This window comes from Schistocerca gregaria, chromosome 7 (assembly GCF_023897955.1).
Source record: "Schistocerca gregaria isolate iqSchGreg1 chromosome 7, iqSchGreg1.2, whole genome shotgun sequence".
In the NCBI taxonomy this organism is placed as follows: Eukaryota; Metazoa; Arthropoda; class Insecta; order Orthoptera; family Acrididae; genus Schistocerca; species Schistocerca gregaria.
In genome coordinates, this window is record NC_064926.1 from 201592291 (window position 1) to 201664379 (window position 72089).

Genomic DNA, 72089 nt, shown 5'->3' on the forward strand with positions numbered 1-72089 from the left:
CACACACACCCATGCCCGAGGGAGGACTCGAACCTCCGACGGGGGGAGCCGCACGAACCTTAGCAAAACGCCCTAGACCACGGCCATTGGACTCACGTGGCGACCTCACATGCACCGACGCTCCGGGCGGACAAGTCATCTTGTGTCCAAGTGCGCGACCGACCAACCAATCGATCCAATCGCCAATGCCCATTGCCTGAGCAAACTCGAGCAGACTGGCGGCCTAACACATACTAGCACTCCGGACGACAGACAGACACTGACTGCCTCACACTGACCCGGCTGAACAACTGACCAGACTCGCTGAGACTTACAGACTGCCTCCTTGATTCCAATTGACTACTTGGCGAGCTTACAGCGGCCCTTAAATACACGTCAACAGGCAAGCTTTTCCACTTTTCCACCAGAGGGAGACACCAAAGCTGCGATAGCCAACAGGGTCGCCACCGCCAGAAACGGAGAGCCACTGCTTTACACAACGCGCTGCGGCGCGCTCTTCAAAACAGCAAATTCTACTACGGCTCAATTACTTTCAACCAAACGTTTATCCTGGATCTTGTCAACCCCACTTACAGGTTTCTAGCCGATCGTGCATTTGTTCATGGCAAAACCCAAAATCCAAACGTGTCTCTAAATTCACTCATATAGAAACCATGCCCTAAAAACACATTTGCATCGGCTACAGTTGTCAGAATTGCAACTTATGATGCAGTTATTGTATTTAATGATGGGAACGTCGGGAAGATGAAAGCATTAGAAAGAATGGGCTTCAAGATAGGAAATTTTACTCAAAACATCCTGAGAAAAATAGATTTACAGCGCGTCTCTGCAGCTGAAAAGTCAGTTGAAGACCTGGTAAGGGAAAGAAGACAGACAACAAAAAACCAGAAGAGAAGCCTTGAAGGGAAAAACGATCCAGAGTACAAATTTGGTGCCTTCTGAAGAAGTGACATAAGGAAAAAAGTTAGGTTGAACTTTAAACTGCGTTTCGTGAAAAATTTGTTTTTCCATAGATTCTATAGCATTATGAAATTTTGTGCACATATTTCTGTAAACATAATAAACGTTGTCTCAGGAGAAAATTTTGAAATTCTGATTGCAAGCTGAGATATGGAGCAAAGTGCTTGGAATTTTGCATTAATTTAAAATTGTACTTGTGGAATTATAATTAAGAAATTATGAAATATCTCCTATTTGACCTATTCCAAAAACCACTTGAGAGAAGAGAGATGAAAGAGGTGAAACAGAGAAATTTTTGTAGAAATCTCTTGAATAATTTCTGAGAAAAAGGAACATACATTATTTTTTGAAAATAAAACTTCAAATTTCATTCAAAAAAAGTTGAACATATATAATCAAAAGATTTTATATGTAAATTTATTACTTTCATGTAAAGCGTGGTATAAAATTTCATTGCCATATCTCCAAAACTGTGGATTTGGTGCATTTTTGAAATAGTGTGTTTTTCATCAACGTCCCTCCTTAATTCCTTCTTTTGACGCCTCTGTGATGGAGCTCAGATCCGCGACGCCCAGTCTCGAAATCACTCGTTTATTATGAGTGATAAAGGAAAATATTTCAGACACATCGTCGCCCAGTATCGAAATGAAAAGACTTTAGTGAGTGTAATGATTGGCCTCAATGAAACCGTCCCCTTCCTTGGACGTTGATACAAAAGCATTTCACAGTTGAAAATGACAGTTTGGAGTGCGACGAGCAACAGAAGGACGTTATTAACAATGTTTGTCACTGAAGACGGCGTCGCTTGTTTCAGTCTTTCTGTATGGACATAATGGGGCTCCTTTGAATGTGATCGCACCCTTTTGGTGAGCAGCACAACTACAATTTTTGATCTCTCGTACAAGGTGGAATCACTTGGGACTATACAACGAAATTTGAGAGTGATCCGAAGCAGTAAAGGTAGCAAAGGGTCCTTATACTGTTTCAGTGCTCCTGTTTCACACTCACCTATTGAGTAATCATGGAGGGGTGAGACATTCACACATGTGCAAATAATATGGCAAATGGTTCCTCTAAGACCTCCCAGTCGGCAAAACCCTAGGTGACAATTGACACCAGTTATTGGGAATTTTGAAAATATAGGCGGCCACTGGTGGCCGAGCGGTTGTAGGCATTTCAGTCTGGAACCGTGCAATCGCTACCGTCGCAGGTTCGAATCCTGCCTCGGGGATGGATGTGTGTGATGTCCTTAGGTTAGATAGGTTTAAGTAGTTCTACGTTCTAGGGGACTGATGACCTCAGATGTTAAGTCCCATAGTGGTCGGAGCCATTTGAACCATTTTTTTTTAATATACCTTCACATACAAAACTTGCAAGTAACCCAAGGCGCCAGCAGGTCGACAACCCCTTGCCAAACATCCGAGCCTAGTTGTCTGCCTAGAAGTGGTTATGAGTATTTCACAGGATTTCTCTGTAAAGCGACATTTCTAAAATAATAAATGTGGGCAGGTGCCCCCGAGGCTTTTGGTGAACTGGGAGGTCTTAGAGAGATCGTTCGCCATTTTATTCATGCATATATCAATGTCGGACCCATCTGTGACAACGCCACAGGAGGGCGTCAAATAAACACACTAAAAAGAGAAAGATTCATTTCTTGCACCCAGAACACCTTCAAATTTCTTCAAATGGTTTTGAACGGCCTCTAGCGGTTCCAAACTACACGAGCGCAAAATTTGCGGTCTTGCTGCAGTCCAAACAGGTGTGATCACGTGTGGATGGAGCCACACTATGTACATAGAGAAAAGTCGAAAAGTCCAAGGCTGTCAGCAGTGTCAAAGGTTGTTAAGAACGTCTTCCTGTTGCCCATCGCACTGGGAACTGTTGTTTTTGGGCGCTAAATGTGTGGGAAACAATGCCCCATGAAAGGAGTGGTTTCATTGACGTCCTTTAAGCCATTCCCTGAGGCCTTTTCTTTTCGATTCTGAGCGACGGTGTGTCTGAAATGTTTTCCTCGTTCAACCACAAGAAACCCGCGTGATTTCAAGGCTGGGCGTCGCGGTTTTGACCTCCATCGCAGAGGCGTCATAAGAAGGGGTAAAATGCCAGCCGCGCGGGATTAGCCGAGCGGTCTAGGCGCTGCAGTCATAGGCTGTGCGGCTGGTCCCGGCGGAGGTTCGATTCTTCTTCCCTCGGGCATGGATGTGCGTGTTTGTCCTTAGGATAATTTAGATTAAGTAGTGTGTAACGTTAGGGACTGACGACCTCAGCAGTTAACTCCCATAAGATTTCACACACATTTGAACATTTTTGAAAGACTTGCACCAGCCCACGGAAACACACGAATTTATTATATGTGATTACATGCTCGACCTATTGTAAGTTCAGTATTTCATTTCATTATCAATCGACAGTCAAGAAAAAGAAGGGAAGTAACAGAAGTACGATCAGAACTGATCATTTTAAGGTTTTATACACTGATCTTTTAATTCTGTTGAGCAATAAACTTGATATTGACGAGTGGCTGCTACGGAGGGCACGATCGTCGTCTACTTTGACCTGGTCATCGTAGGGTTGCGTCCAGGCCTCTGGTCACCACAATAAAACCCAGTGGTAATGATCTGTAACTGTACACATTGTAGTGGAACGCAAATAGAACCAGAATGCACTGCCGCGGCACTTGAAAAACCATCGAAGCTTGCTGTTGTTGTTGTTGTCTTCAGTCCTGAGACTGGTTTGATGCAGCTCTCCATGCTACCCTATCCTGTGCAAGCTTCTTCATCTCCCAGTACCTACTGCAACCTACATTCTTCTGAGTCTACTTGGTGTATTCATCTCTCGGTCTCCCTCTACTATTTTTACCCTCCACGCTGCCCTCCAATGCTAAGTTTGTGATCCCTTGATGCCTCAGAACATGTCATATTAACCGGTCCCTTCTTTTTGTCAGATTGTGCCACAAAGTTCTCTTCTCACCAATTCTATTCAATACTTCATCATTAGTTATGTGATCTACCCATCTAATCTTCAACATTCTTCTGTAGCACCACATTTCGAAAGCTTCTATTCTCTTCTTGTCCAAACTATTTATCGTTCACGTTTCACTTCCATACATGGCTACACTCCATACAAATACCTTCAGAAACGACTTCCTGACACCTGAATCTATACCCGATGTTTACAAATTTCTCTTCTTCTGAAACGCTTTGCTTGCCATTGCCAGTCTACATTTTATATCTCCTCTAGTTCGACCGTCATCAGTTATTTTGCTCCCCAGACAGCAAAACTCCTTTACTACTTTAAGTGTCTCATTTCCTAATCTAATACCCTCAGCATCTTCCGCCTTAATTTGACTACATTCCATTATCCTCGTTTTGCTTTTGTTGATGTTCATCTTATATCCTCCTTTCAAGACACTATCCATTCCGTTCAACTGCTCTTCCAAGTCCTTTGCTGTCTCTGATAGAATTACAATGTCATCGGCGAACCTCAAAGTTTTTATTTATTCTCCATGAATTTTAATACCTACTCCAAATTTTTCTTTTGTTTCCTTTACTGCTTACTCAATATACAGATTGAATAAAATCGGGGATAGGCTACAACCCTGTCTCACTCGCTTCCCAACCACTTCTTCCTTTTCATGGCCCTCGACTCTTATAACTGCCATCTGCTCTCTGTACAAATTGTAGATGGCCTTTCGCTCCCTGTGTTTCACCCCTGCCACCTTTAGAACAGAGTATTCCAGTCAACATTGTCAAAAGCTTTCTCTAAGTCTACAAATGCTAGAAACGTAGTTTTGCCTTATCTTAATCTTTCTTCTAAGATAAGTCCTAGAGTCACTATTGCCTCACGAGTTCCAGTATTTCTACGGAATCCAAACTGATCTTCTACACTTTTTCCATTCGTCTGTAAAGAATTCGCGTTAGTATTTTGGAGCTGTGACTTATTAAACTGATAGTTCGGTAATTTTCACATCTGTCAACATCTGCTTTCTTTGGGATTGAAATTATTATATTCTTCTTGAAGTCTGAGGGTATTTCGCCTGTCTCATACATCTTGCTCACCAGATGGTAGAGTTTTGCCAGGACTTGCTCTCCCAAGGCGGTCAGTAGTTCTAATGGAATGTTATCTACTCCCGGGGCATTGTTTCGACTCAGGTCTTTCAGTGCTCTGTCAGACTCTTCACGCGGTATCGCATCTCCCATTTCATCTTCATCTACATCCTCTTCCATTTCCATAATATTGTCCTCAAGTACATCGCCCTTTTATAGACCCTCTTTATACTCTTTCCACCTTTCTGCTTTCCCATCTTTGCTTAGAACTGGGTTTCCATCTGAGCTCTTGATATTCATACTAGTGGTTCTCTTTTCTCCAAAGGTCTCTTTAATTTTCCTGTAGGCAGTATCTGTCTTACCCCTAGTGAGATAAGCATCTACATCCTTACATTTGTCCTCTAGCCATCCCTGCTTAGCCATTTTGCACTTCCTGTCGATCTGATTTTTGAGAAGTATGCATTCCTTTTTGTCTGCTTCATTTACTGCATTTTTATATTCTCTCCTTTCATCAATTAAATTCAATATTTCTTCTGTTACTCAAGGATTTCTATTAGCCCTCGTCTTTTTACCTACTTGTCGAAGCTTAGCACTTTGAATAAATACTCCTAAGATTCCGCTTATGCAGCCACACAAGTCACTTTCTGTGCAATGCAGATCTGCTGAAAGCTTGTGTCTTAGGAGGTTTCTCACCAAACTGATAGGTTTCGGTACCCGCTGGTCGTTCTTTAGGCTCAGCTGGCCTCTGCCAGTAGCAAGTCTCCTCAAAATACAGTGTATCTAGTGCGTCTCCGCCAACGTGCTAGTGCGAACAGCTTGGCGCGCTGCAGCACTCGGCTTAAGGCCATATACTGTGGTCAGCCGCAGCACGCAGCCGCCAAAGCACTCAACGAGGAACTCACACTCAGGGCCAGACCGACGCACAGCACTCCTAAATCGGGCAGGCGGTGCCTGGCGAGCCAGATAGCACGACGCTATAATACTCGTTGCTAAGTAACAGCGTCAAAGGCATCACAGTGAAAAGACCTCTATCCATACGAGCCAATGCACGGCTCATATTGCTACACCTCTCGACGTAGGAAACGGAGTTTGCACTGAGGTGACAGTAGTTATGATATGGTTAAATGTAGATGATCGTAGGAAATGGAAAACTGTAAACACAAAAGAAGGGAAGCACAACTGCAGGAGGTTAAATAATGAATTAAGAAGGGAGACAGAAAAAGCAAAGGAGAAATGGCTGATAGAAAAGTATGACAAGATAGAGAAATCAGAGAAAGAAGGAAAATATTATTTCATTTACAAAGAAGCAATGGATTTGACATTCTGAGAAAAGAGAAAGAACAATGGACTAAAGGAAGTAGAGGCAGCTGACGGTACAGTGGTGAGTGAACACCAAGAAATAATGAGAAGATGGGAAGAATATGTAGAATGGCTATACGCTGCAGACAGCCGACCAAGTGAAGAAGACCTTAGGACAGAAGAAGAAGATAAAGTTGCTGATGATGACAAAGGAAATGCAATACTAAGTAGTGAGACTGAAGAATCTATGAAGGAGATGAAATAGGGAAAGACAATGGGAATTGATGATATTCCTGCAGATCTGTAAAGTCATTGGAGAGAGAAGGGAAAAGGGAGTTGACTGAATTGTGTAATCAAATATACATGACAGGAAAATGGCCAAAGTTCTTTACAGAAAGTATCTTAATACCTATAGAAAAGAAAAAGAACAGCAAAAAGTGTGAGAAACATAGAACAGTGAGCCTGATATCGCCTGCTGCCAAAGTCTTGCTGAGGACACTCAACAGAAGGCTATTTGGAAAGCTGAATTGCGTAATAGGAGATGAACAATTTGGTTTCAGGCGAGGAGTGGAAACTAGAGATGCCGTTGGGCTACTGAGAGTGGTAGGGGAGAGGTACATGGAGAAGAAAAGGAAGGTGTATGTTGTGTTCATTGATCTAGAAAAGGCTTCTGACTGTGTCAGATGCGACAAACTGATGGAGTTCACTGGAGCGACAGATGGCTAAGTAGAAATTTATATTTGAACCAGAGAACAAGAGTAAGTATAGGAGGTGTGATGAGTGAAGAAACAGAGCAGGGAAGAGGTGCAAGACAAGGTTGTTGTTTATCACCAACACTGTTCAATATATATCCGTGAGGAAATTATTAGTGAAAGTTTTGATGGAAATAGAGGAGTTTGTATAGGGGGTTGGAGAGTGGAGTGTATAAGATTTGCACACGACATGGTGCAGAGAGTGCAAGATAGATGGAACAGATGTTAGATGATTAAACACAAAATTAGAAGAATATGGAATGAAGATTAACAAGAGAAAACGAAAAGCATGGTAACTGGAGGAAAGGGGAGAAAATGTCGTATGAAAATAGGGGAGAAGAAATAGACCAAGTGAATAACTTCAATTACTTGGGAAGTGTAATAATGAATGATATGTATTGCTCAACAGAAATTAGGAAAAGAATTGCAATGGCAAAAGAAGGATTCAGAATGAAACAGAAATTACTTTGTGGACCACTAAACAAAGATTTGAGGAAGAGACTTGCCAAATGTTACATCTAGAGCGATGCACTATATGGTGCAGAGACCTGGACATTGAGGAAGGAAGATGAAAGAAGATTGGAGGCACTAGAGATGTGAATATGGAGAAGAATGGAAAAAGTGAAACGGGAAGACCGAGTAAGGAATCAAGAAGTATTAAGAAAACTTGGAGAAGAAAGAAAGTTGTCAGAAAGAGAAAATGGAAGTGGATTGGTCGTTGTTTGAGGAAGGACTGTTTATTGAAGAAAGGAATAGTTGGAATGGTGAAGGTAAAAAGGGGAAGAGGAAAAAGAAGATATAAAATACTGGACAACATGAAAGGCGACAAATATTAAGAAATGAAAAGATTGACTATGGACAGACAAAAGTGGAAGAGGCTTAACCCATGACAAGACCTGTCGTAAGGCAGAATAACATACTGCCACTACTATATGCACATGAGCAGATAGCGGCAGTATCGTGTACACAAGACATAAAAGGTCAGAGCACTGGTTGAGCTGTCATTTGTGCTCAGGTGATTTACACTACTGGCAATTAAAATTGCTACACCAAGAAGAAATGCAGATGATAAAAGGGTATTCATTGGATAAATATATTATACTAGAACTGACATGTGACTACATTTTCACCCAATTTGGGTGCATAGATCCTGAGAAATCAGTACCCAGAACAACCATCTCTGCCCGTAATAACGGCCTTTATACGCCTGGGCATTGAGTCACAAATAGCTTGGATGGCGTGTACAGGTACAGCTGCCCATGAAGCTTCAACACGATACCACAGTTCATTAAGAGTAGTGACTGGCTTATTGTGACGAGCCAGTTGTTCGGCCACCATTGACCAGACGTATTCAGTTACTGAGAGATCTGGAGAACGTGCAGGCCAGGGCAGCAGTCGAACATTTAAATGTATGGTTTCGAAGGGATCGAATGAAGGGTAGAGCCACGGGTCCTAACACATCTGAAATGTAACGTCCGCTGTTCAAAGTGCCTTCAGTGCGAACAAGAGGTGATCGAGACGTGTAACCAATGGCACCCCATATCACCACGTCGGGTGGTACGCCAGTATGTCGATGACGAATACACGCATCTAATGTGCGTTCACCGCGATGTCGCCAAACACGGATGCAACCGTCATGATGCTGTAAACAGAACCTGGATTCATCCGAAAAAATGACGCTCTGTCATTCGTGCACCCAGGTTCGTCGTTGAGTACACCATTGCAGGCGATCCTGTCTGTGATGCAGCGTCAAGGGTAACCGCAGCCATGGTCTCCGAGCTGATAGTCCCTGCTGCTGCAAACGTCGTCGAACTGTAGGTGCAGATGGTTGTCGTCTTGCAAACGTCCCCATCAGTTGACACAGAGATCGAGACGTGGCTGCACGATCCGTTACAGCCATGCTGCTAGTGATACGACCAACGCGAGCATCAATGTCGAGATACGATAAACCGCAATCGCTATAGGCTACAATCCGACCTTTATCAAAGTCCGAAACGTAATGGTACGCATTTCTCCTCCTTACACGAGGCATCACAACAATGTTTCACCAGGCAACGCTGGTCAACTGCTGTTTTTGTATGAGAAATCGGTATGAAACGTTCCTCATGCCAGCAAGGTGTAGGTGTCGCCACCGGCGTCAACCTTGCGTGAATGCTCGGAAAAGCTAATCACTTGCATATCACAGCATCTTCCTCCTATCGATTAAATTTCGCGTTTGTAGCACGTCACCTTCGGGGTGTAGCAAGTTCAACGGCCAGTAATGTATGTGAAAAGATTTCCAACGTGAAATTCCCGTCGTGGCCGCACGACGGGAATTAACATAGTTGAACTAGACGCATGAGACATTCAATTTCAGAAATCTGTAGGGATTTTGATATTCCGAGATCCACAGTGTCACAACTGTGCTGAGAATACCAAATTTCAGGCATTACCTCTCACCACAGACAACGTGGTGGTCGATAGCCTTCACTCAACGGCAGAGAGTGGCGGCCTTTGCTTAGAGTTGTCAGTGCTAACAGACACGTAGCACTGTGCGAAATTACCCCAAAAATCAATGTGGGGCGTATAACGATCGTATACGTTAGGAGAGTGCGGTAGTTTTGCGAAGCTTGGAGCCAGTTCCTGACTGCCATCATCTGCGCTCATAAACGATGTGCAAAAGGCTACGCTGTCGGTTTCTACAGGCTGCTAATGATGGGGGGGGGGGGGGGGGGGGGGGTAGGGACACAGTTTCTCCGACTCAGAGCTTGACGTTCCTATCGTCAAGAGAGCAGTAAAGTACAGAAACTACAGAAGCACGATTCTGCCATCTAGCGACAATGTTAGAATACATTCAGAGCTCAAACTTCCTGTGGTCCAGTAGTGCAATCTTTCTGCAAGTTAATGATAATGCATTTGGAAACGCAAAGTAATGCCCAATTAAATCGGATGCATAAATGTTGTTGTTGAGGTCTTCAGTTCTGAGACTGGTTTGATGCAACCCTCCAAGCTACTCTATCCTGTGCAAGGTTCTTCATCTCCCAGTACCTACTGCAACCTATGTCCTTCTGCATCTGCTTAGTGTATTCATCTCTTGGTCTCCCTCTACGATTTTTAACCTCCACGCTTCCCTCCAGTACTAAATTGATGATTCCTTGATGCCTCAGAACATGTTATATTAACCGGTCCCTTCTTTTTTTCAGATTGTGCCACAAACTCCTCTTCTCCCCAATTCTATTCAATACTTTATCATTAGTTATGTGATCTACCCATCTAATCTTCAACATTCTTCTGTAGCACCACATTTCGAAAGCTTCTATTCTCTTCTTGTCCAAACTATTTATCGTCCACGTTTCACTTCCATACATGGCTACACTCCATACAAATACCTTCAGAAACGATTTCCTGTTAACAAATTTGTCTTCTTCAGAAACGCTTTCCTTGCCATTGCCAGTCTACATTTTATATCCTCTCTACTTCGACCATCATCAGTTATTTTGCTCTCCAAATAGCAAAACTCCCTTAATACTTTAAGTGTCTCATTTCCTTATCTGATACCCTCAGCGTCACCCGACTTAATTTGACTACAATCCATTATCCTCGTTTTGCTTTTGTTTATATTCATCTTATATCCTCCTTTCAAGACACTATCCATTCCGTTCAACTGCTCTTCCAAGTCTTTAGCTGCCTCTGACAGAATTACAATGTCATCGGCAAACTTAAAGGTTTTTATATCTTCCCCATGGATTTTAATACCTACTCTGAATTTTTATTTTGTTCCCTTTACTGCTTGCTCAATACACAGATTAAATAATATCGGGGAGATGCTACAACCCTGTCTCAATCCCTTCCAACCCACTGCTTCTCTTTCATGTCCTTCGACTCTTATAACTGCCATCTGGTTTCTGTACAAATTGTAAATAGCCTACGCTCCCTGTATTTTACCCTTGCCACCTTCAGAATTTGAAAGAGAGTTTTCCAGTCAACATTGCCATTGTCTCTAAGTCTACAAATGCTAGAAATGTAGGTTTGCTTTCCTTAATCTATCATCTAAGATAACTTGTAGGGTCAGTATTGCCTCATGTGTTCCTGTATTTCTGCGGAATCCGAACTGATCTTCCCCGAGGTCGGCTTCTACCAGTTTTTCCATTCATCTGTAAGGAATTCGTGTTAGTTTTTTGCAGCTGTGACTAATTAAAATGATAGTTCGGTAATTTTCACATATGTCAACACCTGTGAGGACTGGCTCTCCCAAGGCTGTCAGCAGCCCTAATGGAATGTTGTCTACTCCCAGGGCCTTATTTCGACTCATGTCTTTCAATGCTCTGTCAAACTCTTCACGCAGTATCATATCTCCCATTTCATCTTCATCTACATCCTCTTCCATTTCCATAATTTTGTCCTCAATTACATCGACATTGTATAGACGCTGTATATACTCCCACCTTTCTGCTTTACCTTCTATGCTTGGAACTGGGTTTCCATCTGAGCTCTTGATATTCATACAAGTGGCTCTCTTTTCTCCAAACGCCTCTTCCTGTAGGCAGTATCTGTCTTAGCCCAAGTGAGATAAGCCTCAACATCCTTACATTTGTCATCTAGCCAAACCCTGGTTACCCATTTTGCACTTTCTGTCGATCTCATTTTTGAGACGTCTGTATTCCTTTTTGCTGAATTCATTTACTGCATTTTTTTGTATTTTCTGCTTTCCTCAATTAAATTCAATATTTATTCTGTTACCCAAGGATTTCTACTAGCCCTTGGCTTTTTACCTGCATGATCCTCTGCTGCCTTCATTACTTCATCCCTCCAAGGTATCCATTCTTCTTCTACTGTAGTTCATTCCCCCATCTCTGTCAATTGTTCCCTTATGCTCTCCCTGAAACTCTGTACAACCTCTGGTAAAGTCAATTTATCCAGTTCCCATTTCCTTAAATTACACCTTTTTGCAGTTTCTTCAGTTTTAATCTACAGTATATAACCAATAGATTGTGGTCAGAGTGCACATATGCCCCTGGAAATGTCTTACAATTTAAAACCTGACTCCTAAATCGCTGTATTACCAGTATATAATCTATCAGCTATCTTCTAGTATCTCCAGCCTTCTTCCATGTATACAGCCTTCTTTCATGATTAGCTATGATTAAGTTGTGCTCTGTGCAAAATTGTACCAGGCGGCTTCCTCTTTCATATCTTACCGCCAATCCATAGTCAGCTACTATGTTTCCTTCTCTCTCTTTTCCTACTATCGAATTCTAGTGACCCATGACTATTAAATTTTCGTCTCCCTTCACTATCTGAATAATTTCTTTTATCTCATCATATATTTCATCAATTTCTTCTTCATCAGCAGAGCTAGTTGGCACATAAACTTGTACTACTGTAGTAGGCGTGGACTTCGTGTCTATCTTGGACACAATAATGGGTTCACTATGCTGTTTGTAGTAGCTTACCCGCACTCCTATTTTTTTATTCATTATTAAACCTACTTCTGCATTACCCCTATTTGAATTCGTATTTATAATCCTGTATTCACCTGACCAAAAGTCTTGTTCCTCCTGCCACCGAACTTGACTAATTACCACTATATCTAACATTAACCCATCCATTTCCCTTTTTAAATTTTGTAACCTACCTGCCCCATTAAGGGATCTGACATTCCATGCTCCGATCCGCAGAACGCCAGTTTCCTTTCTCCTGATAACAACGTCCTCTTGAATAGTCCCCGCCCCGAGATTCGAATGGGAGACTATTTTACCTCCGGAATATTTTACCCAAGATGACACGATCATCATTTAACCACACATTAAAGCTGCATGCCATTGGGAAAAATTACAGCTGTAGTTTCCCCTTGCTTTCAGCTGTTTGCAGTACCAGCACAGCAAGGCCGTTTAGGTTTGTGTTACAAGGCCAGATCAGTCAATCATCCAGACTGTTGCCCCTGCAACTACTGAAAATGCTGCTGCCCTTCTTCAGGAACCATGCTTTTGACTGGCCTCTCAACAGATACCCCTCCGTTGTGGTTGCACCTACGGTACGGCCATCTGTATCGCTGAGGCACGGAAGCCTCCCCACCAACGGCAAGGTCCATGGTTCATAGGGTGGGATGCATAAATAATACGTTTAAGTATTAGTATAAATGACTATATAATTTGAATATAATTATACCGCTAGATTTTGAAAGTAAGAGACATAACATCAATATTTGCATGTTTCACAACAGCAGGACTTTGTGTACGTATTCACCACGAGTTGAGCACCTGTTATCAAAACTACAATGCAGTGTTTCCTTTTATGTTCACCATTTTCTTGTGAGATAGTTCTGTCAAAAACACATTATAGTTCATTGTGAGGTCAGGTAATTAAAATAGTATAGCTCTGTGAAAAGTGCTTTCTTCAAGTGAAAACCTCAGTAGACTGGGAATGTTACAAACATGAACGAATTAAGAGAATTAGTAAAAACCCCATTTAGCGAGTGGACTGTCAGTGAAAAAATGCATATAAAAGCACTAGGTAGGCCACTCCAGAATCTGAATCTGCAGCAACAAAGCAGAGATCGATGCTGTAAGATCAGTACAGCAATTTACCAAAAGAATAAATGGATTTGTGGCTGTGAAGAAAGCAGTTTTTTTTTGTTTGTTTCCCTTGTGTTATTTGGGGGAGATGATAATTGGTATAAGACAGGAATAACTGATGTTGGGCATATATGGTCTAAAATGAAAGTCTATGAAATGTCAAAGCGACACATGAATAATGTTCTGAGTCTATCATTTCTAAGTAAAAGGAACATTCAGGATAAAGTAGATGAGCACTATAGACAAACATATGATAGCCACAACTGGCAAGCAGAAAAGAACGTATATTTACTGAATTTAATTGTAAACTGTATTGGGTTCTGTGGCGCTTTGTAACCGGCTCTAAAGCTGAATCTGATACATCTCAAAATAAAGAGAGTTTTCGTGAGTTAGGTCAGTTTATTGCGGAACTGGATAAATTCTTAAGTTCATCTTAGTCAATCATCAGCATTCAGAGTCTGTTCAGAATGAACTACCTCAATGCAAGTTGGAAGTGTACTAAGAGGAACTACGTAAAAAAATAAAACGTACCGCTGTGTTGCCATTATCGCGGATAAACCTACAGATGTGACTTGCGAATTCCAATTGGTTATTGTTTTGTGATATATTGTTCACAGAAAACCCTTTTCGGGAACTTCGTTAATCCAGAACGCTCACACTATATCAGAAAATATTCTGAAAGAAATTGAAACCTTAATTTTCGATTAACGATCAAAACTAATAGCTCAGAGTTAGGACGGTGTTAATATTATGAGCGGCAAGTCAAATGGAGTACGGAAATTATATGAAACGTCCTCTTAGAAAAATTTTACAAGACTGTACTTAAATTGACACACAGTATTTTTTTAGCGCAACGCAATCTGACATTTAAAAATCCCTACAAAAGAATGGCCCTGACTAGCATTAACCTATACGTGTCACATATCACTTACGTCACAAAAATCTTGGTTGCTCGAACTACTGCAATACAGCTAGCACCACTACTGCCAGCTAAATAAAAGATTCAAACTACGGAAGGCACTAACTACTGATAGGTATAGTTAGCAAATGAAAGATTTTAATAGAGAACAAACAATGTATTTACGTTAATAGTCATAATATATACACTCCTGGAAATTGAAATAAGAACACCGTGAATACATTGTCCCAGGAAGGGGAAACTTTATTGACACATTCCTGGGGTCAGATACATCACATGATCACACTGACAGAACCACAGGCACATAGACACAGGCAACAGAGCATGCACAATGTCGGCACTAGTACAGTGTATATCCACCTTTCGCAGCAATGCAGGCTGCTATTCTCCCATGGAGACGATCGTAGAGATGCTGGATGTAGTCCTGTGGAACGGCTTGCCATGCCATTTCCACCTGGCGCCTCAGTTGGACCAGCGTTCGTGCTGGACGTGCAGACCGCGTGAGACGACGCTTCATCCAGTCCCAAACATGCTCAATGGGGGACACATCCGGAGATCTTGCTGGCCAGGGTAGTTGACTTACACCTTCTAGAGCACGTTGGGTGGCACGGGATACATGCGGACGTGCATTGTCCTGTTGGAACAGCAAGTGCCCTTGCCGGTCTAGGAATGGTAGAACGATGGGTTCGATGACGATTTGGATGTACCGTGCACTATTCAGTGTCCCCTCGACGATCACCAGAGGTGTACGGCCAGTGTAGGAGATCGCTCCCCACACCATGATGCCGGGTGTTGGCCCTGTGTGCCTCAGTTGTATGCAGTCCTGATTGTGGCGCTCACCTGCACGGCGCCAAACACGCATACGACCATCATTGGCACCAAGGCAGAAGCGACTCTCATCGCTGAAGACGACACGTCTCCATTCGTCCCTCCATTCACGCCTGTCGCGACACCACTGGAGGCGGGCTGCACGATGTTGGGGCGTGAGCGTAAAACGGCCTAACGGTGTGCGGGACCGTAGCCCAGCTTCATGGAGACGGTTGCGAATGGTCCTCGCCGATACCCCAGGAGCAACAGTGACCCTAATTTGCTGGGAAGTTGCGGTGCGGTCCCCTACGGCACTGCGTAGGATCCTACGGTCTTGGCGTGCATCCGTGCGTCGCTGTGGTCCGGTCCCAGGTCGACGGGCACGTGCACCTTCCGCCGACCACTGGCGACAACATCGATGTACTGTGGAGACCTCACGCCCCACGTGTTGAGCAATTCGGCGGTACGTCCACCCGGCCTCCCGCGTGCCCACTATACGCCCTCGCTCAAAGTCCGTCAACTGCACATACGGTTCACGTCCACGCTGTCGCGGCATGCTACCAGTGTTAAAGACTGCGATGGAGGTCCATATGCCACGGCAAACTGGCTGACACTGACGGCGGCGGTGCACAAATGTTGCGCAGCTAGCGCCATTCGACGGCCAACACCGCGGTTCCTGGTGTGTCCGCTGTGCCGTGCGTGTGATCATTGCTTGTACAGCCCTCTCGCAGTGTCCGGAGCAAGTATGGTGGGTCTGACACACCGGTGTCAATGTGTTCTTTTTTCCATTTCCAGGAGTGTATATCAGTTCATGACATCCACTCTTACAAATTTCAAAACTCCGCCATCTCTCTCCCCACGTCCACCACTGCTGGCGGCTCACCTCCAACTGCGCAACGCTACGCGCTGTTAGCATCCAGCTGCCGCTGCCCAACACTACAATGGCAGACAACAATGCAAACCAGCCACAGACTGCACATGGAACAGCCAGTGATTTTCATACAGAGCGCTACGTGGCGGTGGCGTTACCAATAAAAAAACCTAAACAGCCTACTTACAATTAATTAAGGATGAATATCGAAATGCAAATTACATCCTTTGTTACGCGTCAGTTCAACCTTATCGTGTCGACGGCAGCTTACGTTAACTGCAAATCTCGCATCTTCTTTGCACATCTTTGAAGTATTTCTTCCTTCATTTCAAATTCTTCACAGAGATCGAAAGTGTTGCATAGCATTATTCAGAAGAGCTTGCCCTCGTGTCTCACACGACATAGAATTGCCATTCGTGAATAGTAAAGGATGTTTATGAATACTGGGAAGATCTTACTACCGTCATGGAAGCCACTGAGACAAGACAGAGCATAAAACAATACTATATTCTTGAGGAAGCTAGTTCATAGAAACAATTCATTTTCTGGCTATTATTTTTCTATAAGGTAATGCTCATGCAGGATACTTTTTGATCAGTTTCGAAAGATTGTAACTGAACTGATAACCAAAATTTTGAAGCAGTGATGCAAAACGTCGAGGATAATATTGACTCCATCATCAACGGAAAAACTCCTGCCAAGAAAGAAAGGCACTTTATTAAAAAAAGAGGCACTTTGGAAGTGGCCGATACCATCCCGTTTTTTTAATAAAACTACACTTTCAGTTCACTGAACACCTCGTTGCAGCCAGCTTTTTAAATGTAAATCTGTTTGACAAATATCTCAGACATTTGACGGACAAATACCTTGAAATTAGGGACACATATTCATTTCTGGAAAAAAGAAAGTGGAATTCTGCTATGCTGGGCCTCTGTTGCGGACAATTTCCGGCGCAGTTCCATTTCTTTCGCTGATTCTAGAGGGTGAGTTTTGTGATACTTTCGAAGAGACTGTTAAATTTTTTAAACTGCTAATCACGATGCCTATTTCGACATCAGAAGCTGAGCGGTGTTTTTCAATGCTCTATGAAAGAAGAACGACTGAGCGCCTGAGGGATGCTGTAGGCCTACTTTCAAATGTTATTCATGTGTGATGATGATGATAAGATCCCGTACTCGGAGGAGGGTAGGGGACGATGTGGGAGACCCGCACCGCTGTACTAGGCAAGGTCCTAGTGGATAAATGATGATGATGACAACGACACAACAACACACAGTCATCTCGAGGCAGGAAAAATCCCTGACCCCGCCGGGAATCGAACCCGGGACCCCATGCGCTGGAAGCGAGAACGCTACCGCAAGACCACAAGCTGCGGACCATTCACGTGTAAAACTGAAAATTCCAATTTAAGAGTGACAGATTTGTTTATAACAAGAAGTCCGCCCGCGGTAACTGAGTGGTCAGCGCGACAGAATGTCAATCCTAAGGGCCCGGTTTCGGTTCCCAGCTGTGTCGGAGATTTTCTCCGCTCAGGGACTGGGTGTTGTGTTGTAATCATCATCTCATCCCAATCGACGAACAAGTCGCCAAAGTGGCGTCAAATCGAGAGTCTTGCACCTGGCGAACACTGTTCCCACTAACTGTTTTAAAGCTGTCTTCTCAATGTCATGGAGTTGCTGCTTTTGAATGGTCCACTTTTAGTTTTAAATATTGGTAATTTGATTAAATATGTTTCCTAAAATCTAGATTACAAATTTAAATTATTTACGCACGCTCTATTATTTATTGCACTAATGGCATTCATGTTGTTCTGACACTGTTCTGGCAGTTGGCTGGGGCCCTACACAAACGCCGGCTTCGGCCAGTAGAGGGGGAAGAGTGGTGTGGTGGGACAAGCCACGCCTTGCTCTCACAGGGCTGGCAGCCTACGTCCCTGTTCTATCGCCTTGCTGAGGCAGAAATGACGTAATGGTCATATGGATCGCTGATCCTGGTGTTTTGAGAGTTGTATTCAGACCCCGTGACAGAGAAAGATTGGTCTCTGCACTCATTTCAAAATAAGAAAACGGAACAACGGGCAAGGACAACAGAAAGTAAAGCGGAGTATACATAGCGTTCGGTAGCGGCTACTGCGCAACTGCTTGTTGGCAGTGTCATAAACGTGGTAGCTCAGACCCGACCTCTACCGGTTTCTTGCGCAGCCATACATCAAAACACTTACTACTTTGTCATAAAAGTGTCCGCACGCACCTTATAAACAGTGAGGTAAAACGACATATCTCTCTCTGTCTCTTCCTCTTTCTCTCTCTCTCTCTCTCTCTCTCTCTCTCTTTCTCTCTTGCCGGCCGGGGTGGCCGAGCAGTTCTAGGCGCTACAGTTTGGAACCGCGCGACCGCTACGACCGCAGGTTCAAATCCTGCCTCGGGCATGGATGTGTGTAATGTCCTTAGGTTAGTTAGGTTTAAGTAGTTCTAAGTTCTAGGGGACTTATGACCTCAGAAGTTGACTCCCATAGTGCTCAGAGCCATTTGAACCATTTTTTTTCTCTTTCTCTCTTCTTTCCCGAAATCGTATACAAACGCTTCCCATCATGTTGACCAGGAATATAACTATCTCTGTGTATAGGAACGGAGTCTTTGTAATAAGCGTTTACTTCTGTTTCCCTACGCACTTCGTTTGATACACTATATTATGAAATATATGAATTATTGAAAATTTTCCTAATACGTTCAACGCTATGAGACGAAATTTTTTTTTCAGCCAATGGAATGTCGTTGCAGCCACCAAGCTGCACAAATATTATCAATATCTTTATATAGTTTTCATAAATAATTCAAACAATGATATGGAACTAACATTGTCAGACTTGACATAAACATAATGTTTATTATGAATGTTGCGTATTTTTGATAAATAAGACATACATTTTGGACGTGGGAATTCTATAAATTAGACCAATATTTTGAATATCTTTACATATTTTTGATGATACTGACAGTTTAGAAGTCGAAATGACATTCTGGACACTTGACATAAACAATGTGTGTGTTTTTCTGGCGATGCATATATATATATTTTTTAATACAGTCATCTTAGACATGAAAGCGAATTTGTGACAGCTGACATAAATACTGTGTGTGTGTGTGTGTGTGTGTGTGTGTGTATGTGTGTGTATTTTTAATACAGTCATCTTAGACATGGAAGCGAATTTGTGACAGATGACATAAATACTGTGTGTGTGTGTGTGTGTGTGTGAGTGTGAGTGAGAGAGAGTGTGTTGTTGGAAAAGTTTACATATTCTTGAGAAGTAATACGAGTGTGTGTGTGTATGTGTGCGCGCATACTTGTTAGTGTGCTTGTATGAGAGAGAGGGGCACAGAGGAAATTCATTGACGAGGTGGAATTTTTGCATGCTTTCTGATGACAAAGCATCATGCCTGTCTCTCTTTCTCTTTCTTCTGCATGTAGGCAAACTGCATATGGGACATAATGGATTCTGTACTAGGTACGATATGGAACGTATATAAGCACCGAGAAGTGTGCAGGGCTCACCATAGTTATACTATGAACTGCTGCACTTCTGTTACGTGTTAGTTATTTCACGGACTGGGCAAGGACCAGAGCAGTTTGTTTTATATTGTTGTGAGTATGAGTGCTTACGGTAGGTACGACAAAAATATTCGGACACACGCGGGTAGATCCTTTAGAAGTTGTCAGAATGCAGAAGGGTTACGAGGTACGGCGTCGTCGTCACATTTCACAAGCACGGCTACGACGTATCTACAGCAGTACCTCGACGGGAATGAAGGGAGCGGTGAAGCTTCACAGGCAACGTGATTCTGAAGAAAGCACACGAGCTATGTTGCCAGTATACGCACGATGTCAACTGGTTCCCTGTACCCTTTAATTTTGGGGTCCAGAAGTCGTTCTTAGCAGTTCAAATGGTTCAAATGGCTCTAAGCACTATGGGACTCAACTTCTGAGGTCATTAGTCCCCTAGAACTTAGAACTAGTTAAACCTAACCAACCTAAGGACATCACACACACCCATGCCCGAGGCAGGATTCCAACCTGCGACCGTGGCGGTCTCGCGGTTCCAGACTGCAGCGCCTAGAACCGCACGGCCACTTCGGCCGGCTTTCTTAGCAGTATTGACGTCACAAAATTTACATGTGAAGTGACAGTGAGTAGAATTATTAGAAAGAATAAAAATCAGATAACTTTTTTTATTTCTTTCAGATGAAGTGCATAGTTGTTAAGGATATCAGCTTGTCATGAAAAATAAATAAATAAAATGAATTAAAAATGAAACATAAACAAAACCACGTGGATACAGTGCTGTACAATAATTGTAATATATGTTTATGTTCCAGCATATTTCATTTGCTTACTAGTAGTTTGTCAACATATGCCATTTACTTAATTTGTTTTGGATTTTTTTGAACTTATGTAGGAGTCATGTGGTTGCATTAAGAGCAAGTGTAGTGAGAAGCAGAGACGTTTCTTACTTATTCATGATAAAGACTGAACGCAAATAAATTAAATTTTATTTCATTTGAATGACAGCTTCAAATTGGCGGCAGTTTTTTAAAGATACATTGTATGTTCTTGAACACTGAAAGAGTATGAAATTTGTAACGAGTGAAAAAATGTTTTGTTAATGTGGATACAGTATCGAGTACAATGAATAAATACAGGTCCTGTATGCTCTCTGAGAATAATGTAAATGTACTTTTGCATTTTTTTTTGGATATCTGCATAAAATGAAAGTAACATATTTCATTTAAATCTATGGTGGCTGTGTATAAATAGGAGAATAATAAATATTCGAATATTTGAGTGCATTTGTATATCTAAAAGAAATAAAGGTAGCATTGACACAACAAAGCTTGAGATAGTGTATTGTATACATTTTTGACTATTCCAGAAATGTGGATTATAATGGATGAAATGCATGTGGAGAAAGTAATTCGTAATATCTGCAATTATATACAGTAGATATTAAGGTTTTTGTGGGATGTATTTATATACTCTTTTTAGTATGATTGGTAATCTGTGCTATAATTTTGGGAACAGATTAATAATATTCATAAATATTTACAAATTATGTAAGTAGGTACTCTACAGTTTTAGTAGTATTTTTAAATTCATTCTACCAAAACAACGAATTCAAAATATTAAATGTATTGCTGTGGAGAAGTGTAAGAAATGTAGCTCAGTAATCTCAATCGTAATAGAAAAAAGAAAATTCTATTGTATCAACATTAAGGAATTAACTGCTGTTGGATAGACAGTGGAGGAATATACAGGGGGAAATTACTAGCACTGCACACCAGCACCACTTATATTCGGGTTCTCTTGTGTAAAGTTTCTCTGACTGTTGTCGTGGTCTGACACACTCTTGTTTAGATGTTAGAGCAGTCTTCTACAGTATGCTGGTTGTAAATGTTCGTGGAAAAGCTGATTTGCTGTAAATCAATTGTTTACTTGCGCGTGATATGGAAATGTTTAACGAAAAAGTATTAACAAAAATAACAAATCAGGTTGTGCCACAGTGCTTCTACTATTAATCAAGCTTCGAGTCCTCAAAAGTCGACTGTTATGTAGTACAAATAACCTTGCTGTGGCACTCTCTGAACATTTGCCAGAATCCTTGCCAAGAGTCACCATTTACGTAAGAAGCCAGTTTTTAAGAATTTAGAGTTGTCCTGACAAACAGGACTGGTAAGCTAAATTCTTAGCAATTCAGTTAATTAATCATTATCAGTAAAGTACAGTAGGTATTGGTTGGTCTGCTATGGAATAATGAGATGTTATGACATTTATTGCACGGATGACTTGTTTCATACTTCGAACTTGTGATACAGTATATTAGGAGCAGAATTTTAATGGCATGATATTCATTAATCGAAAAAAACATGCTGTTAGCAATAAATCTGTGGTGAAAAGCACATCATACTACTCACAATAACAGAATACATATTTGAGATGTGGATTGGAGATGTATTAGCCAACTCCACTTGTTAATCAGGTGGCATAGCTTTAAGTAATGAAGTTACCAAATAATAGAGAAACATGTGAAACAAAATATATGGCACCCATGTGTTACGAAAACTGTACTCGTAACCTGATATAGCCCAGACTAAACTACGGCTCACGGCTGAACGCACAAAGAAAGTGGCATGAGCCAAGGTGTGCCATACAGGCACACAGGAGAGAGGCGACCATGGTGAATAATTTGCGTAGTCAGCAAATTGCTGAACTGGTCGCGAATGAGGGTTTTGTACTGCAGACAAAACTAGAAAGGGGCATTCCTTCATTTATTAATCCATTCTTACGGTTTTTGACGTTAGTCATCATCGGAACATGTACATAAAAAATTTATGCATATGTAATACAAATATGTGGAGGCACTTAGGTGTAGCATATGGCAAGTAGAAGGTACGTCAAATAATTACAGACGAGTCACATGTAGGAAAATGGGACGACACTATACATGAAGACTAGAAACATCCGTATTTTACAAAAGAATACCTCCTGGTTCCGATAAAAGCTGCAGGATTACGTAGTTACGTTGTTGTCTTGCATCGAACATGAGTAGGCTGACAGAATTCAGACTATGAGTACAGACAGGTGCAACGCACGGTCACTAAGTGGGGCGACAGAACATTCCTGCTGACAACCAGAGCCACCAAAGAAGAACAGGGCAACATAATTAACTATTTATAACTATAAAGTAAGTCATCAATGACATCGGATAATCTGTAGCCATAAAATGAAACTGGTGCAATGGCCAAGAGGTTAAATTATTTTAATGAATGGTACGTAGTTGGCAAACTCAGTCGCAATTTATATGAAATCTGTATCTAAACACTCCTGCGATGTTTTAAAATATGAGTGTGAGCAATATAGATACTTCCACTGGTAGTTCAACGTGAAGTGTTTGACTTGCGACCGGTTCAGTGCACAAAGGAAGTGGCGTCAGTTCACTTAAGTTATTCCGTATTTATATGAAATTAATAACCAAAACACTGCTGCTATATTTTAAAAATTTTAAAAAAGGAAAAAAAAAACGGGCGGAGAGGTCCATGTGCTGACTGAAGGCTGTGACAAGTTTCAGATGTAAACGAACTGGTCAGTACTCGAGAGACTGCACGAAGTCCGCCTGCCATGCACAGAGAAATAGAAAACTGCAAGGAAACTAAGCGCATAAGAAAGCAGTCACCTTACGCCTTCTCGGAAAAGTATTGACAGTCGACTGCGAAAACTGAAATGAATTTGTAGCGCTGGAGAACCAGGAAGAGGCAAAGAACTGCACGAGAATCTTGTGGACAAGTGAGTGCGAAGAAGTCCAGTGTGAAGAAGCAGCTTGAATGATGGCGGGAGGGGTAATTCGCCTGAAAATCTTAGGATTCAGGGACCTGCTAATGTGCTTGTGAAGACAGAGGAAATTGTAAACTTTGAATTACGAACGAGAAGCGTAATTAAAGTGACTCATTTTTTCCACGTAGTCGGGGAAGACGCGAATCTTTCGTTTGATGGAGTGGTGGGCAGAGATTTAGTCAAGGACAATGGAGACGTAAGTAATTACACACCAAAAGTCTATGGATGTGAGGGAACGGATCGAAATAAAGACGGAGCAAGTGTGTAGCCTTCGCACAGTGCAGAAAAAAAAGACGTTAGGAACAGGTTATGGCGCGAAGCAAACCACGCGTAGAAATGCGAACACTCATAGGGACAGAAAGCAAACTGTCGACTTGCAGCACAAGCAGGCAACAGGCATTGCTGGAGAGACATAAAAAAGTGAGAGCGAGAGAGATGAACAAGACTAACAGTATTGCCCGGAGTGGAACGAGTATGCACATTGAGAATGGGAGAGGCTGACATTCATAAACAGGAGATCACGAAGGGCATGTATCTATCTGTGGCGTTGGTAAAAGTGGACTCAGGGACAAGCAAATGAGAGTGTAGTACTGAAGCAGTAATCAATAACAGGGTACCTCGTCAGTAAGGACAAGCCACGTCTGAAAGCCTGAATAAGTATGCTGAAAGAGAATAGCCTTGATAGTTATTTAAACGTGGAGGAGAAAGCATCCATTACCTGGCTGTGTACGACGTACAGAGATATTTTTCATTTGTCTGGATATAAGCTATGCAGACAGCATTAGGGACGCATCATGAGCGCTGGATGCAACAGCTTGTTGTAAGCCACTTCCAGCCACTGTTTCTCTCACTCTGCCCTCATCCTCTTTGTTACCCATTGAAGCATCCCCAACTCTCTCGTGGTTCCCTTTTTAGGTACTCCACGTTGACATCTGCTCGTAGATACGTATCGTCGGTAGGTTTTCCGGCTTTACTTCCCGGCGTGAGAGCTACGACTGTCCGATGAGGTGCGGGCCTTGTGTTTTGCTATTACTGCTAGTCTTGTAAATATCGCTTTTATTTAGCAATTTTCCCGGCTAAAACTCTCCCCTTTTAAGATTACGACAGCCTGCGCCACCTTTCGGAGGGAGTGGGGACGTCAAAGAGTCACAAAAGTACGTATTAAGCAGTCCGTAAAACATTTAAACGTCTACTTCAGTTAGCGTGTTAGTTAATGCCTACGCTTTCCGCTAGATGGTGCTGACGTACTGCTGAATACCTTTGGTTCCGTAAAACCTCCACTGATTAGTACTAGATAAATGAAATAAGCACAATACTCTTGTATTTCACTTTCACTCTATATTCAAAGATTAAGATGATGATGGATAATGGTCTATTTAAAAGGTTCCTAGCCTGGAGGAATCTAAATAGTCCGCAAATGCCGATATGCATGCGCTCTACGTCCAGAGTCACAGCTAACGGCACACGACACTTTCAAATGTCCACACGTTAATCTCTGAATACCGGTACCTCTGAATTCACTCGTATCAGCAGACAATTTGAGTTTCTGTCGTCTATATGTCCGTAAAGTTCCAATCTAGCACTAAAGTCCTAAAATCCCCTTAATACTCCGTTGCTACCAACAGAGATCGTACACCACAGCACTATTAATCTCCGTAATATTCTAACAGTTTATCAGCATAAGGGAGCAATTGACAGGAATGGGGGAAAGAAATACAATAGAAGAAGAATGGGTAGCTTTGAGGGATGAAGTAGTGAAGGCAGCAGAGGATAAAGTAGGTAAAAAGACGAGGGCTAGTAGAAATCCTTGGGTAACACAAGAAATAATGAATTTAATTGATGAAAGGAGAAAATATAAAAATGCAGCAAATGAAGCAAGCAAAAAGGAATACAAACGTCTCAAAAATGACATCGACAGGAAGTGCAAAATGGCTAATCAGGGATGGCTAGAGGACAAATCTAAGGATGTTGAGGCTTATCTCAATAGAGGTAAGATAGATACTGCCTACAGGAAAATTAAAGAGACCTTTGGAGAAAAGAGGACCACTTGTATGAATATTAAGAGCTCAGATGGAAACCCAGTTCTAACCAAAGAACGGAAAGCAGAAAGGTGGAAGGAGTATATAGAGGGTCTATACAAGGACGATGTACTTGAGGACAATATTATGGAAATGGAAGAGGATGTAGATGAATATGAAATGGGAGATACGATACTGTGTGAAGAGTTTGACATAGCACTGAAAGACCTGAGTCGAAACAAGGCCCCTGGAGTAGACAACATTCCATTAGAACTACTGACGGCCTCGGGAGAGCCAGTCCTGACAAAACTCTACCATCTGGTGAGCAAGATGTATGAGACAGGCGAAATACCCTCAGACTTCAAGAAGAATATAATAATTCCAATCCCAAAGAAAGCAGGTGTTGACAGATGTGAAAATTTCCGAACTATTAGTTTAATAAGTCTCAGCTGCAAAATACTAACGCGCGTTCTTTACAGACGAATGGAAAAACTAGTAGAAGCCGATCACGGGGAAGATCAGTTTGGATTCCGTAGAAATGTTGGAACACCTGAGGTAATACTGACCCTACGACTTATCTTAGAAGCTAGATTATGGAAGGGCAAACCTACGTTTCTAGCATTTGTAGACTTAGAGAAAGCTTTTGACAATGTTGACTGGAATACTCTCTTTAAAATTATGCAGGTGGCAGGGGTAAAATACAGGGAGTGAAAGGCTACTTACAATTTGTACAGAAACCAGATGGCAGTTATAAGAGTCGAGGGACATGAAAGGGTAGCAGTGGTGGGGAAGGGAGTCAGACAGGGCTGTAGTCTATCCCCGATGTTATTCAATCTGTATATTGAGCAAGCAGTGAAGGAAACAAAAGAAAAATTCGGAGTAGGTATTAAAGTCCATGGAGAAGAAATAAAAACTTTGAGATTCGCCGATGACATTGTAATTCTGTCAGAGACAGCAAAGGACTTGGAAGAGTAGTTGAACGGAATGGATAGTGTCTTGAAAGGAGGATATAAGATGACCATCAACAAAAGCAAAACGAGGATAATGGAATGTAGTCGAATTAAGTCGGGTGATGCTGAGGGAATTAGATTAGGAAGTCAGACACTTAAAGTAGTAAAGGAGTTTTGCTATTTGGGGAGCAAAATAACTGATGATGGTCGAAGTAGAGAGGATATAAAATGTAGACTGGCAATGGCAAGAAAAGCGTTTCTGAAGAAGAGAAGTTTGTTAACATCGAGTATAGATTTAAGTGTCAGGAAGTCATTTCTGAAAGTATTTGTATGGACTGTAGCCATCTATGGAAGTGAATCATGGACGATAAATAGTTTGGACAAGAAGAGAATAGAAGCTTTTGAAATGTGGTACTACAGAAGAATGCTGAAGATTAGATGGGTAGATCACATAACTAATGAGGAAGTATTGAATCCGATTGGGGAGAAGAGAAGTTTGTGGCACAACTTGACCAGAAGAAGGGATCGGTTGGTAGGACATGTTCTGAGGCATCAAGGGATCAACAATTTAGTATTGGAGGGCAGCGTGGAGGGTAAAAATCGTAGAGGGAGACCAAGAGATGACTACACTAAGCAGATTCAGAAGGATGTAGGTTGCAGTAGGTACTGGAAGATGGAGAAGCTTGCACAGGATAGAGTAGCATGGAGAGCTGCATCAAACCAGTTTCAGGACTGAAGACCACAACAACAACAACAACATCAGCATTCTCCGGCAGTAATTCGCTTGAATACCGCCTTTCGATTGTGCTGTTGCGGTAGCAATCGAAGTGATAGGTGTTACAGGTTTCAGCCAGCCAGCCAGCCAGCCAGCCAGCCCGTCCGTCGACGTGCAGCGGTCCCCGCCAGCAGCCAGCAGCCAGCAGCCAGCAGCCAGCAGCCAGCAGCCAACAGCGGTCCCCGCCAGCAGCGGTCCCCGGAAGCAGCGGTCCCTGCCAGCGCCGGTTCCCGCCAGCAGTGGTCTCACCAGCAGCCCGCCAGCCCTGGACGCAGCCAGCGGTGGTCCTAGCTGCCTCCAGCAGCAGCAGCAACGGAGGCGTCACCACCGGCCAGCCAGCCGGGTCGCCCGCACCGCCAGTGACAGCGGAGTTGGGCTTCGGCCCCAGTGTCCTTCGTCCTTTGTCGTTCTCCGTCACCTTCTACTCTGTGTCTCTCGTCGCCGTGCCTGTCTCTCGTTTGTTTCCTTGTCTTGTCCTGTGTTTTTCCTCTCATCATAATGTCAAACCCCACCACCTCTTCTACAGCCACCGCCACTGCCATCGTCTACACTTCCCCCTCAGCTGCTGCCACCACTATCACATGGTGTGCCGCATCACTCCCCCCTCCGTCCATCCCCCCGCTGCTCACTGTCCCATCTCCCTCCGTATTTGTCGCCCCATCCCCGGCTCCTCCCTCCCGTGCCTCCTCTGATCCCTTCCCTCCCCTCCCTCCCCCTTCTCCTTCTGTTTCTGCGGCCCCCACTAAAGTGGTTGCCCGGAGAGCTACAGCTCCCCTTCGCCCTCGACGTCATCATCTTCACCGTCGCCTTCGCCGTCACCCTCACCATCTCCGGCGCCGACTCCAGCACCGGGACCTGTCACTCCCCGCCACATTCCAGTCGTTCCCATCCCCCACACCTCCTACGCCGCCGTCAAGTGCCCCAGGGGCACCTCTGCCTCCTCTACTCCCAAAAAGGCTCTGCCTCGTCCCCCTTCCCCAACTCATGATGCCACAGATGTCTCCCCGCCTGCCCCCCCTCCTCCTCCTCCTCCACCCCCTCCTACCGCTACCTCCTCTCCCGTCCTGATCCCTCCTTTCTTGAAGCCCGGAACCTCACCCTCTTCCTTCACCAGAATTTTCCTGGTGCCCCCATCTTCCTCCTCACTCCTCGCCGTGATTCGGTGTTCATCTCCTCCCCTAGCCCTACCCTCCACATGGACCTCCTTTCCCGCATCCCTGTCACCCGCTTCGGGCCTAATGCCTCCCTCACCCCTGCTCCTTCCCCGTCTCCCTCCCACCAACCCCAAACCCCGCATTGCTCGCCGACCCTCACCGCCGTGATCACTCGGCTTAGTCCGGTGATCACGAAGGAGGAGGTGTTGGCGGAGCTCAAGGCGCATCCCCATCTGGAGGTGCGTGCGGTTCGCCGCATTCATAACTCCGCCGGCCCCACCCACCTTATGCGGGTCTTTTCCGAGCACGCCCCCTCCATCGACCGTCTCCTGAAGGAGGGCGCCCTTCTCTTTCACTGCCGCTACCCAGTTGACCCTTAACATTCCCCTCCTCAATCCCTCCGCTACCCTACGTCTGAGTGCCGTAAGGCCCCCACCTGCCCACACTGTAGGCAAGCCCACTTTCTCAGGCAGTGCCCCAATCTCCAGTCCCCCCCTCCTGTAATACCTGTAACCTCCCTCACCCCACTTACTCCCAGAAATGTAAATCCCGACCCCCTCGTACCACTCCTGAGCTCACCGTTCCTGTCTGCCCTCTGGACACCCCCACCCCTCCCGGCAATTCCCATCTTCCACCCCCTACCGCTGAGGACTTCATCAGATTCCTCACCATCGTCCTTCAGAATGTTCATCCTTTTCAGCGCCCCCACACCCTCCAACAGGTATCCCTCGCCGCCTGTCCCGTTTTCCACCTGAAAATGTACGCCACCTACTCCAACAACCAGGCCCATTTCACCTTCTCCCGCCTTGACACCCTTGGCTAAATCCCTGTCATGGCGCGACAGCACCGTATCTTTTTCAACAACATCCGCTCCCTTTCCGCCAACAAGAACCTCTTCCTGCTCACCCTTGCCACCCACCGCGTGGACGCCTTCCTCCTCAATGAAATCTTCCTCCAACCCCACCACACCGTCTACACTTCGCCATACCTCCTTCACCGTTCTGATAATCCCCTCCCAATTGCGCGTGGCGGAGTTGCCATTGGTCACCACCGCCAGATCCCTGTTCGGCTACAACCTCTCTTTCCCGACCCCACCGAACACCTGATCCTTAGTCTCTTCTTTCCTGGCCTTACCGTTACCTGTGCCACCATCTACTGTATGTCCGCCCTAACGCCCCTATTCCCTTCGACTTCCTCTCCCATATTGACTGTACCTTCTCCTCCTACGTGATCGCCGCCGACCTCAACATCCACAGTCGTTCCGCCGCCTACGGCGGTGGCATCGGTTCCTCTCCTCCCTTCAAGGCGACCTCATTCCCATCCCCCAGCACACCCATCCTGAATCCAACTTCACTCCCGATGTTATCCTTTCCTCCCCTAACCTCCTTGATGGCATAACGGTGGATGTCCTGGAGCCTATTGGTAGCGACCATCTCCCTGTCCTCACTGTTTCAGATGGACGTCGCTCCCACCCCGACCCTCATTATGACCCTCCCCCTGAGAACGTCCATGACTATTCCCGTGCCAACTGGAATGCCTACCGAGATACCCTCTCCACCCAGGTCAATAGCCACCCCTTCACCTACCGTCACCTTGACGATGTAACCAATGCCACCACCTTTCTCCAGCAGACCTTGTCTGAGGCCGTGGAGGCCCATGTCCCTACTGTCACTATCCACCCCCACCGTCCTACCTTACCCCCACAGGCCGTCCTCCTCCTCCGTGAATCCCGCCGTCTCTACCGTGCCTTCCTCCACACGCATGACCCGGACACACTACGACGACAGCGGCAACTCCTACGATACATTCGTAATTTTCTTGCGGCCAAGAAACGCCGGGACGCGTGACAGACATGCACCCGTTTAAATACTACCCTACCTATCAACTCATCGAAGTTCTGGTCCACCTTCCGTCGCCTTACCGGAACTAAACCCTCCCCCTACTATCCTCTTCTCCATGATGATCACCCCTTCCCTGACACCCTTAGTAAGGCCAATCACTTTGCCTCCTACCTGTCTGATGTCTTTTCCATCCCCCATGATCGCCAGTTCGATTACTCCCTCTTCCCGGATGTCCTTGATCGAACTGACACCTCTGTCCCTCCCCTCCTCTCGCACTTGGTTTCCAGTACTTGGACAACATTACACACACGGAACTCAATGCCCCTATCACTACACAGGATATCATTGCTACACTCCGCACAAAACGCAACTTCTCCTGGTCACGATCGTGTCACCTATCGTCACCTTTGTGAAGCTCCTGCCTCTTTCCTCTCTGCCTTGGCAAGGCTCTACAATGTAGTCCTGTCCACCGGTTACTACCCTGACCTGTGGAAAACCTCCCGTATCCTGATGTTCCTTAAACCTGGCATCCCATCCCATCAGCCTTACCTCGGTCTTCAGCAAGGTCCTGGAATCTATCCTTACCCGCCGCATCCACCAGCATCTCCGCCAGCACCGCCTCCTTCCGGTTACCCAATGTGGCTTTCGACCGTCCTTCTCTTCCGACGACCTTCTCCTTCACCTCACTCATCTCCTTTCCGACCAGCTTAATTCCCGTCGCTCTGCTATCTTCCTCTCCCTGTACCTTGAACGAGCTTATGACTGCGTATGGCATTCCGGACTCCTCTTCAAGCTCCAAACCTTCACCCTTCCCATAACTACGTCCGTCTGATCGGCTCCTTTCTCTCCCAACGTCCTTCCTACGGCACCATCCATAACACGGATTCCTACACCTTTTTTCCCTCCGCCGGTGTGCCCCAAGGCTTCGTCCTCTCCCCCCTTCTGTACCTTTTGTATATGGCGGACATGCCGCCGCCGTCACCCCCCGTCCACCTTCTCCAGTTTGGTGATGACACCGCCTTCCTTGCCCTTGCCTCCACCCTGCAGCGCTCCCAACACCTTCTCCAATCCCATCTTGACCGGTTCACCGCTTGGTGCAACCTGTGGTTGCTCAAGGTCAATCCCTCCAAAACCCAGGCGATCATTGTAGGCAAAACCACCCCTTCTTTCCGCCTCCTTGATTTCTATCTCACCATCTATGGCCGTCCTATAGCCCTCACTCCCACCATCAAGTACCTTGGCTTCATCCTCGACTGTCGCCTCTCCTGGACCCCCCATCTCCGGACAATCCAAGCCAAGGCACACTCCCGACTCCGTCTCCTCAAGCTCCTTTCGGGCCGTACGTGGGGTCTGGACCCCTCCACCGTCCTCCACACCTATAAATCCCTCATCCACCCTATCCTCTGCTACGCCCCTCTCGCCCCCCTACCTTTTATAAATCCCTTCAAATCCTTGAACGCCTTGCTCTCCGCCTCGCCTATTGCATCTGTCTCCCATCCCCCACGACCAAGCGAGGTGACGCAGTGGTTAGACACAGGACTCGCGTTTGGGAGGACGACGGTTCAATCCCGCATCCGGCCATCCTGATTTAGGTTTCCCGTGATTTCCCTAAATCTCTCCATGCAAATGCCAGGGTGGTTCCCATGAAAGGGCACGGCCAACTTCCTTCCCCATCCTTCCCTAATCCGATGAGACCGATCACCACGCTGTCTGGTCTCCTTCCCCAAACCAACCAACCAACCCCTCCCCCAGGCGGATCCTGTACGATCTCATTCCTTTCCCCCACCTCCTCCTTTTCCTTGAAAGGATACGGATCCTGTACACCTCCTGCAAACTCGACCCTCCTCACCTGCTTGTCTCGCCCATCCTCTCCCACCCCCACCCACTGCCGCGCCTAAATTCCCACGTCCCACCCGGTCTCCATCTCTCCACCCTCCTTACCCTCTCCCAAGGTGGCTTCCGCCAGCTCCCCCTCCCTGATGATGGCCTCCTGCCCTCCATCTACCCCTCCTATCAACTCTGATCCTCCCCGCCCCCACTTCCTGTGTCCTCTCCTCTTGGCACCCTCCCTCCCTTCTCTTTCCTTTTCCCCCATCCCCTTCCTCCACCCCTCTTCCCCCGGGCTTCCCTCCCCCCTTCTCCCCTATCTCCCCTGCCCATGGCGTCGTTTCTCCCCTCTCCTTCTCCCTCTTCCTCTCCCACCTCTCCCCCCTCCTCCTCTCTTGGCAGGTCGCTGGACTCGTACACGGCTAGTGAACATTCGCGCGTTGGAGATCAACGCCTCGTGTTTCTGTGTGTGCCGTTGTTTGTTCTTAAGTGGTTCAGTGTTATTCGTTTTGTGCACCTACGTTCATGTGTGACAATTTTCGTCTATGTATGTGTCCAAGTGCCTGAACAACTTTTATCTTGGACTCTACAACCGTGAACAGCTCCATGTATTTTTAAAAAGTTTATCTGTCCACCGTATTTTTGTCTCACATTGTCTTCATTTGTATCTTGTGTGTTCCTCTGAGGCCAAAGAGCGGCGTAGTATGCTGCTGCAGGCCTGCCTGTAAACAGCTTTGAAAATAACAATAAAGAAAAAAAACTAACAGTTTATCGTGAATCTTAACACGATAAAGTCGAATCTAATTATTGTCCCGCTTACTGACACGGGTTCCCCGCCCTTTAACGATACAATCAAGGAAAAAAGGCCGCAATAATGACGATCTGGCCTTTAATAGGTTTTTCATCACAAGAGTTTAACGTCACTGCCTTCTCCATGATGGAGCTGTCGTGGCTTTGCTGTACTTAGACGTTAAACTACTTGCTGATACACTATAATTTTGATCTGCAATTACCGAACTCTGATTCTACACTATTTTCTCCTCTAAAAATTCTATTCTTAATTTTAAATTACTCTTTCTATAGCTTTTATCACTGTAAACTGAGCCAATGTGTTACACCATGGTATGTGGTGAACTGTAACATTTTCCTGGCAAGAAATGTCCTCCGCATGGAACACAAATGAGCTCACTACTTCTGCACCCATGCGCTACAATAAATACAGGCCTGAGCTTACGTCTTTGTGGCGTCAGAAATGTAGTGTTAACAGCCAGCCGACACGAACAAATGGTTTGTCTAAAATTTCGTCAAACTTCTTTGGCCAAACTACTTTGCTGGAACTATTACACGATAGTAAAATGTTTCGTCCCAAATGTTGAGGAATGGATGCCAAACAGTTTACAACAGCATATGTTGGTGACAGGTGCATTGTTTGAAAAGAAAGAGAATTGGAACCGACTGAGTGAAACCTTGGATAGCGAGAGGAGAAGCTCGAAGTGGTCACTAGAATTTCCTTTGTGAGCTGTTGTGGGAGAACATATAGAACACCGCAAATTATTTGAGAACGGGCGAACAATCATGACAGTTTCTCTCATGAAAATGGCCTTACCTATCTGCATACACGATACTCACTTAAGAAACGCTGTTTCTAAATTTCATTCATCTTAATCGATGTTTCTGGAAGGTCTGCAATTATGTCATTCATGATTTAAGTATATGTAAATTGTATGTGGAAGGGGGGGGGGGGAGGGGACAGAAAGGAAAGGAAAGGGAATGGATTACTGATGTTAGCTTCATTGGGACATTACGCGGAATCAGCGGCGACGAGGGAAAGCGTGTACCGGACCTCGAGATCTCCTGCTCATTAGACAGGTGCATTAACCACCACGCCATCCGGAACGCAGTGTTACCGCAAATGTACTGACCATCTGCTTAGTACTTTAAAGCGAACATAAACAGTCTCGACAGCAAGAAACCATGTTTCGTTGTTACCGGCTTCAATCTGTTTTTGACCATCTCGAGATGCCATACCATGATGCTACGTGGTGGCTGCGAACGGAGCAGGCATCACGATTCCACGAACGTCAGCTGCTCTAAATGACACAGATTATGCAACGGTATTGATATAAAGAGTGGTTATAATTAAACTTTCGGTATTTGAGACATCTCGCACGAAAAAAGAGTGATCGTATGACAACGAAACTTTGTGAAAACATTTGTAAGGCCATGCGAAATAGAAATAACGAATCAACTTTTGAAAGAAATACATCTTAATTTCCCCATCAGGCGGTAACATTTGTTAGCTGTGTACCATGGTTACTTCCTCAGTTACATATGTTGCTCAATGTGACGACCAACTGCGCAGGGGAGATACATTTAACAATTGTTCACAGGACTTTTTGGACGGTGGACCATGGAATGTTCTGGTGTCATGCTGTAGTTCGTGCAGCGCTTGAAGATCGCTTATTGCGTCCAGCATATTCAGCCATGCCATCAGTAACATCTTCAACAACTGAGGTATTGAGATCAGAAACAGAACCTGTCATCATTTTTGGGGTGTATGAATTATTTCTGTAGTTGGTATTTTCACACGATTCCTCATCTGTTGGTTCTAAAATGGCACTTGTTCAGTGATTTTTCCGTGTCAGAATCACGTTTCGTGCAGAAAGAGGACTTGTCACAGAGACAAGTCCCTCTATTGCACGAAAGAACGTGAGGCGTGAGGGCAGCACTGTAGCGGCTTGCAGTAATCAGCTGTGAGATTTCCAAATGGCTTCGGTGACGGAACCGTCAGACGAGTCCGAAGACGATGAATTTAGAAGGAAGAAAAGACGCCCCGAATTGTGGAAGAGGAATGTCTATTAAACAAAAGAAGGTCAAAGGTTTGTGGGATGCCAACTGGAAAGGAAACATTGTTCCTAGGAGGGAAACAGGTGCAGACTGCATGTAAATAGTCATACAATGTCCATTGCTTGAATTCTGTGTACATAATGTAATATTCTGTAGCAGAGGCAAGTTGTGTAGAAACACTGTACTAAAATGTGAATATAAATTCCTTTCATAGACGCAAAGTTGAAATATATGTTTAAATTGTAATACAGGAAATCGGTAAATATGGTATTCGACAAGTATATAGGTTAATAATACGCTAATATCTGTTTACGGATGCCGGCGTAAATGTCTTGAGAAGTTCTCATTTGCTGAGAAGGAACTATTGTTGATAGAATTCAACAATATGCTCAACAAAGATAGACAGCATGGGTACTTGAGTGCTCATATTCTTCCCTTCATTCCAAAAGCAAGGAGACCACGTCCAAATTCCATTACCAATCGTGAAAGGACAGCAAATTATTATTATTAGGTAACTGGCATGACAACCGTAATATTATTTTATTAACCATTTCGCCGGCCGATGTGACCGAGCGGTTCTAGGCGCTTCAGTTTGGAACCACGCGATCGCTATGGTCGCAGGTTCGAATCCTGTCGCCGGCATGGATGTGTGTGATGTCCTTAGCTTAATTAGGTTTAAGTATTTCTAAGTTCTAGGGGACTGATGACCTCAGATGTTAAGTCCCATAGTGCTCAGAGCCATTTGAACCATTTTATTAAACATTTCGTTCCTTAATTATGTACATCTTTGATCCACGTTTTGTAAAATCTTTATGGAAAATAGTTAAGGCAAATATTTAATAGGGTTACAGTATTACGATTATGTAAATTTTTGTTTCATGATGCTATTTCACTTGTATCTGCAGGTTAAAGTTAGCTTCAAGGAAACTGTGGTATGCAAGAAAGCTTAATTATTGCACTCCAAGGCATATCAAAACGCCGAGCGGAGAGACTGTGCCGCTTAAGTCAATATTTCAGTACAATGGCTGTTGCTTAAATCAAAAAGGAGATATGTCAGTCATTTTCTATTACCATTTTCTATTAGTAGTCCTCATCCTATGATTACAGATTGTTGGTATGACATTGCTTTCTTCCTTACGAATCTTTGAGACTAACTATAAGGTTTGGGAATAACGCTATTCAAAATTATACAGTTTTTTTCAATATATCTCAGAATATCAATTGAGTGACATATCCCCTTTTTGACCTCAACGCCTCAATTTGGGACGCGATGGGCCATCAGCCTCTCGCAGGACCAATTCACAAATCGCCAGTTAATTCAAACTTCCGAATCACGTTCATCAACACGGAAAGCGTCAATACTCTTCGCGAAGAGCAGTGGCGAAGTTACTGCTGTTTTGATAAAACGGCCTTACGAGTGAAGTCCTGCTCACATTGTACAGCTTCACCCTGACTGTCTGCAACGTGAACACTGATGCTCGTTTTTCAACCCTACGTCGTCTAGAGAACCTGTATAAAGAGAGAGTGGCCATAGGTGAAGTTGCCCGTGATTGGTTGAATAGCTTTGGCGCCATTTTTCTGCCAACTGTCTCCACGCTTCTTATGTTCGCCGTGCTACTGAGTTGAATTGAAGTTCAGACGACTTTTGAAAACGATTAAAAGGTATTTGAGTTATTGAGAGACTTTTTGTGCGTTGTGCATGCATGTTCGATTTAGTTGTATATCGTTTTTAGTACGTAATTATTGTTTGCAATCTTAAATACGAGTTGAAATAATGAAGCGTTTTGTGATGAAGTCGGTACGCCTACATGTTTGAAGTAAACACATTAGTAATTGTACAGTATTTTTTTGTTGACATCTGTACTTCGTTCTGCAGACGTTCGTAAACGATGCCAGGTTGTGCTGCATTTGGTAGTTCCAATAGAGGCATATTTTGGTTTCCGTATTATAGCCTGACTGTTCACGCAGGCAAGTTGCAAGCACGTTTTCAGCAGTTGTCGTGGTTGCTGAAATATTATTCGTAGTAAATAATTGTAGGTACTCTTGAAGACAGTTTTTAATAGGCCTACTTACTGTGGGGTAGAAGGGATACGGTAGTTTTCTTGTTATATTTGGTTGTTATTACAGTAGCCTACATTTAACATTACCTGATTTTTGTAATCTTTTTCGTTTGTTATCTACGAGAGGTGGAAAGCCGTAAGCAGTTGTTTACATGTGACATGCAAAAAGTTTGAAGACATGACAAGAAGAACTAATACGTCTCAAAGTTTTTCCATGTCGCATTTAAACAACTGCTTACGACTTTCATCGATCTGACGTAATACAGGTACGTTAAATCTTATGCACTTCCGATACAAAACAAATGCTATACACTATTTTTTTATTTACGTTTCTTTCATTGCAATATTTTATTTATTTATGCATTTATTTTACCTGGCAAGATTAGGGCCTTCAGGCCCTCTCTTACACCTAACCAGGCATACTCAGATTGAACGAGTTACAGTTTCTACATAACATTAAGGAAATATAGCCTATTATGCAGTATTGATGTTAAAGAAAAAAATAGATATTATAACAGTAGTAAAATGATAATTATAACAATAAAAATAATTATAACAATCAAGAATAATAATAATAATAATAATAATAATAATAATAATAATAATAATAATAATGACTATGTATATGAAAGTAAACATACTTTTCTTTTCTGAATGTCAGTCCCATTGTTAGTTGGGAATTCTCTCGTTATGTTCATGCAGCTTGTAAGTTATTCTCATCGAGCAGAGACATAAGACGATAGAATGGGGTGAAAGAGATATATAAGAGGTAGATAGGTTAGAGGAAGAGAAATAGAACGGTAAAATTCGAAGCTGTGATGGAGAGGAGAAAGAAAGAGATGGGAGGGGCACGACAATGGTGGCTATACCGTCCCTAATATGTAAGTTTTGAGTTCCCTCTTGAATGTTGAGTAGTTCTGGATAAGACGCAGATCACAGGGGAGCGCGTTCCATAGTAGTATGGCTGAGATGGAGAATAGATGGAGAATGACACGGGGAAAGATTTTGTGTTATGTAGAGGTAGAGTCAAGATGCTAGACGTATCCGACCTGGTATTGCGGTTGTGGAATGATGATAGGTGTTTAATGTGAGAAGATAAGTATTGGGGGCACCAGTGGCTAAGAAATCGATGAAGTAAGCACATCGTGTGGAGATCGTGTGCCTTATGTGGGCGTATCCATCCTAGCTGGGAGTATGAAGGAGTGATATGATCATACAACCGAATATTGCACACGTATCTAACGCAAGCATTCATCACTAGCTCGAGGCATCTAGAATTTTCACTATTTGTGCCGTGTTGAACTACATCGCAGTAGTAAAGATTAGGCAAGACTAGTGTTTGGACTAATTTTTGTTTAACATGGGTTGGAAATATTTTTCTAAATTTTTGAATTGCATGTAGGGAGGAGAGCGATTTCCGGCAAGCTGTGACTGTTTGTTCTTCCCAGTTTAGGTGTTCATCCAAGATTATTCCAAGGTCTTTTACTGTTTTTTGGTATGGTAGTTGGGTACCATTGAGGAGTATTTTAGGGACTGTTTCGCGAAAGTACCGGCTGATTAACTTTGGATGAGATATAAGTATGACCTGGGATTTCTTGGGGTTTCATTTCAGACCTAGGTTCTGTGCCCATTGGGAAACAGAGCAAAGATCTGCGTTCATACTCGCTACTGCGCCAGCAATGTTTTTGGGGCTTGCACTTATGTACAGTTGGATGTCGTCGGTATAAAGATGGTAGTTGCAGGAGTGAATCACTGAAGAAATATCATTAATGTACAATGAGAAGAATAGTGGACCAAGGACGGAGCCTTGGGGAACTCCAGAGCGCACGCTTTTCCATGATGACTTTTCCGACCCACAAATGACTTGTTGACTTCTGTTTTTGAGGTAGCTGTCGAACCAGTGTATTGTGCTGTTTGAGAAATTCAGCTGTTTCATTTTAATTAGTAATATATCGAAGTCAACTGTGTCAAAAGCCTTGCTAAAGTCAAGCAGTGTTTAATGTCATCAGTTACATTGATTAATGCGGTTGCTGTACTATGGTGCTTTCGAAAGCCTGACTGATATTCGTCATGGATGTTATGAGTTTTGAGGTAATCCGTCAGCTGTTCATGGACGATGTACTCTAGGGCTTTCGAAATTGCAGGTAGTATGCTGATCGGCCTGTAGTCACCTGGCGACTTAGGGTTGTCAGACTTGGGTATAGGCTGAATTAAACTTTGCTTCCACTCAGTAGGATATGTACTACTGACAAGAGACAGGTTGAAGATGTCTGCGATAACTGGAATAATAGTGTCTACGACGTTCTTAATCATGCCAATGCTCACTTCATCATTTCCTACTGCTTCGGAAGAGATTCTCATAATTGCCTTGTGTACTGTGCCTGTAGCGACATGTTTTAGGAAGAACTTGTCTCTCGAGAGATTGATATCTTGGGGCTGGTAATTTGTCGCTGCCTGGCAGTTTACAGCTGTTGAGAATAAATCGTTTAATTCTTCTGCAGACGCTTGATAAACAGCGTCAGATCTTCGCTTCCCTATACCGAAACTGCGCAGCTTTTTCCACAGTGCAGCAGGTTTTGATATGCCGCATACGACAGAGCGGGCATGTCGTCTAGTAAACGAACTTTAAGGGTGATAAATGCAAGTAACGAATAATTTTTACAGCCACTGTATAAAATTTTCCGGTGCTGTACGTAGTAGGCTACTATGAGTATATTATAGCTGTAAAGAAAGTCCCGCCTGCAGTTTGGCAGAAAAATGGCCGCCGTATCGTGCGGTTGGCCACTCTCTCCCTATACAGGCTCTCTAACGTCGCCGTACCGGTACTGGCGCGTAACGGAAAGTCATGACACTAACAACAACGCAACACCTCCAATGCACAGTCTGAACATCCTTCGTATACAATATGGTGCTCACAGGGTACATAGTTTTCCGTGTGCAGTGGCTCAAATACGAAAAGATTAATTATAACCATACTGTATGTACCCAGCAAATTTAACGTGAATAGCAACGGGAACTTCCTACAGCACGAAAAATATCCTACAAACGAAAAGGGTGAAGGTTACTGCCCCTGTGTACGCCGAGCGAAGTATTCAAGCCGTATTACGGGTCTGTAGCAGCATAAACCAGGGCTTGAGCAGAGCTTTCACTGTGCCGCAAGGGGGATATCGTGGCCCCACTCTGTTGGTTATTGAGTCTCGTTAAGCCTCTCTTAATTGGACTGGATTTCTCTTTATTGCCGCTTAGGAGCAAGTGCTTTGCGGTAAAAGCGTATTCCCTAGCTACGGCGACTAATGTTGGTCAGCGGAGGCGAACCGACGTACCCTTTCACTGTTCATTCTGGAAGCACCACAGACTTCCCTAGTTCGTTTCACATTCACCTCGCTTTCCCGTGTTTCTTCACAGCTTCTCGGCTTAACAAATAAAACTCGTGTTTCCACTGATAATACGCGTGAAACTTCTCCTGACACAATGCCTTTCAGTCGGACGGGACAGATGTCTTTCTGTGTATTTTTAAGCTACTTTTGTATTTGGTAAGCAACCGTCTGTCAGGTGTCCGTACATTCGTAGATATTCTTTTTAAATCCAGCAACGGTGTATTCTAAGTAATCGATCTGGTAAGTAACTGTCTGTTAGGTGTCCGTACATTCGTAGATATTCTTTTTAAATCCAGCAAGGGTGTATTCTAAGAAATCATTCCAGGCATACGTATAGCAATAGAAAAAATGGTAAATAATCTTCTTAACAGTGTCGGTCACTGATTTTCTGCGAATAACATCTTTCTCAATTATAAAAAGAAGCGAGGTATTCAGTTTTGCGCATCTAGAGGTACTGCACCACGTGTAACACACGGCGAGGAAATAATAAATAGGATGGAAACGTCACAGTTTTTAAGTGTCCATCATGGTGAGATTTTAAACTGGTAACAGCGCATTTTGGGACTCGTAAAACAACATAGTTCGGCAGCATTTTGACGGAGAAGCATTGTAAGTCTTAGGGAGAGACAAATCAGTAAGTTGAGACGTTCAGTAATGTCATGTGGAATAATGTTCTGGACTAACTTATTTTTAAGAAGGAAAGTCTTCATTTCTCAAAAAGTATATGATGCTCACCGATGGTAATCTTGGTGCTAAGGAGTTGGGCACTACAGCTACGCAGTATATTAATTTCCCTCAAGAAGTTTGTTGTAAATAATCCACTACAGTTTAAAAGGAACAATGACGCACATGATTAAAATACCACAAGGAAATCTAACGCTCATTAATCACCATTCAGACTGTCTTTAGCGCAAAAATGAGTGTACAATGCTGTAACTAAAATTTTTGATCTCTTATCAAGTAACGTAAAATGCCAAGAAATATGTGAAAAGAAATTGAAAAAGTTTCTCCTTGAAAACTGCGAAGGAGGATTTTTCTTACTGAAATATATGGAAGGTGGTTGGTTGGAATTACTAACTGTATATCAAATAATAATAAAAATAAAAAAACAGAAATTAAAGAAAGAATACGTATAAATCTTCTGCATGTATCCATATTTACAAATTAGTGCAGCGTGAATGTAAAATGATTCGTTCCACATCATTACGATTCACCGTGCAAATGATCCTTAAACATAGCACTAACTTACTAGCCAACTTGTCACAAGGTTGGGTGCCAGAAAATGTGCAGGTACTGTTCAAAAACCTAATATGTTCCTTGTCCTTAATCTGAAGCTCTAGCGCTAATCCAATAAATTTCAAACTACGAGTATTAATAAAGCAACGTATTATGACTTCCTGCATCAAGTCGAAATTGAATTACCCATGATAGTACACCATTTTGAATAGACTTTAGTCGACTCAAGTTGAAGCGTTAGTTACTAATTATTTCAGGAATGGTGCCCAATCCTCCGACGTTAATGTATATGCATAAAATCTTCGTCCTAAAGTTAAATATTGCAACTGAGCTTCTATCAAACTAGAATGTTTACTTGCTACACCAAATAACAGACAAAATTTTCAACAAAAGTTATTGTTCAGGGCGTACACTTATGATCCAAAAGATCATGACAGCGTGAATTGTAGTGTGTTAGTCCACTTGTTGCATGCGATACAGCAGCAGTTCTGCTTGACGTGGTTAGGTTTCCGGAGCTACGTGGCAGCAGATGTCCACGCATGGGTCACGCAACTCTCGTAAATTACGGGCCGGTTCATTGTGGAAGCAGAGCTGGTGCTCGATAACGTCCCACATGTGTTCCATTAGCTTACGACCAGTAATTTACCCCCTTTTCCTCCCATGCATGAAACAGTTTCAGAAGTGTGATAACTTTACAAATGAGTTAATGTGTTAAATATTCAACGTTAAACAAGTAAAAGCTTTGCGATCAAAGATGTAAAAACAGTAATTTTATCGGTTTCATTAATTTCAGATTATTCTCCTATAGGCCTAAACGAATGAAAAATTCGATATCAGAATATTTGGAAAGCGATAAATTATATTCCTTTCATTGTTTTGTGTGTGTGCAAAGGAAAAAAAAACTGTAGAAAACGTAGCAGTTTACGTTTAAAATTTGTTGGAAGTCACTAACTGTTTTCATTATCATCCACTGGATGAGAAAAATCTGGTTAACTTGCACTCCGTTTTAAGAAAGGTTAGTTTTTCATGAAATGGTTATGACGTCATATATCCTGAACTATGTATCATGGAACGATTTAAAATTGCACGTAGATACATGTTATACGTGAATACCATCTGTACATAGTGTTGCGTACAAAATTAGTAGTTAAGGCAGCTGGTCTCGGCGGAGGTTCGAGTCCTCCCTCGGCCATGGATGTGTGTGATTGTCCTTAGGATAATTTAGGTTAAGTAGTGTGTAAGCTTAGGGACTGATGACCTTAGCAGTTAAGTCCCATAAGATTTCACACACATTTGAACATTTTTTTTCTCTTTGTAGTTAAGAAGTAATAAATTAAAACGTCATGCCTAATACTGAAATTTTAGAGCATGGATACTGAAAATGTAGTAAGTGCAGAGCCTACTTCCTCTTAAGAAACAGATGAATTACAGACTTTGGCTGTAAGCAGGTGCTTATTTAAATCGATGGGGAAGTCCGTGCAGTACGATGAATACTGATTACGAGACCGAGGCTCGAATACCAGTCTGGCACAAATTTTCAAATTTCTCCGTTCATTTAAATCAGTATCAATGCCCACTCACAGCCATTGTCTGTAATTCTGTTATTCCTTTATATTTTAATTCATAGAGACTGTAGGATCAAAATGGTGCCTGAATAAACATTAAACTCTCAGCCTCGATTGCGGTAATGAAACCAATCTTTACCTAGGTTTCAGCCCAAGTAATTGAGCCTTCTTCAGAAGATAAACCTGATTCTATAATATGTCTACGAGGGAATGGTATAAAAATAAAACTCTTTTTCACGTGACTTCCCGAGGCCCACCGCACGGTGTCCACGAAGACGAGGCGCCGGAGCTTAAGTTAAGTCTTGGTGGTGACTTAGTACCTATGTACCGCATTTTTAATATGTGACTACGCTTATTCAGGCTGTTTTACTTTTATTTTTAGACAATGTCCTCGTAGACATATTATAGAATCAGGTTTATCTTCTGAAGAACGCTGAATTACTTGGGCTGTAACCTAGGTAAAGGTAGTTTCATTACCGCAATCGAGGCTGATAGTTTCTTATATATTAGATTATCACGATTGCTGACTGGGCTACAATGTTGAAAGTACCAATATATACCTCTTATTATTTGGTGGTTCCAAAATTGTTTCAAATTATGTTTAACGTTCGTTTCTAAGTTTGGTACGAGACTCATTATGTTAAACCTTTAACGTAATATTATCTATTCTTGAGTAGACGATGACAGCATTTTAAATTAAAATATTATCTCTTAACGAGTAGACCATGACAGTGTTTTGAATTTGGGCAGTTATGTTACGAAATAAAATTTTTGTTCACCCTGGTAGCCGTTAGATAGACAACCTGTAACCGAGTCTTGGTGACAGTTTTAGGCCTTTAGTGAAACAAATCAAGTGATTGAGTTCACTATCATGCCTCTAAAATCAGTGTACAGCGATTCTGGTCTTGTAGCATGGACAGCTATCTTGCTGGAAGATGTCGTCGCTGTCAGGGAAGACATCAAGTGTGAAGAAATGCATGGGGTCCCCAACAATGCTCACTTAGTCCAATGTGGCTTTGATTAAACCACAGCTCCCATGGATGTCACGGTGAATATCCCCCATAGTATAACACTGCTCGTGTCTGTTGCACGTTCCGAGCAGTTGTTCACCTGAATGATGAGTGATGACGTATCCGGACGCGGCCATTGACCTGATGTAACAATAAACGTTATACATTCTACCGGACGGCAAGTTTCCATTGATCCACACCCCAGAATTACGAGGGTCACTCCAAAAGAAATGCACACTATTTTTTTTAAATCCATCTTTTATTCTACAGGTTTGAAAGTTTTACAGTGTGTAGATACATCCTTCAGTAACAATATTTTCATTTCTCCATATAATTTCAATTCCTCTCAACTGCCTTACGCCGTCTTGGAACCAGCGCCTGTATACCCGCACGGTAAAATTCTGGACCAACCTGTTGGAGCCACTGTCTCGCAGTGTGCACAAGGGAGTCATCATCTTCGAACCTTGTTCCACGAAGAGATACTCTCAGTTTCCCAGAGAGATGATAGTCACATGGAGCCAAGTCAGGACTGTAAGGCGGGTGTTTCAGTGTTGTCCATCCGAGTTTTGTGATCGCTTCCATGGTTTTTTGACTGGCATGTGGCCGTGCATTGTCGTGCAACAGCAAAGCATCCTGGTTTAGCCGATGTGGTCGAAAACGACTCAGTCAAGATTGAAGTTTCTTCAGTGTCGTCACATATGCAACAGAATTTATGGTGGTTCCACTTCGCATGATGTCTACAGCCAAGAGTCCTTCGGAATCGAAAAACACAGTAGCCATAACTTTTCCAGGAGAAGGTGTGGTTTTGAATTATTTTTTCTTTGGTGAATTTGCATGATGCCACTGCATTGATTGCATCTTAGTCTCTGGTGAAAAATGATGGAGCCATGATTCATAACCTGTCACAATTCTTCCAAGAAATTCATCTCCATCATTCTCGCAATGTTCCAAAAGTTCGCTGCATACCGTTTTTCTTGTTTCTTTGTGAGCCACTGTTAACATCCTGGGAATCCACCTGGCACAAACCTTTTTTAACGCCAACACTTTCAGTATTGTGCGAACACTTCCTTCCTCTATCCTAACGTAGCGTGACAATTCGTTCACTGTTATGCGTCTGTCAGCAGTCACCAATTCGTTAACTCTCTGCACATTGTCTGGAGTGTGTGCAGTACGATGCCTGCCGCTCTGAGGACAATCCTGAATATTGCCGTGCCCGCTTTCATCACGTAACCTGCTTGCCCACCGACTAACTGTACTACGATCGACAATAGCATCTTCATACACCTTTTTCAACCTCTTGTGGATGTTTCCCACTGTCTCGTTTTCACAGCACAGTAATTCTATGACAGCACGTTGCTTCTGACGAACGTGGAGTGTAGCAGCCATCTTGAAGACATGGTGTGACGGCGCCACTCACGGGAACAGGTAGAACTAAGTTTGAAAACAAGCGGGAAGGATGTATTTTCACATTGTAAAACTTTTACACATGCAGAATGAAAACTGTATTTTTACAAAAACAGTGTGCATTTCTTTTGGAGTGGCCCTCGTAACAATCTCAAGATCACTGCAGTCGTAATTGACGACGTTGGACGGTCAGTGTGGGTCACCTACTGAGGAGGCTCATGTCCACCAACTTGCCCATAATGGTGTGCTGCAAAACATATGTGCTTGCAGAAGCATACTGCTCTGTGGTCATGTATGCCACAGATCTTTGCCTGTCCTGCTTTACAAAGGGACAAGCCTCTGACTTCCAAGGAACAGGCGTGGACGACCAACAGCTGGTCTCCTGCTCTTGGCTTCACCGTCCTTCAAGCTCTTTCCGTAATTGTTCACGGAAGTAGCACGTCCACATCCGAGATGCTCATTCCCAGTATCTGGGGCGCAACAGTCTTTCCTTTGTCAATGTATTTCCCCATTTACGGGCACCGTCGCTACAATTTAGTTAGTACTTACATGTTTCACGAATCGTTTGAATGATTCATTTATCCAAATGGCATGGAACGAGTCAGTTTACAAGATATTACCGGTTTTTAGATAGAAATTCCTCCAAAATTTAGAAAAAGTTATCCAAGAAAAATGATTAAACTAAAGTCTTCCCGAACAGGTTATGCAGGCCCAACGGGACCGACCGTCCACCGTATCATCCTCAGCTCACAGGCGTCATTGGATGCGGATATGGAGGGGCATGTGGCCAGTACACGACTCTCCCGGCCGTATGTCAGTTTCCGAGACAGAAGAAAAATGATTATAGGGTAGGTTAACATGTTTTGCTAGTTGTCGGACATTTTATGTTATTGGGCAAATGAACAGAATTTTTTTTCTGCATAGTGCATACATTTCTGAGCCACAAACAACCTTAATAACGGGCAATAAAGGTCATACTTCCTTCTAGTGCTATAGATATGGACAGCACTGTTCCTCTCAAATTGTGAAGGATTATTTAAGACGAACTTCAAATGTTCAAATGTGTGTGAAATCTTATGGGACTTTAACTGCTAAGGTCATCAGTCCCTAAGCTTACACACTACTTAACCTTAATTATCCTAAGGACAAACAGATACACCCATAACGGAGAGAGAGGACTCGAACCTCCGCCGGGACCAGCCGCACAGTCCATGACTGCAGCGCCCCAGACCGCTCGGCTAAATCCTGCGCGACTAAGACGAACTTCATTATCAAATATATATCTTCTGATGGTGTAGATAACATTCTTAACTCTTTGAAGAGATTACTACATGACGATGACGATTATTCTTACTGCTCGATTTTGTGCGATCAATACTTTCTTTCTAAGTGATGAGTTACCCAAGACAATTTTTCCAATTACTGAATGGATACATGCAAAATACGCCAGGAGATCGATTCGTTTGTTTCCAAGACTCGCAATTATACGGAGAACGAAAGTAGCTGAAGTTAATTGTTTGGGAAGGTCAGAATATGCTCTGTCCATTTCAGGTTTTCAGCAAAATGAACACCCAAAAATTTGGAGCATTTTACCCTATTCACTGACTCCTGTTATGTGCTACATCAGCTGCTAGTGTAACTCTATTAGTTCTGAAGAACTGAATGAGTGTGTTTTGTCAAAATTACGGGAGAGTCCATTTTCAGCGAACCACTAAAAATTTTTTGAGAAACAGCATTAATAATACATTCTGCTCTTTTCTCTGTAATATGGTCTATAATAGCAATAGTATCTACCAGAAGTACGTGTAGTAATTCTGAATGTTGAACGTTGCGTGGAAGGTCATTTACAATGATGTAACGAATAGCTGTGGACCCAAAATTGAAATCTATGGGACACCCTTTGTTAATTCACTCCAGTCACTAAAATACTCTACCTTTACAACATTATGTGAATTATACAGGACTTATTTTGTACTCTGTTTGTTAAGTATGATTCAAACCAGTTATGTGTCAGGCCATAAATACGGTAAAACTAAGTTTTCCTTAACGTCTAATATGATCTGCATAATCAAACGTCTTGGAAAGATCACAAAAACTTCCACCTGGCAATATTTAATTCCAATCCAGCTCTGGGTGTGCTTGTTCGTACCGAGTGTGTCTGATGGTAGTCTATGTTGTGTTCTGAATGGGAAGCTCACACGTAAAAGTGAATTAAATTAGCTCTGCCATTGGAACTCTGCAACCGGCAATAACATGTGAATAAGACTCCAGTTTGTGATGATGCTCAACTCCAGTTTCATCAGGATCGGTACTTGGACTCTAATCCTTGAACAACTGGGTACCGTGGAAATATTTACTATAAAAAGACACTAAAAACTCCAAGCTGAGCAGGTATTGATATAGAACATGAACGTCTACTTATTAATCTAAATTTGAGATCGGCAAAACATCTGCGACTTGACTCGAAATCGCGCCCCAGTTTATTCGATGGAAATACTAACTGGTTGATACTGATTAGCAGTGAAGTTACCACTTTGCCGTCCGCGCGTCTCGTACCAATTTATCCGCTTGCTACCGGCAGCGCTAATTCTGATTACTTGGCTTGCTGCTGGCCGCTTGTCACCTTCCCGTTGATGACAAGCTTCAAAAACATTGACTTTGGCGCAGTTTAATATTCCGGCAATTCTCTATTTGGCCATATCGTTCCACAAACTCGAATTTTCTTTTCAAGTAACTTGTTTGCAAGTTGTACACTGTTATAATAATTGTCGAGGCAGAGGTGATGCCACTTTCAATCAGAAGGTGTCAACAGTTCCACCACTGTTTTTGCTAAAGGCTGTCCAGCGCCGGAATATATCTTGAATGAGTAAATGTATCCCGTACTCGAATCACACGACATCTGTATGAGTAAATGTATCCCGAACTCGAATCACACGACATCTGAATGAGTAAGCCATATTTCGTAACTTTCGACGGATTGTGATCTTTAAAATTTATCCATCCAAGCCTCGGCATCATTCTTTCATCAACTGGGATGTTTTGACTTAGATTAAACGTTTCTTTAAGCTTTTTGAAAAAATAATCAATTACGAATTACACTTTGACAAGCCGGTCGACATTACCCAGTTTATTGTTGCTGTCGGAAAAACGTAAAAATGATAATATTTGTCTGAATCGGTCGCGGGATATCGTTTTACGAAATATCAGTGAGTCTATCAACGGATTCGTTGACCAATAATCATTGATTCTTACAATTCCCATCACGATAGCAAGACCAAACCATTTTCTAAGTTCGGGCCCGTAACGTCGACAAATTTGGCATTTTTTAAATCCAGTTTCCTTCTATTGCAATTTTGACTGTAGTGCTTTTTGGTTTCGTTGCTAATATATTCAAATAGATCGTTCCCAGTATATAATTGTACGATATTCTCGACGCTCTGTGTACCTTTGGGGAATGTGTTTGGACCCGGGGATCCTTCAAATTTATTATTGGTCCTCGGTAAATCAAAGTGTGACCACAGAGCACTGTCTTCTTCGTCTGATCGGCCGAATCATTTGGCAACCGTAGCGTTCGCTGAATTCTTCTTGGACGTATTTCACTATCTTCCTACGATTCTGCTTCAATTCATTTTTTGGTTATCCAGTGTCTTCTTCCCAATCGGCCAAGTAGTCCGGAAAGTCAGACAAGACGTCCGCCACTCGTCGTAAATAATCTGGCGGTTGACCGAGTAAGTAGGCTGTTTAGGTTTTTATGTTGGTAACGCCACGTAGCGCTCTGTATGAAAATCACTGGCTGTGCTGTGTGTGGCTGGTTGGCATTGTCGGAACATTGGCTATTGTAGTGTTGGGCAGTTGGATGTGAACAGCGCGTAGCGTTGCGCAGTTGGAGGTGAGCCGCCAGCAGTGGTGGATGTGGGAAGACAGATGGCAGAGTTTTGAGAGCGGACGATCTGGACGCGTGTCCGTCAGAAAAACGAAATTTTTAAGACTGTATGTTATGAACTGATGTATATATTACGACTTTTGAACACTATTAAGGTAAATACATTGTTTGTTCTCTATCAAAATCTTTCGTTTGCTAACTATGCCTATCAGTAGTTAGTGTCTTCAGTAGTTAGAATCTTATATTTAGCTGGCTGTATATACGCTCGCTGTATTGCAGTAGTTTGAATAACGAAGATTTTTGTGAGGCAAGTGATTCATGAAAGGTATAGGTAATTGTTAGTCAGGGCCACTCTTTTGTAGGGATTATTGAAAATCAGACTGCGTCGCGCTTAAAAAAATATTGTGTCAGGTTATTGATAATCAGAAGAAGTAAAGAGAGAAATGTCTGAGTACGCTCAGTTTTGCTCAGCTGTTTGAAAATCAAATAACGTAAGGGGCTTACCAGCACAATCATTTTGTCATTTCTTCAAACGGGACGTTATTTCGCGAAACACCACTGTGGTGTCGCCGGACGGCAGAGTGTTAAGAAAGGCTCCACCCTGACTTACATTGAAATCAACCAAACAGAACTTAACGCATTTCCTGTTAACGATTTCCTTTCTGCTGAGCTGCGGTGCTTATATAACCGAATTCACAGCTGGGAAGAGCAATTCTGAACCCCCGTCTGCTCAGTGTTGCCGGGCTTTCTCAAGGCGAAGTGCGTTCCGTATCTGTAAATTCTGACTACACAGAGGACGCGAAATTGTGTCTGCAAACTCTCAGGGGCGAATACTACTTCAGTACCATGTCGAACAGGGATCAAGAACTATGCTGGCTCATAAACCAGGGGCAAGACACGTGAGCGGTCGTAAAAAAGAGCTTCATAATAATCTAAGTTTTAGCTATAAAGTTACATACTATATGGGAATAAAGCTGTTCAACAAGTTGCTACAAGTATCTTAACTGCAAATGCAACAGAAAGATCCATATCGTACTGGATATGACAAAGGGGCTTAATAATTATTTAAACGAACATGTGTCTGAAACAGAGACTGTTTCTTCGAATTACGCTCAAGTCCTTTTGTTCAATATCTTCTAGTACTACCTCAGAATGACTTCAGGATTTTGAACTATAAATGGGTACGTATTGCTCAGAAGAGCAATTAGAAGGACCTCACATATTGAAGGTCATTCTTTCAAATCATCTAGATAAGGCTCGAGATTACAGGATTACGACATACTCGTGCACACAAGTTTTCTGCCACACAGATATTATCTACAACTTCTGATGTGATTCTACAGTTAAATTACAGACTTAAAAAGTGATGAATCGCAAGACCTGAGGCACACGAAACTCATCTTCCACAAGTCAGGGCCAGGTCCTCTTCACAAGTACGTGTTAATCGAACCGTTCACGGATCCATATCTTTAGCGAAAGGGCTTCATAAACGTTCACACGACTTCTTCCGCAATGCTGTTTGTAGCTTTTACTTCATTTTACGTACCTTAAAGAACTTTTTTTTACGATTAGTAACACTGGTTTCGAGATTTACGATTTGTGTTACAAATGACTATGGAGTATTCACAGATGTCACGATAGTAAAAAACTAGCGTAATGTTTCAAACAGACTGTAATCAAATATTCCTGCCACGAAGATCACTATTAGAAATTCGTTACATTTGTGTCTGTGACTTCAGGGAGAACGTTTCGTTTCCTTCTTGCCTGCAGAAGAATCATTAGTTTTGTGGATTAAACGGTGGTTGTAAATAGATACTGTAATGAACCATACACTACTGACCATTAAAATTGCTACACCAAGAAGAAATACAGATGATAAACGGGTATTCATCGGAGAAATATATTATAATGGAACTGACATGTGATTACATTTTCACACAATTTGGGTGCATACATTCTGAGAAATCAGTACCCAGAACAACCACCTCTGGCCGTAATAACGGCCTTGATACGTCTGGTCATTGAGCCAAACATAGCTTGGATGGCATTTAGAGGTAAAGCTGCCGATGCACCTTCAACACGATACCACAGTTCGTCAAGAGTAGTGACTGGCATATTGTGACGAGCCAGTGGCTCGGCCACCATTGACCAGACGTTTTCAATTGGAGACAGATCCGGAGAATGTGCTGGCCAGGGCAGCAATCGAACATTTACTGTATCCAGAAAGGCCCGTACAGGACAGGACATGCGGTCGTGCATTATCCTGCTGAAATGTAGGGTTTCGCAGGGATCGAATGAAGGGTAGAGCCAAGGATCGAAACACATCTGAAATGTAACGTCCCCTGTTCAAAGTGCTGTCAATATGAACAAGAGGTGACCGACACGTGTAACCACTGGCATCCCATAGCGTCACGTAGGGTGATACACCAGATTGGCGATGACGAATACACGCTTCGAATGTGCGTTCACCGCGATGTCGCCAAACAAGGATGCGACCATCATGATGCCGTAAACAAAACCTGTATTCATCCGAAAAAATGACGTGTTGCCATTCGTGCACCCGGGTTCGTCGCTGAGTACACCATCGCAGACGCTCCTCTGTGTGATGCAGCGTCAAGTGTAAGCGCAGCCATGGTCTCCGAGCTGATAGTCCATGCTGCTGCAAACGTCGTCGAACTGTTCGTGCAGATGGTTGTTGTCTTGCAAACGTCCCCATCTGTTGACTCAGGGATCGAGACGTGGCTGCACGATCCTTTACAGCCGTGCGGATAAGATGCCTTTCATCTCGACTGCTAGTGATACGAGGCCGTTGGGATCCAGGACGACGTTCCGTATTGCCCTCCTGAACTCACCGATTCCATATTCCTCTAACAGCCATTGGATCTCGACCAACGCAAGGAGCAATGTCGCGATGCGATAAACCGCATTCACGATAGGCTACAATCCGTACTTTATCAATGTAGGAAAGGTGATGGTACGCATTTCTCCTCCTTACACGAGGCATGACAACAACGTTTCACCAGGCAACGCCGGTCAACTGCTGTTTGTGTGTGAGAAACCGGTTGGAAACTTTCCTCATGTGAGCACGTTGTAGGTGTCGCCACCGGCACAAACCTTATGTGAATGCTCTGAAAAGCTAATCGTTTGCGTATCGTAGCATCTTCTTCCTGTCGGTTAAATGTAGCGTCTGTAGCACGTCATCTTCGTGGTGTAGCAAATTTAATGGCCAGTAGTATATGTTGTAAAAAATGAGTTTTTTTATATGGGATACTTCATTCCGCTTTTCATTTGTACTACACTGCGCAACAGAATTAAAGGATCACGTTCTCGAAACCCCCTAATTGCCACGATTAATTTCGTAATTTGGCTCAGACGTGAATAGGACCTTCCTTTGTAAAGGCGCAAAACCGTAACGCCCTACCACATCATCCTCGGACTCGACGGCGATTCGAGCAGCAAGGTGTCGACACCTCCCAAAGAAGGCCACAGCAAAGTTCATGTGACGTGTGAGGTTGCTTAATAATGTTATTCTGACACCAAATGTCATAACAGTTCTGCCGCTTACCATCGGGCACCCTTCTTTTGACATCTCTGCGATGGAGGTCAGAACCGCTACATCCAGCTTTGAAATAATGTGTTTTTTCTGTGATTGGGTAGGGAATATTCGAGACAAACCGTCGCTCAAAATCAGCACGAAAAGGCCACAGCCTGCGTCATGAAAGTCGTCAATGAAAGCAACCCTCTCCCAGGGGCGTTGATTCCACACACTTCGCTGTCGAAAACGACTGTTCGCAGTGGGATGGGCAACAGGATGAATCTTTCCACAAGCTTTGACACTGTTGACGCCGTCGGGCGCTTCAGCCCTTCCCTAAGGACATTTTGTTGGTTCAAATGGGTCTGAGCGCTATGGGACTTAACATCTATGGTCATCAGTCCCGCAGAACATAGAACTACTTAAACCTAACTGACCTAAGGACATCACACAACACTCAGTCATCACGAGGCAGAGAAAATCCCTGACCCCGCCGGGAATCGAACCCGCGAACCCGGGCGCGGGAAGCGAGAACGCTACCGCACGACCACGAGCTGCGGACGGAAATTTTGTGGCTGGATCCCTATCGAATACGACTGCACCCTTCTGCAGCGCAGCGTGACCGCTATTTTTGCTCTCGTGTATAACTTAGAACCGGTATGGACCGTTCAAAACCATTCAGCAAAATTTGAACATGATCCTAAGCAACTAATGGTGCATATGCTTTCTCAGGTCTCTTATTTTGGAGCCTCCTATGGTGTGATCGCTGGAGGATGCGCCATTGACACTTGCGTGAATAAAATGGCCATGGGTTCTTGTAAGGTCCCCCCTCTCCACCCATCCACCCCCTCCTAGTTCGACAAAACTCTCGATGGCACCTCCCACCCCCTGCCCCGCCTTTATTGAGTATTTTAAAATTTTACCTGCACAACCAGAACCTGCAACTTAGAGTGCCAGCCACATGCGGGCAGGCTAAGCTGCTGCTCTTACGCCGACACGTTACTGCAGTACATGGTGGCAGCCAATTGGTTTAAAAAATTTATTTCAAAGGGCCAGTCAGATCTTTACAAGTGTTCTCCCCGAGTAACGTACCCCGTGCCTACGTGACACAAGTCGCTTGTCTTTCAAAACCGAGGCAGTTCTGTCCAGCTAAAGTTGCTGATAGGAGACGCCCTGAGCCCTGTGCTGAAACTGCCAGCGAATTCACGCCATTGGTTTTAGCCAATAGCGTGCCTGGGATACAGGTCACATGTGTGGACGCTGGAGTGCTCTGCGATGAAGTACACAGTTGCTTCTCTCTCATGTAATCCAGACCTCGAGCAGAGCAGACGCCTTTTTGGGAGGCAGAGACTCTGGCTGTGATTTTCACGACCAGCCACCAACGTAAGTTAACATGAACCGCTTCCCCTTCCGTTGCCCATTTTAATTCATTGTTCGACCTCCTAGACTGGCCTAAACCTTCTAACTTCCGATCCTAGGCGGGCCCTTTGTATACCGTACCCGGAAATATATTCTCGTTATTGTACCTAATTTCCTGTTTCGTCATTTAACGGCAGTCCTGGATGTCCACTCTCTACTCTTGACCGCTCGACTTCCTGCACCCTGTCCGCAGGAGGCGAATCTAACAACCGCCTCCCTCCTTTCCCAAGACTTGTATACAGTTACAATGCTGTCAGAAGTGCCCGTATATTCTACACTGCACTTGCGCCTGAAAGCAGGCCGCTCAAAATCAGAGAGTGACGAAGCGGTTGCCATTCTGCAAGCGCCTAGGACTTCGTCACAGGTTCTGTCTGTAAAGGCACATTTTTAAAATTCTCATTAAAGATGGGCAAGTATCACCGAGCGTATTGCAGAACTGGAGGTTCTTGGAGGGACCCTTTGCCATTTTATGAACGCATGTATCAATGTCGCGTCCCCCAACGATCACGCTATAGGAGGACACAAAACAGGAGCCTGAGAGCATATGCACCATTAGCTGCTTCGGATCGAGTTCAGATTTCGTCATATGGTTTTGAACAATCCATATTGGTTCTAAGGTGTACACGGGAGCAAAAATAGCGGTCACGCTGTACTCCAAACTGGAGAAATCGTATTCTACAGAGTTTCAGCCATAAAATATCATTAGCGAAAGGCTGAAACGCCTGACGGTGTCAACGGTGTTAAAATTTGTGAGGAACGCACAGCGACCTGCCGTTTTCGACAGCGAAGTGTGTGGAATCAGCGCCCCACGGAAAGAGTTACTTTCATTGTAGAACTTCATGCCAAACCCTGTGGCCTTTTCGTGCCGATTCTGAGGGTCCGTGCGTCTGGAATATTTACTCGCCCACTCATAAGAAAAAACATGATTTCAGCTCTGGGTGTTACGATTATGACCTCTATCGCAGAGGCGTCGAAAGAAGGCGGAAGTGTGGGTAAGAGCGGGTATAACGACCATCTGACTGTGTGAAACTTCGCGGTGTCATTCGGCAGAACTTGGTGTCAATGTGATGCTCCTAACCAATCTTACACTTCACGTCAACGACTGAGCTCTGTTTTTTTAATTTTTTGGCAAGTGTCGTTACCTTGTTGTTTCAATTGTCGTCGACCCCAAGGGTGACGTCGCAGAACGTTACGTCTATGCATCACTACAGAGGAAGATCTCCTTTTGCCGGGCATAGTGCAATAACTCGACGTGGCATAGACTGAACAAGTCGCAGAATTTCATTACAGACATATTGAGCCTTGCTGTCTCTGTAACAGTCCATATTTGCGAAAGTGTTGCCGCTGAGGCCAGCCGCGGTGGCCGAGCGGTTCTAGGCGCTTCAGTCCGGAACCACGCGGCTGCTACGGTAGCAGGTTCGAATCGTGCTTCGGGCATGGAGGTGTGTGCTGTCCTCAGGTTAGTTAGGTTTAAGTAGTTCTAAGTCTAGAGGACTGACGACCTCATATGTTAAGTCCCATAGTGCTTAGAGCCATTTGAACCATTTGTTGCCGGTGAAGGATTGTGTTACCAAACTGACATTTCGATTTCGTCCCAGAAATGTTCGGCGGGACTGCTTTCTGCCGATATAGGTGGCCTAATCATTCTCTAGAACGGTCCAAAATGTTCTAACATGTCACATTGCCATCCATAAAAGCTCCAACTTTCTTTGGGAACGTTAACCCCATAGATAGCCGCAAATGATCTCTAAGTAGCCCCAAATAATAATTTTCATCAATGATCGGTTCACTTGGACCAGAGGACCCAGTCAGTTCCACGTAATCACAGCCCGCGCCATTATGGAGTCACCACCAGTTTGCACAGTGCTAGGCTGAAATCATGGGTCCATTGCTTCGCCGGGTCTGCCCCACACTTGAACCCTGTCGTGAGCTCTTACCAACTGAAACTTATCTGACCAGGTCACAGTTTTCCAGTCGTCTAGGGTCGAATTGATATAGTCACGAGCCCACGAGAAGCGATGTCGTGCTGTTGGCATAGGTACTTCTGTCGGTCGTTTGCTGCCATAGCCCATTAACGCCAAAATACGCAGCACTGTCATAAGGGATACATTAGCCAAACGCCCCCACATTGATTTCTGCGGTTATTTCACGCATTTTTGCTTGTCTATTAGCTCTGCCAACTCAACGAAACACCGCTGCTCGCGATCATGAAGTGAAGTACGTCGGCAGCTGCGCTGTCCTTGCTACGAGATAATGCCTCGCTCTTGGCACTGTGGATCTCGGAATATTGAATTCGCTATCGATTTAAGAAATGTAATGTCCCGTGCATGTAAAATTATAGCTACAGCTACAATTCCGCGGTCAGAGTCTGTTAATTACCGTCGTGCGGCCATAATCACTCGGAAACATGTTCATGCCGGCCGGGCGCTACATTCTGGAACCGCACGACCGCCACGGTGGCAGATTCGAATCCTGCCTCGGGCATGGATGTGTATGATGTCCTTAGGTTAGTTAGGTTTAAGTAGTTCTAAGTTCTAGGGGACTGATGACCTTAGAAGCTAAGTCCCATAGTGCTCAGAGCCATTTGAACCACTTTTGAACATTTCCACCTGAATCACGTACGTATGGTAGCTCTGCCTTTTATTATTCAGTACGCGATACTACCGCCGTCTATATATGTGCATATCGCCTTTCCATGACTTTTGTCACCTCATTGTATACCGCTTGACAAAAAGCGTAGGACACACACTGAAAGGAGGCAACATAATAAAACTTCTGTGATTGCGCAACATATTTGATGTTATTTCAGTTATTACAAAGTCAAGACCTTAGTAGCATGAGCCCAGCTGTTAGCATGACTTTGCCCCCTCTCAGGTCTGGATTCAGTTAGAAAGGGTGTCATGAAAGCGTTATACACTGAAGAGCTAAACAAACTGGTACACTTGCCTAATATCGTGTAGGGCCCCTGCGGGGACGCAGAAGCGCCACAACACGACGTGGCATGGACTCGACTAATGTCTCAAGTAGTGCTGGAGGGAACTGACACCATGAATCCTGCACGGAAGTCCATGAATCCGAAAAAGTACGAGGGCTGGAGATCTCCTCTGTACAGCACGTTCAAAGGCATCCCGTATATGCTCAATAATGTTCATGTCTGGCGAGTTTGGTGGCCAGTGGAAGTGTTTAAACTCAGAAGAGTGTTCCTGGAGCCACTCTGTAGTAATTCTAGAGTGTGAGGCGTCGCATTGTGCTGCTGGAATTCCTCAAGTACGTCAGAATGCACAATGGACATGAAACGTTGCAGGTGATGAGACAGAAAGTTTCGCGTCACGACAGCTAAATGTACCAGGGGCCCCATATCACTCCAATTGCACGCGCCCCACACCATTACACAGCCTCCAACAGCTTGAACAGTCCCCTGCTGACGTGCAGGGACCATGGATACATGAGGCCGTCTTCCTACTCGTACACATCCATCCGCTCAATACAATTGGAAAAGAGATTCGCCCGACCAGGCAACGTATTTCGAGCCACGAACAATCCAATGTCGGTGTCGACATGGCCAGGCGAGGCGTAAAGCTTTGTGTCTTGCAGTCATCAAGGGTACACGAGTGGGCCCTCAGCTCCGGATGTTTTGTTGAATGGTTCGCACGCTGACACTTGTTGATGGCCCTGCAGCAATCTGCGAAAGGGTTGCACTTCTGTCACGTTGAACGATTCTCTTCAGACGTCGTTGGTCCCGTTCTTGCAGAATCTTTATCCAGCCACAGCGATGAGGGGGAAATCTGATCCTATACCGGGTTCCTTATATTCACGGTATAGTCGTCAAATGGCCATAAGGGAAAATCCCCACTTCATCGCTACCTCGGAGATGCTGTGTCCCACAGCTCGTGCGCCAAATATAAAACCACGTTCAAACTCACTTGAATATTGATAAGCTTCCATTGTAGCAGCAGTAGCCGATCTAACAACTGCGCCAAACAGTTATTTTCTTATATAGGCGCTGCCGACCGCAGCGCCGTATTGTATCTTTTTACATGTCCCTGTATTTGAATACACATGCTTATACCAGTTTCTTTGGCGCTTCAGTGTATCTTCGCGTGAAGGAACCTGACTCACAGCTGTTGTAATGGTTCTTGAAGTTCTCGAACCTGGCACTGGGACCGAGTTGACGTGTTGGTTAGTCACACACATGTTGTATTGGGGACACATCTCTGGATCTCTCCAGCCTGGCAGTACTTCAACATCATGCTGAAAGTTCACAGAGACACGTGATGTGTGTGGACGAGCATTGTTATGTTGAAATGGCACCACAACACTGTCGCCTGAGAGGTAGACATGAAGATGTATAATGTCCTTCATGTACCGTTGTGCCGTGAGAGTTGCCCCAAACACTACCAGCCGTGACTTGAATAGGCGATGGAGCCCCATACCGTGACTACAGGTATGGCATCGCGTTGCCTCTCTAAAACATCGCCGTGATAAGGGATACAGCTGAATCACAATTCATCGCTGAACACAATGCGACGACATTCGTCAATCAGGGAGCCATCCCAAAAACAGCAGTTTGTACTGTGGTGCAAATGACAGCTTACGTATGGGACAGTAATTCCTTAGCGCGACTGCTACTGGCTTCTGAGCAGTGTTGAAGAATGACGCAGGATGTGCAGGGAGTGGAATGGGAGGAATGGCGTTATGAAGTGCTTGGTGCATAATGCGGCAAAAGTCCCTTGTAGTGGCTGGATATACTCGATCGAAACCTTGACGTAAACTATGCCTGCCCGCATGTTTCCATGTAGTCCAACATCGGGACACTGTCACATCCGAATACCTCACAAATCTGTATACTTTGCGATTCGACAAGCCAGTCAACTGGAGACGAACTGCGGGGACCCTTTAAAACTCTGTCAAATGTTGATATGCTGTCTCACACAAGTAACCGGCATATCCGAAACTTGCAAAGTGATCACTCAACGTATGATGCTTTTCATGCCCGCTCTATACCTGAGCCATGCTGCGGCTCTGGTTGGTGCTGTTTGTAGGTTTCCGCCCTCTGTTGGAGGCCAGACGGTATCGTGTAGTTGGCATGGTTGCGGTTGTTTGTCTTCTTCTCGTGTTCACTGGCGCCACTCGGTTTCGCAAGCGTTGCCTGTCCGCTCTTGGCAGCAGCGGCGGTTATCGATATGTAGTAATTGTTGTTGTTGGGGCGACGTCGTTGTTTTACCGTGTCCTGTGAGTGTGGCAGTTCGGTTGGGGACTCAGGAGGAGCCAGGTCCGCGCAGCGCAAGAACACGCCAGGACCGCTGGCAGCGCACAAGGACTGCCGGATGGAAGGGCTGTGGTCACGAGGGTACACGACCTCGTCGTAAACCAGATCCAGCAGGCTTTAAGATGAGTGCATTTCGGTTAAAGTAGAGAAACTTCCACCATTGCGACTTTGCGCGATTCTCCAGTGACTTGTGTTCGTGTTGCTGCTCGTAGTGTCGCCGAGGCGAAGAGCAGCGAGTGGAGTGCTTGGGGAAAGCGGATCTGATTAGCTTTCCTCAACCAGTTACTGCGTTCAGCTTGTTACAATTGATAAGTTCAACCAGCGGTATTTTTCCTGCCTGGTGGCCTCTAACGCCCCAGTTACCTGCCCTGGGGGGGGGGGGGGGGGGGGGGTAGTGTATGTAACTGCAGTGTATGTTTCCTCGCCTTGCCGCTGCTGTCCGGTAAAGTGTGTGGTTTTGATTGACAGCTTTCTCGATTGTAGGCCGTTTGTGATTCTTCTATTCTGGTGGTATCACGACCACCTTTCTCATTCCAGGCGCTCTAAGCACAGTATTCTGGGGGCGTAGTGCACGCGGTCCGCCAGTTGCGGCTTTGGCGTGTTCTTCCTTTCCTGTGTTTGGTCTATTGGACATCAGGTAGCTTCAGAAAGATTATCATTAGTCATTCGTTAGACTGCCACTAGTCTGAGTTCCCATCTTGTGAAGTGAATGCAACTCTTGGCTGCCTTCCTCATCGCTCGTGCAGGTGTTTGTTACCGGACCTTCTCAGAGCTCGATTCCTGGAGCACCGTCTGTGGCTGGCCCTTGTGTTTTATTATTGTATTATTTATTACCATACCTTGTAATGCCTACACTAAAGGTTATGCATGTCTAGTTAACAGTTCCAGTCGCCTTCTGGAATAAATACAGCAGTGTAAGGGTTGTGTTACAAGGATACCATAACCTTATTTCACCAGTTTGGTGGTCAGTTGCTTGTTTCTTTTAATTAACCTTTGCTTTTATGTGCTGTTTTACTGCAGGTCTCTAAATTTTTTATATAATTGCCGTTCCTGACGTGTAAGGCCTTCAGGCGTGGTTGTGGTCATTTGCTTTGAAAAAATAATTCTGTATCTGTATTTTGACAGTGAGCCTTAAAACCTTATTTACTGCCATTCCTGGCGTCTGATACCTCCTTCTGTCTTTGTGGCCACTTACTTTTTAATATTTCAATACCTGTAAGTGGTAATTCCTGCGAGTTCTTAAACATTCTTTATTTACTGCCATTCTTGGCGTGTAAGGCCTTCAGCCGTGATCACAGCGCCTTTTTTTTTTTTTAATTATCTGTATCTGTATTTTATGGTGATTTCCTAAACTGTAACGCACTGAAAACACTATTATTTACACGGTTGTTTATTCCTTCATTAATAACGTGTGGTAATTTTTACTTATTGTTGAGTCTGGAATTATTGTTTTAAAAATAAATGTATGTAACTGTAAAAGGCAAGGTTTAGTAACTGATTACAGCCGTGTCCACAATCGTAACCGAATCCTGCCTTCCCTTGACAACCAGGTCACATTACGCTTCGAGGCCTCGCAACAACACGAAACACGAGCGACACCGACGCGCTCTAATGGCCTTTCTACCTGTCAGAGAGAATTGTAGCTCTAATCATTTACATACCCGCCAATGCTGTATATGGGTTACATTGACATACGACCATGTCTTTCGGCTGCTTCACTTCTTTGCCAGACATTGCTTTTTATGTCCTCCTCCCTGCCTTCGTAATTCTAAACACGCACCTCTCGGTACTGTCTCTGCAGCTCTCAGTTTCTGAAGGGTTGTTGCGTTACAAGACTGGATGGCCAATTTTTATATGTTGCACCGTGGTATATCGCGCTTTACCTATTTGGTCGACCGCTATCTGTCTGGTCTCACGGTGAACCGAGCTATGGTCGAGGGAATGGTATTTGTAGCGCCTCTGTCTATAATATCTGTAATGGCTTCACCGTCCATCGTGATCCGCGCTGCACTGAGATTGTTGACTAATATAGTGAACTTCCCGCTAAAACACACATCGACTACCACCGCGCAATTGTCATACGTTGTTATAGGTCTATCGTTGGCTACTGGGCAAGCGCGGTTGCAATGGCGTTCTCGTCTTGTCGGACCGGTAGCGTTCTGACGTCAGAACCCGAGTCGATCAGATATCACAGGTGTGCTGTTTTGCGCCTTACATTCAACGAGCACAGTAATGTAATCAAGTGTGATTGGTTATCTGCGTGTATATTCGAGCTGTCGTTAATTAACTGACCAATCTTGAAAACTGTGCCTCGATTAATTTTGCTTACGTGTTTGACGTAACTTTCAGGGCGTTTGTCGTTTATTTATACCTACGTGCTCTAGCAGAGTTTCGCGCCCTCGTCTGCTACAGGCCGCTGACGTCATTTGAGTAGCTACGCACATAGAGACGTCCATCTGGTGGACTGATTAGCAAAACATCTGTGGTACCAGCGTACAGGGATGCGTTGTTTCCTTTGTGCCATTTGTCCGTCTACTTTACTTTTGCAGATCTTCTCACAGCTGTAACCTGCATCGACACCTGAACCCGTTTATCGTTTCTTCGCGAAATCACCACTTTGAATGTTTCCTACCGTCTCTGCCCTCTTCAGTATTACAGGGATCACCATTTCGTAGTAATCATCCATAATTCGATAATACTGATTCAGTGAATTAACTATAATTGGTTTAACTGATTTATTGCACACAGGAAAATGCAACTTCACAAGAACACGAGAAAACCAGGAAGTTAAAGGCGAAGAGATGTGGCTGCAGTCCAAAGAACAGTAAAATATACTTTCAGTCTTAATACAGAGTCGATGCACCCCACAGGCATACTAAAATGGGAAATTCAAAACTTTAAATTGCTTTCAGTATGTAGACAATATCGTTCTGGAAGTTTGCAAAATGGAAGGGAGAGCGGCATGCTGAGCGCACGCCCCTTCGTACTGCATCCGGATGAATCTGCAAGGCAGAGGATGACACGGCGGCTGGTAGACATCAATTAGGGCTTCACGGCCTGGCGAGGAGTTTGTTTTATTTCTATACTAATACTAAAACGGCAAAACTGCCGTATCTGTCTATTTGTATGTTTGAAGACGCTGATCTCCATAGTTGTTGGACCTATTTTCAAGGGGTAGTCACAGGTACCTACAACGTAACTTGGTGCAACAGGGTTCATATCATCAAAAAAAAAAAATCTTGGAAAAAACTGTCGCTTAAATATTTGTAAGTACACTACTGGCCATTAAAATTGCTACGCCAAGAAGAAATGCAGATGATAAACGGTTATTCATTGAACAAATATCTTATACTAGAACTGGCTTCTGATTACATTTTCATGCAGTTTGGGTGCATAGGTCCTGAGAAATCAGAACCTAGAACAACCACCTCTGGCCGTAATAACGGCCTTGATACGCCTGGGCATTGAGTCAAACAGAGCTTGGATGACGTGTACAGGTACAGCTGCCCATGCAGCTTCAACACGATACCACAGTTTATCAAGAGTAGTGACTGGCGTATTGTGACGAGGCAGTTGCTCGGCCACCATTGACCAGACGTTTTCAATTGGTGAGAGATCTGGGGAATGTGCTGGCCACAGCAGCAGTCGAACGTTTTCTGTATCCAGAAAGTCCCGTACAGGACCTGCAACATGCGGTCGTGCATTATCCTGCTGAAATGTAGGGTTTCGCAGGGATCGAAGAAGGGGACTCTATCTTATCGAGTTTGGGTTCGAATGAAGTGTCTTGATGTACAGAGTACGATTGTCAGGACGGAATATGTAAGAAATGAAGGTCAGGAGACCACGCCACCTTACATGGTTCATGGAAATGGTTTAAATTAATGTTAGTGGTGGAAAGAAAACGATATGTGGAAGATATCTCAAAAGATTTTTGTGTTCTATAAGACGAGCTTCGTTGTAATTATTGTTACTGTTAATGTATTGTAAGCAATAAAGAAGTAAGCAATAAAGAAGCAATAAGCAATAAAGAAGCAATAAGCAATAAAGAAGTAATAAAGAAGTGTGTGGCAACTACAGCTGATTTCGATTGTGAATTCGGTGTGTCCTTAGGGACTACACCCCAGATAGCGTACGAAAATGATGAAATGGCATATCTCATTGATAGGCTATAATTTAATGAAAAATGTACTGAAATAAACGGCTGACTTTCAACCATAGAAACTTGAAAATCAAGAATGCATTATAACAGTCACAAAATGTACAATTTCTTTATGTAAATTTCATGTTTTGATCATCTGGTCGTTGCTAAGCCTATGTTCTCTTTACCTGTTCATGAAAAAAAAGATAAGACCAAATCTGTTGTTCTACTTGGCGAAATATATTTGTATATGTTCTCCATATATTTGACAGTCACACACAACATCCTACATTTTCATTAAAATCTACCTCATTTTTTCACGGCAGTACTGACGCAAAACGTTATTGAAAAGTTGTAGTGACAAGTTTAATGAACATTACATATCAGTGCTTAGTATAGTACAGCATGGGGAAAAGTGTATGTCCTATGAGTCTTTTGGTTTTGAAATGAACACATTAAAGGCAAGGGATGACAAGAAAAGGGGTGAGATCTTGACGTCAAACGATCGGATCGAGTATGAGGAAAAAATCAGAAACGATTATGTTGGAGCTGAACTGAAAACTGACAGCAGGATTGCCAGAATACAGAGTCGTACTATAAACAATGACTGTGCCATCTACATACAAAAGATAACGAGAAACGTTTCCCACAGCAAGTTCATCGTTACGAAACCAAAGAGAGACACACCAAGGAACGGCTTTTCGCTTACACTTGTGCGGAAGGAGAGCAACAAGAAGAACAGAAGAAGAAGATAAAAACCTATAAAATTCTTTCTTTGGACAGAGTGAAGTTGAAAAGCTCAACAGTGGAAACTTACTCCTCCGCACACGGCAAGCTTCTTTGCTCCTTTTTGCAATGCTAACCATCTTGCCCCTTTGCATAGATGCGGGAAAAAGATTCTCTTGACATTGTTCATATCTGCAGCCATTTTCCCCGCTTGCTAACTTTAGTTATCTTACGATGAAATTTAACATTCTTTTGAGTTACTGCTCACAAAAAGAAAACGAAAGTTCGTCCATATCCCACAGCCTTGATGTAGATGTGACGTTAAATTCAATCCTTCCCTGCATCAATCGCTGCAGCGTAGATAAACCGACGCAATGTTCAGCAGAGCATGCTGCAAGTAGAAGCTCGCTAGGAAAGCAGCGGAGCTCTGCACGGTAAAATCAATGTTGACTCTGAAATCACGGTGTGTTGGCAGAGTACGCACAGAGGCATTTAGCTAGTCACTATTCCCGCACTACATACGCAGTTGGAACGGGAAGAAACATTGCCATGTGGTACAATAGAAACTTCTCTCTTGCTATACGCTACACACTGCTTTTCATACTATGGGTGTAGATCTTTGTGTAGATGTATAAAAGAAGTTTGATTACAAAGTATCTCTTGTGTAATTAGCTGATTGATACTGTAATTTAATTACTACATGTAGTTTATTCGGACTGTTACCGACGCTGATTTAAATACGTAACTATAATCAATACTGTTCATTATTTAATTATTATTATTAATGTTATTATCAAATGTTCTGTTTTTACATCTACATCAACACGACTTCTCTACAGTTCACACTGAAGTGCTTGGCAGAGATATCATAGACTCGCTTTCAGACTTGGGAAAAATAAACATCTGTATTTTTCTGTGCATGATCTGATTTCTCTATTTTATCACGATGTCCATTTCTACATATTGTGTGGATTGGAGTCAACAAAGTATTTCCATATTAGGAGAGGAGAGTTAGTGATGGAAATTTCGAGGAAAGGTCTCACCACAATGATCACGTCTTTCTTTAAATGGTTGCCACATCAGCTCACTTATTCGTGACATTCTCTTTTCCATTTCACGATAATACAAAACGAACTACCCTTTTTTGAGCTTTCTCAATGTCTTCTGTCAAACCTATCCGGTAAGCATCCCAAACCGCGTAGCAGTAGTCCAGAAGAGAACGGACGAGCGTATTGTAGGCAGTCTTCTGAAAAAATTTGTTGCATCTTCTACGCTCACTGCCAGTAATAGGCAGTCTTTGTTTCGCCTTACCCAGAAGATTTTCTGTGTGATGGTTCCAATTGAAGTCGGTAATTTTAGTCTCTATGTCTCTACTATTTAGTTGGATCGACAACCTTTAATGGAAGTTCCGTAACGTAAAGTCTCTGCTCTTGCTGGCTCTGTCTTCTGCCTCCTTCTTCTTTTGTGATATTCATGGGACACAAAAGAACACACTTTATTAGTGCCTGCAATTTTTGCTTAGTTGACAAAAGTCAGAAACAAAGAATAAAGACACAAATTGAAGAATAACAACGAATGCAAGAAGAATAGTCAATAGAATGAGATTTTCACGCTGCAGCGGAGTGTGTGCTGATATGAAACTTCCTGGCAGATTAAAACTGTGTGCCGGACGGAGAGCCGAACTCGGGACCTTTGTCTTTCGTGGGCAAGTGCTCTACCATCTGAGCTACCCAACCACGACTCAGACCCCCTCTTCACAGCTTTACTTCCACCAGGCAAAGGTCCCGAGTTCGAGTCTCGGTCCGGCACACAGTTTTAATCTGCCAGGAAGTTTCAGAATACTCAATAGTTTAGCGGGGCGAGATAATGTGCAGTGTGGAGAACCGAGATGGTTGTAAATAGACTAGAAAGACTGGAAGAAAAACTGAAGGTACCTAAGACGGGAAAAGTCTAGCTTTTAGGAAGTTCGCGCTCCACCGTGGGAACTTCGTCACTAGTTTGTGAACGCAAACAAATCAGTTTCGATCAACAGTTGGTGCTGTTCAGCCAATTTTCGAGCGTGCAAGTCAGCCATAAACAGCGCTTCTTTCGAAATGTCGACTGAACTCCTTACTGTCATTTCCGAAGATAGCAGTGACTGCCTGATTAATGTAAATTTGTGCTGTTTATACCTTGAAATTCAAAGACATATAACTCAAAGATGGTACGCTATGATATTCAAGGCTCATGCATCACCAATGACGTAACCGGCACAGCAGCGACATAATCACAGAAAGAAATGCATTAAAGATGAAATGACGCGACCGCTGCCTGTAAATAATAGCAGATCTGGTAACACAAGGGATATCTCTGCATAAATAGTGAGTCCGGTGCCAGCGGCAGATTTCACAGCACCAGGAAACGTAGACTCGCGTCAGAACAAAACTTCCTATGACATAGAAGAAAAATATGAGAAGCTCCCATGAATAGAGTACATGGAGCGCCCTCCAGGTTGACTGACTTACGTTCAAATCCACCACTTTCTTGATCACTAATGTCCAAAACGATGAGGCTGTGGCGACGATCTGAATATTCTCGTAATGGACTGTATAACTAGCACAAATATAATGTTCATCCATCGCAGTGAAGGGGAAGAATGCGCTGCACGTGCCTTAAGCACTGTTCTTGAACCGTGTGTATTTTTTTCCTTACATAAAACTAGCTGAGAACTCAGCGTTGCCCAGATACGTAGTTATTCCAGTCTTCTATTAATCCAACTCCTCCTTCCTCCTCTATGTGTACATCTCCTCTAACCCTGTCCATCTTACCCTCTTTCCTTTTTCTGTTCATCTCGTCCCCTCCGCTCTCTCTGTCCATTTGTCGCTTCCCCTCTCTTTGTCCATGTCCTCTTCTGCCCTGTGTTTCCATCTCCCACTTCTCGTCACTGTGTGTCCATCTCTTCCTCCCCCCTTCTCTCTCCTTGGTATCACGCTCTTCCCAATAGGGCGCTGGTGGTTCTTTCCAGATCGTAACTAATATGTTCCCAAATTTGGTTGAAATCGTTCCAGGGGCTTAGCGTGAGCTTTTTACTCTTGGCTTCGCCTGAGAACACACATATCAAATTTATTTCACACATGTATAACATATTTCGCAAATATTTGTACATATATTTCTCATGTATCTCTAGTGAATTGTGCTCTTAAGTTTCACTTTCACGCAGCTTACTGTTTCTGTCATCGTATCTCCTGGACAATGTACTGTTCTATGATATAATTTTGCAGGTCCATCCAGCAGTATATGTGAGTACTGTCTGCGAAATGTTTGTGAACAGAGTGAGTGGTAAAGAAGAAATAAATTAAAACGTCATCCTTCACACAGCGAAAATGTAGTAAGCGATAAACTTTTTTCGTTTTAGCACTGTGTTCAGCGAGAAAAAGGTTCGTTGTTGTTGTTGTTGTTGTGGTCTTTAGTTCTGAGACAGGTTTGATGCTGCTCTCCATGCTAACCTATCCTGTGCAAGCTTCTTCATCTCCCAGTACCTACTACTACCTACATCCTTCTGAATCTGATTAGTGTATTTATCTCTTGGTCTCCCTCTACGATTTTTACACTCCACGTTTCCCTCCAATACTAAATTCGCGATCCCTTGATGCGCCAGAATATGTCCTACCAACCGATCCCTTCTTCTAGTCAAGTTGTGCCGCAAACTCCTCTTTTCCCCCATTCTATTCAATGCCTCCTCATTAGTTTTGCTATCTACCCATCTAGTCTTCAACATTCTTCTGTAGCACCACATTTCGAAAGCTTCTATTCTCTTCTTGTCCAAACTATTTATCGTCCATGTTTACTTCCATACATGGCTACACTCCATACAAATACTTTCAGAAACGACTTCCTGACACTTAAATCTATACTCGATGTTAACAAATTTCTCTTCTTGAGAAACGCTTTCCTTGCCATTGCCAGTCTGCATTTTATATCCTCTCTACTTCGACCATCACTAGTCATTTTGCTCCCCAAATTGCAAAACTCATTTACTACTTTAAGCGTCTCATTTCCTAATCTAATTCCCGCAGCATCACCCGATTTAAGTCGACTACATTCCGTTATCCTCGTTTTGCTTTTATTGATGTTCATCTTATATCCTCCTTTCACGACACTGTCCATTACGTTCAGCTGCTCTTCCAGGTCCTTTGCTGTCTCTGACAGAATTGCAGTCATAGGCGAACCTCCAAGTTTTTATTTCTTCTCCATGTATTTTAATTCCTACTCCGAATTTTTCTTTTGTTTACTTTACTGCTTGCTGAATATACAGATTGAATAACACCGGGGATAAGCTAAAACCCTGTCTCACTCCCTTCCCAACAACTGCCTCCCTTTCATGCCCCTCGACTCATATAACTGCCGTCTAGTTTCTGTAGAAATTGTAAATAGCCTTTCTCTCCCTGTATTGTACCCCTGCCTAGGTTCGTAAGAAATTTAAATTATGCAGGGTGTTACAAAAAGGTACGGCCAAACTTTCAGGAAACATTCTTCACACACAAAGAAAGAAAATATGTTATGTGAATATGTGTCCGGAAACGCTTACTTTCCATGTTAGAGCTCATTTTATTACTTCTCTTCAAATCACATTAATCATGGAATGGAAACACACAGCAACAGAACGTACCAGCGTGATGTCAAACACTTTGTTACAGGAAATGTTTCAAAATGTCCTCCGTTAGCGAGGATACATGCATCCACCCTCCGTCGCATGGAATCCCTGATGCGCTGATGCAGTCCTGGAGAATGGCGTATTGTATCACAGCCATCCACAATACGAGCACGAAGAGTCTCTACATTTGGTACCGGGGTTGCGTAGACAAGGGCTTTCAAATGCCCCCATAACTGAAAGTCAAGAGGGCTGAGGTCAGGAGAGCGTGGAGGCCATGGAATTGGTCCGCTTCTACCAATCCATCGATCACCAAATCTGTTGTTGAGAAGCGTACGAACACTTCGACTGAAATGTACAGGAGCTCCATCGTGCATGAACCACATGTTGTGTCGTACTTGTAAAGGCACATGTTCTAGCAGCACAGGTAGAGTATCCCGTGTGAAATCATGATAACGTGCTCCATTGAGCGTAGGTGGACAAAACTAAAATGAGCTTTAACACGGAAATTAACGTTTCCGGACACATGTCCACATAACATCTTTTCTTTATTTGTGTGTGAGGAATGTTTCCTGAAAGTTTGACCGTACCTTTTTGTAGCACCCTGTATATAAACTTTATTCCAAGTCACCAAATTGTCTTCTTCTGAAATACCGGATTGTTAAAGTAGGGCTATTCGCGCGTCGTTAGCTGTATTGTTTTTTGACCCCCGCCACCCCCTTTGATAGTTAGGCAGTCGGTGGTTTTTACGCTAACAACGATGATTTCCAGTCAGTGAGTGATATGTGTAACAAGTTTAGTTGAAATGGGTTCAGTTATTTAGGAAGAGAAGTGGAACATACGTGTATACCAACATACATGTGAGGGGCAGTCAAATAAAAACGCCACGACCGCCACAACGGGGCCATGGAATGAATGGCTCTATTGAAAAGTAATTATCACACGCATCAAGACATTTACCCTACTGGGATCAGAGACGATCAGGTCCTCTTAGAACGCGGTCGACCGCTGACGGATCCGCAACCTCACTTTCAAGTCCCACTGGAAACGATGTCCACGAGTGTCTATCTTCAGGTCGCCAAAGATGCGAAAATGATATGTTGAAGGCTCAGAGCGGTAAGGCGGATGTGGGAGTGTTTTCCAACCAAACTGCTGAAGTATTACGGAGGATGTTGCAGTGTTTCCCAGCGAAACCGCTGAAGCGTAGCCTTCGTCTGATTGGAGGAATGGGGTGGCCATTATTGTGCAAGAGGACGATTCCGTCCTACAGAATTCTGACAGCCCGAGGGCAAATCGCCAAGCCAACAGTGGAAACAGCTCCCCCACCGAAGAAATCCAAACTTGTTCAGACAAGTGAAGGTCATAATGAACTATTTCTTCGACGGCATGGGCCTTCTGCTCGTCGAGTTACTCGAGATTGGAACCACTTTCAGTACACAGCATTATGAAGGCACTTTGCAAAAATTGCGACGCGTCATCACGGGAGAACGCCCAGGTATGATGCCGGACGTAATCATCTCGTTGCATCATAACATCAGACCCCAGACAGCGAATAGGACGAAAGCTACGCCTTAGTGGCTTGGCTGGGAAACGCTACATCCTCCGTAGAGTCTGCATCCTTTACCGAGTAATTTTCTCATCTTTGGCGGCCTGCAGAAAGAAATGCGTGGACGTCGGTTCCAGTCGGACGAAGAAGTGCAAGAGTGGGTGCGGTTGGGGATCCGTCAGCGGCAGACCGCGTTCTACGGAACAGGAATTGATAGTTTCGTCTCCGACTGTGATACATATAGTCACATGTGTGGTGATTATTTTTGAAAGGAGCCTTTCCATGGCCCCGCTCTGGCCGGCGTTTAGTTTCCATTTTACTGTCCCTTAGTTATACGAACAACCGGTTTTTTAAGAACGTTTATCGATTTACCACTTTGGTGCAATGGACAAAAGAGACATTACGCTTCAACACCGGTTCTAGCGGTTCTACGCGCTACAGCCTAGTAGCGCGACCGCTACTGTCGCAGGTTCGAATCCTGCCTCGGGCATGGATGTGTGTGATGTCCTTAGGTTAGTTATATTTAAGTAGTTCTAAGTTCTAGGGGACTGATGACCTCAGAAGTTAAGTCCCATAGTGCTCAGAGCCATTTGAACCATTTTTTTGAACCAGTTCTAGCGTTGATAATGAGCTCAATTTGACGAAAGAAGAGAGTCCACAAGTTTTCTCAGGTATGCCACACCAGCTGACGTCATTAATTCACTATTACATCCCGCAGAGCTACAGAACTGTGTGTTAAAATTACGAACAACTTTAGTTGGAAAGACCACATAGATAATATTGTCGGGAAGGCGAGCCAAAGGTTGCGTTTCATTGGCAGGACACTTAGCAGATGCAACAAGTCCACTAAAGAGACAGCTTACACTACACTCGTTCGTCCTCTGTTAGAATATTGCTGCGCGGTGTGGGATCCTTACCAGGTGGGATTGACGGAGGACATCGAAAGGGTGCAAAAAAGGGCAGCTCGTTTTGTATTATCGCGTTATAGGGGAGAGAGTGTGGCAGATATGATACACGAGTTGGGATGGAAGTCATTACAGCATAGACGTTTTTCGTCGCGGCGAGACCTTCTTACGAAATTTCAGTCACCAACTTTCTCTTCCGAATGCGAAAATATTTTGTTGAGCCCAACCTACATAGGTAGGAATGATCATCAAAATAAAATAAGAGAAATCAGAGCTCGAACAGAAAGGTTTACGTGTTCGTTTTTCCCGCTCGCTGTTCGGGAGCGGAATAGTAGAGAGAAAGTATGATTGTGGTTCGATGAACCCTCTGCCAAGCACTTAAATGT